At 34.4% G+C, this 72,089-nt stretch overlaps 2 protein-coding genes and 1 long non-coding RNA gene across 9 annotated transcripts; 1 reads left to right on the top strand and 2 right to left on the bottom strand.

Moving 5' to 3' along the window:
* The first annotated feature begins 14,756 nt into the window (after positions 1–14,756).
* On the top strand, positions 14,757–30,167 carry DHS1 (3-deoxy-D-arabino-heptulosonate 7-phosphate synthase 1). 6 transcript variants are annotated; one of them, XM_090311723.1, is made up of 9 exons: positions 14,808–15,090; positions 21,106–21,164; positions 23,329–23,422; positions 24,055–24,914; positions 26,861–27,623; positions 27,725–28,002; positions 28,213–28,489; positions 28,577–28,822; positions 29,529–30,167. In XM_090311723.1, the coding sequence occupies exons 5-9, from the start codon at positions 27,096–27,098 to the stop codon at positions 29,793–29,795; spliced, it is 1,596 nt and encodes a 531-aa protein (XP_090167849.1). In that variant the 5' UTR covers positions 14,808–15,090; positions 21,106–21,164; positions 23,329–23,422; positions 24,055–24,914; positions 26,861–27,095; the 3' UTR covers positions 29,796–30,167. The 6 variants fall into 6 exon arrangements, with proteins under 6 accessions (XP_090167853.1, XP_090167849.1, XP_038881596.1 ...); XM_090311726.1 differs by having other exon boundaries at positions 14,822–15,090; positions 24,750–24,914; XM_090311725.1 differs by lacking the exon at positions 21,106–21,164 and having other exon boundaries at positions 14,822–15,090; positions 24,819–24,914; positions 26,856–27,623.
* A 10,626-nt stretch (positions 30,168–40,793) lies between these two features.
* On the bottom strand, positions 40,794–43,261 carry LOC150037157 (uncharacterized). Its single transcript, XR_016528659.1, has 2 exons — positions 43,108–43,261; positions 40,794–42,294 (listed from the first exon to the last, which is right to left on the bottom strand). It is a non-coding gene; the product is annotated as an uncharacterized LOC150037157 (long non-coding RNA).
* Positions 43,262–54,184: 10,923 nt separating this feature from the next.
* Positions 54,185–58,334, bottom strand: LOC120073789 (polyadenylate-binding protein 3-like). Of its 2 annotated transcripts, XM_039026631.2 has the most exons (6): positions 57,979–58,334; positions 57,764–57,866; positions 57,591–57,661; positions 54,811–55,002; positions 54,520–54,650; positions 54,185–54,426 (listed from the first exon to the last, which is right to left on the bottom strand). In XM_039026631.2, the coding sequence occupies exons 1-6, from the start codon at positions 58,069–58,071 to the stop codon at positions 54,378–54,380; spliced, it is 639 nt and encodes a 212-aa protein (XP_038882559.1). In that variant the 5' UTR covers positions 58,072–58,334; the 3' UTR covers positions 54,185–54,377. The 2 variants fall into 2 exon arrangements, with proteins under 2 accessions (XP_038882559.1, XP_038882558.1); XM_039026630.2 differs by having other exon boundaries at positions 57,591–57,866.
* Between the last annotated feature and the right edge of the window lie 13,755 nt (positions 58,335–72,089).

Raw genomic sequence — 72,089 nt, 5'->3', positions numbered from 1 at the left:
CAGCTTCCCCCCAAAACTTCAAGGGTAATAAAGCATTTGTCAAGAGACATCTTGTACGCTCCATAATTGTTCTGTTGAATCTCTCAGCTAAACCATTCTGCTGTCGAGTGTATGTAACAGTGAAATGCCTCGTAGTTCCCTCAGATTTGCAAAATTTATCAAATTTGTGATTCACAAATTCTAAACCATTATCTGTCCTCAGATACTTTACCTTTCTGCTTGTCTGGTTTTCAACCTGCTTTTTCCATTTAAGAAATTTCCTAAAAGTTTCATCCTTCTGTTTCAGTGGATACATCCATACCTTTCTTGAAAAATCATCAATGATCGACATAAAGTATCTCGAACCTCTCATAGAAGGTACCTTTGTAGGACCCCACAAATCTGAATGAACATAATCCAAAATTCTTTTGGCAGAATGCTTCCCTTTCCCAAACTGTAAACTTTCCCATTATGCAAGGTTTTCAAAATGGGAGTTCAATGTCTTTAACTTCTCCAAGCAAACCTTATTCTGGAAGAGTTTGAAGACCTCTTTAATTGACATGAGCTAGTATGTTATGCCATAACATAGATTTATCTGTTTCTTTCCCAGATGCAACAGCAGCACTACCTGAAACTGTAGTATCCTCCAACATATAAAGACCATTCCTCAAGGTCCCCTTCAGCTTAACCAAAGAACCCTTGATAACCTTCAAAACTCCATTCTTAGATTTATAGGAATAACTCGTTTTATCTAATTCGCCCAGAGAAATTAGATTTCGTTTGAGTTCTGGAACATATCTTACATTCGTAAGAATTCTGATCATACTATCGATGTTGCAATTCGAACTGACTCAATTTCTTTTACATCACAAGCACCATTATCACCAAGTAAAATTGACCCCCCATCATTTTCCTGAAAGTAATCAAGAAATCCCGATTAGGAGTCATCTGAAATGTGCACCTTGAATCCATGATCCAAGCATTCTGAATGTTCCTGCTGGACACCATCAAAACCTTTGCTGAATCATACCCATCAGTAAAATTTGCTGCACTAGAATCCTCTATATTCTTGCTACTTGATGCTTCCTTGCTCTTATTCAAAGGGCAATTTTTTTCTAAAGTATTAGGAAACACTTTTTGGTTTTTCCCTTTATTTTCGACCTGGATTTCGACTCTTTTCCTTTTTCGTTCTTTTTCTCACTTCTGCCTCGGGCCATGAGTAACTCTCCATCCTTGCGTTCCTTTTTAATCTCGAGATTTCTCGTTTTCAATGTATCCAACACTATATCCATGGACAATGAATCCTGTCCATATTTAATAGCTGCCTTAACTTCTCGATAAGATTCTGGCAAAGAATTCAGAATAATAACTATTTGATTTTTATCCGACATCTTCTCACCGATGTTATTAAGATCAACTATAATCTTCTGGAATTCATCTACGTTCTCTTCTAAGCCTTTACTTGAGTCCATCTTATATCCAAAGAATGTCTCCTTTAGATATAATTTATTTGGAAAGGACTTAGTCAAATAAAGACTTTCTAATTTCTTCCACAACTCTGCTATAGTAGTGGCCTCATTTACTAGCCTAAGCACCCCATCTGACAGATACAGAATTATCGTTGAATAAGCCATCTCATCCATATCTCTTTTTTCAGCTTCTGTAATTGTTGGTGGAAGGTTATTTTCGTCTAAGATTTTGGCTACCTTTTTTGTACCAGAATAGCCCTAATCTTTTTCATCCATAAACCGAAATCACCTTTCCCATCAAATTTAACAACTTCAAACCGTATAGACATCGAAACCATCTGTCAAATTAATTCCAACAAAAAATATCCTGAACAAAGAATATGTCAGCACTACCACACACCCTCCTTGGATCAACTGGAGCTCTGATACCACTTGTGAGAGTTTCTGAACCTAACTTAGTTGGCCAAACAGAACGCAAACAATCAGTAGAAATAAATTGAAAGCAGTAAAGAACACCAAGATATATAGTAGTTCGACCAATTTGGTCTACATCCACTTTGAGAACCAGCTTGAATTAATTTTATTAATGAGTAATAAAGGACTTTACAAATTATAGATAATCAACGAATCACCAATCTGTAATTTCAATATCCATTGATATCGAGAGATCCGCACACAAAAAACTGAAAACAACCCCTTCTGACCGACGAACCACGCACAGACCCGTGCGTCTCTCTCACTGACAAGGGTCCTGAACCAACCGCTGTCGGACGCAACCACCATGTCGAAACTGAACTGGCAAACCATGCTCGAACCCGACAGACGAACCGCCGCCCACGCCGCAAACTAATTTGCAAGTACCACACAGCTGCTACGATCGGCGACCTTGCGCGGACACCCACGCTGAACCCGAGGACAAACGCCCATCGATCGATCGTGATCGACTTCCATCGGCGACCGCTTTCCTTTCAGTCTCGGCTACTGCCTGAAAGTTTCCCTAGGCGGCTTTTTTTCTCTCTCTCTCTCTCTTCAGCGGCTACAACCTGCTCTTGCAAAAGGTCACGCGAAATTCTGCCCTAAGTGGAGAAGAAAGGGATAATTACAAAATTGCCACTGCTCATAATTACAAGAATGCTATTGGGCTTTTAAATTCACCAAAAATCCAATAAAACCCACTTAAATTCCTTGTTATTTTCTACAAAATCGATGATCCAAAGATCATCACTATTAATCCAATTTCCCTCCTCCAACTTTACACAACGTGTATTGGGATTGGTGTCCTAAATCTCTTGTGTTCTCGTAGTTTGTAAACATTGTATAAACAAATTGTTATTAATAAAATAAATTTTATTTTATGAGCATACACTTAATCCAATAAATTAAGATTCTAAGTTATCTTATGTAATTTAAACAAGTATGTAGAGACATATAATTGTATCTTACTTAAATAATAACTTAAACGGTCTGTAATAGATGAATAAGGTTGGGTACCTTATCTTGGTGACACTACGGATACGACCTATTTTGTAGATGTTACAAATGTTGTAAAGTGCTACAAATGATCTAATCCTTATCATGTGGAGATATGTGAGCGGGAGTATCTTATACAAAGAGTTTGTATAAAATCAGACCATGAAATGGTTAATCTCATTATATAACGCCGCTAATAATGGAGACTTACATTTCACTAGGATGACCATAGGTGACATTATCTGAATCCAGGGTGAGTTATGAACTCTTGCTCATGAAGGTGGTTCTTTGATTTGTATGGGTGAGAGTGGTCAGATTGCCAACTCAATAAGCCTACCATTTTGGGAATTTGTTTGATTGGGGAGCTGGAAACACAACTATACAAAATGGAATTCATTCCTTCCCTAATGTCGGGGTAAGTAGATAAATTGCTCCCTGAAAGACTAATTCCGAGCTTGAATAATGTGGCCACGTTCTCTCCTGGCCTAAGAGGGGCTTGATCATAGTTGGACTATGACTTATTGTTTATTAGAGGAATCAGTGGTACTAAAGGAGTTAGATGTAACTATAGGGGCAAAACAGTAATTTTGGCCCAACTATACTTACGAGCAATTTGTGAAGGGTCATCGCATTGTTAATTCGTTATATACAATGGACACAGAAATATATCTATAGAGCAAAGAGTGCAACTGTCGGTTTTTAGTAGAGTGATCGATTGTTAATGGAAATTAGGTAATTTAACTAAAAAGTTTAATTAATTATCCAAGTACCAATGGAGCTTTAATCTATAGATCCACGAGATCCCCTCTATAGCTAAATAGGGATTTAATTGAGTATTAATTTTTAGATTAATTTGAATTGTTTAAATTAATTGAGAGAATTAATTATATATGAAATAATTAATTAAATAAATTATATGTGATATAATTAATATAATATGTTTGATACATTATAATATAATATATTTTGAGAGGAATTTAAATACGATTCAAGTACTAATTACATGGATGAGATTCATATAATTGAATTTAATATAAATATAATTTATATTAAATACTATAAATAGTTGAGAGGAACTAAATATCTGGATATGATTCAAATATTAATTATATGGATGAGATTCATATAATTGAATTTAGTATTAATATGATTTATACTAAATGTCACACATTGTTGAAAGAAAATAAAACTATAGGTTATATGTTGTAGTTTGATATAATATATATAATTATTTTATTTTAATTATTTTTATTTATAATTTAATTAAAGGCAGAGAGTTACAACTCCTTCCCCTAATTTCTCTCAAGAAACGTACAGGGAATGAAAATTCATTCGTCTTCTTCCATTTTGTGTGGATCTAAAAGAAAAACTCTCTCCGTTTACTCCCAAAAATTCACAGAGAAGAAAGGTTCCTCTCCTCCCTCTCAATCTCTCCCCCCTTCCAAATCTAGAGGAGAGCCCACCACTCCTGTATTTTATCAATCACAAGGAGTATATAGAAGGTTCGTTTTGTGGTGGTGTCCTGATCGGAGAAGAGATTGTGATCTAGATCGGGGGAAATCGTGAAGAAGTGTTCTTCAAGGATATGTATGTTTCTTCCTCCTTTTCCCATAAAAAGCATGCTATAAATTTAGGTTCATTAATACATAATCTTCTTCTTGTTATTCTATAATTGTGAAATTATGTGAAAACGAAAATATAGGATCGATGTCACTGGTTTTCCTTCAATTGGTATCAGAGCGGTGGTTTCATTCCCAATTTTTTTATTCCAGAATTTAATTGCAGAATTTATTTCATATGATGAATGTTTTGTGGAATATGGTTTGCAATTTGGATGGTTTCAGGATTGGATTCTTAATTTTACAGATTTCCATTTACAAATTTTGATTTGTAAGAGCCCTTTGTTTTTTGGCATAAATGCTCTCTAGTCTATAAATTTGATGGAGTCAATCGTTTTGTTCCCGACTATTTTCTGGTGAAAACGGGGCTCAAATCGGACAGAATTCGAAGAAGATCGAATTTGTATAGGAGGCGACTGTATAGTAGTATCGCGACGCTGTGCCGTGACGCTACGATGCCACGAACGGAGATCTTCTCTGTAGTGTCGCGACGCTCTGAGACAAAGAAGAAACGCAGTTCAGCACTGGTTCGTGCGCAATTCGATTTGATTTGGAGCTCATTCGGGTTCGATTCGTTTGGTTCGAGCGGTTTAAGGGCAGTTCGATTGTTGAATGGTCTGGTTCGAGCTGTTTCAAGACCCGATTCACTTGTTTCAAACCAGTTAAGCTATTTATTAATGTAATAGGTAGTTTTTGATTAATTAAATTAATATAAACATTATATTAATATAATTAATAGTTTTAAGAGTCAAATCCCGATCCATAATTGTTGTTTAAATTATGCATATGATGTATAGTTTAATTGTTTTATATATGTCATATAGTAAAATCGCACCATAGGTTATGCATCATTTATATTATAAATGTTATAATATATGTCTGCATGATTTAATTTTATAGCATGCGCATGCATCATATAATATAAGTGTTATGCTTGCATGCATAAATAATATAGTCATGTATCATCTATATTATAATAGTTATAATATATAGTTTGGATGTATGGATGCACTGTATGTTATTTATTTTATTACTTTAGTATATAAGTGTTATATATATATAGTAATGAAATGGGAATTGCATGATGCATGACATTACTTTATATATTTTTATAAACGTTATAATTTTATAAAGTATGTCCTTCGATACAATATATGATTTTAATCTGTTTTAATTTTTTGTTTAAAATCGTTATAACAAATTGAAATTAGAAATTTAAATCAATAATTCAGAATTGCATGCAAACTTAGATAAAATCATTTTTTAAAATAGTTTTAAAATTTGATTCACATAGACCTAAGATCACAAATTTCTAATGAGATTAGAAAGTTTAATCTTTTAATCAGTTTAATATGATTAAATTAGTTTTAATAAAAGATTAAATTTGTAGCAAATGTAACTAAGGGACCTTTTGTCTAAGACTAGTTCTGTCTAGGCTAGGGTATTTAAGTTGATGAAAACGTAACACCCCTACCTAGAAGCTGATATGGAAAGGTGAATTATATAAATTTGCTACATGCAATTGTTGATTGACGTTTGTTAAAGTGTTTAATGAACATTAATAAAAAAAAAATTGTTTAACTATCCAAAGTAAGTGTTACTTTTGGGCAAACTTAAACAATCACTTAGTAAAAATAATTAGTCGTATTTTTCCTAAGTAAAATAAACCCTAGGTTATTAAAATACTCAGTGGGAGGAAAAGATGTATATGATACATCATTTTTTCTACTCACGTTTCTCTTTTAATGTTCACACCGTGAGACTCATGCTTGGCCTTGAGACGCCCTAGGAGCATCTCCCTTCAGATGGTGTTTGCATGGGTCAATATCAATGTGAATGGAGAGAGTATTTATAGTAAGCGGGAGAGGAATGTATGTCAACATGTCTTGCGGTCTCCTTCATTGGTTTGCACCATGAGATCTTCTTGCACGACCTCGAGGCACCATGAGAGCGTCCTTCTTCGGATGGTTTGTGCAGTAGATCAATATCAAGGTGAACTCCAGAAATGGGGAGGGTCGCTTTAGTTTTTATCCTAGTCAATTTTTCCCTTCGGTTGGCTCATTGGAGCGGAACTCTAGGGTCTAAAATGAAGGGTCATACTTACGAGAATTTGTTAAGCTAGGTAATGATTTCTTGACCAAATAAATGATGACTGATTGTTATAGAAATAAGAGTTATTCTAGTGTAATGATTGGTTGAGAGTGTCTTAATTCAATGAAGGGACAACTGACTGGTGGCTTTTGTCGTAAATCACTGAAGCATTATTGCAAAATTAGATGTTAAGTGAGGTTTATTTAGATTTTTCTAAACTTGATTGGATGTTTTAAAGTTATGCTAATCTAATATAGATCAATTTGTTTATTTTTTAGGAAAAATGTCAAACATTACTTTTCTATGAGTTATCTTTTCTAGTTTGACCGACTTTAATTATACGACGTGGAAAAAATCACTTAAAACCTATTTTTTGGTTAACGACCTAAACATTGTCATGACTGAGGATTATCCTCAAGTTCAAATATCTTGAAATGAAGGTCCAAAGTGCTATTTATAGAGTTTAAATGCCGACAGCAATCATGATTGCGTTATGTCTCACTGCTGCATTTGTCGCGGTATGGGCAATGTCCCATCATCTTATCTTGTTGATACTCCCAAAGTATGCGTTCGAGCTTGATTTAACTGAAGTATCAACGCATTCTACCCATCTTGCAATCATCCTTCTATTATGATTATAACTTTATAGTCGCAACATCCATGCGATGATCGCATTCGCTCGATGACCGCAACTTCTCGTTGATGACCGCATTCGCTTGATTACCGCAACTTCTATGCGATGGACTCATGCGATCACTGCATGCGTGCGTCTATGCGATAGCTCAGCTTTCACCGAATGCATTTGTCTTTGCGATCGCCTGGTTTCAGCGCATATGTTTGATTGCAATTACTTATTTCCAGCGCATGCGTTTGATGCTTGCGATAGCTGAAAAAAATACACTTTGGCACCGAGTAACGCATAATATTGGGATCAGTGAGAATTTAGGTGCTAATCAACGCAAAACTCAAATTTTCACAAATTCTAAGTATTATCACCGTATTTTCTACTTGTTATCCCTCATAATTCTAAATAAAAGGCTTATAATAACTGACATTTCTGCCAGTTATCAGTTCCTTCAAAGAGTGTTTCTGAAACACATTTTGAGTTATGGAGAGGTTGTAAAGGTAGTTTACGCCACTTCAGAATTTGGGGATGTCCAACCCATGTGCTAATCACAGACCCCAAAAAGTTGGAACCTCATTCAAAAGTATGCTTATTTGTAGGCTACCCCAAGGAAACGAGAGGTGGGTACTTCTTTGATCCAAGTGAGAATAAAATGTTTGTATCGACAAACGCTACTTTATTGGAAGAAGACCACATAAGGGATCACAAGCCATGAAATACAATTGTTTTAACTGAAATTTCTAATGAATCTACTTAGACTTCAACAATGGTTGTTAAAGAGGTTGATACATCAATAAGAGTTGTTGATGTGGGTTCATCTAGTCATCCATCTCAAGAGTTGAGATTGCCTCAACGTAGTGGAAAGGTTATGAACCCACCTGTACAGTACATAGGTTTAACAATAGCCCAAGACATCATAGTTGATGATGGAGTTGATGATCCTTTGTCTTATAAATAAGCAATGGAAGATGTTGACAGGGATGAATAGATTAAAGCCATGAATCAAAAAATGGAGTCCATGTACTTCAGTTCTGTTTGGGAGCTTGTAGATTAACCTGGTGGGGTAAAACTTGGTTGTAAATGGATCTACAAGAGGAAAAGAGGTGTAGATGGAAAGGTACAGACCTTTAACGCTAAACTTGTGGCAAATGGTTATACCCAGGTTGAGGGAGTGGACTATGAAGAAACTTTCTCACCTATTGTCATGCTAAAGTTTATCAGAATTCTTGTCTATAGCCACATATTATAACTATGAAATATGGCAAATGAACATCAAGACTGCCTTTTTTAATGGTAATCTTGAAGAGACCATCTACATGAATCAACCAGAAGAATTCATTGAACAAGATCAAGAGAAAAGGGTTTGAAAGCTTAATCGGTCCATTTATGGACCGAAACAAGCATTTCGATCTTAGAATATAAGATTTGAATAAACATTTTGTGATGTAATAATATGAGATATTTTATTCACTACAGTCTTTGAAATATGAGATTTTTTAGTTGCATTAACCACAAACCAATATACTAAGATTCCTGGTTATTGTTGTAACTTAAGCATGTATATGGAGACATACAAGTGGATCGTGCTTTAAGTGATAACCTTGTTGGGATTCGTGTCCTAATTCTCCTGGAGTCTCGTAGTTTGTAATCTATAAACATTGTTATGAATAAAAATAAGTTATTTTATTCGACATTTACTCATATCCAATAAACAAAGCTCCATGGTTATTGTATATAAACTTAAGCATGTATATGAGATATACAAGTGGATCATGTCTTAAGTGATAATCTAAATAGGTCTTTAGTATAAGAATTAAGGAGGGATACCTGATCATAGTGATAATACTGATACGATCTGCTTTGTAGAGGTTTACAAGTGTTGTGAACTACTACAGGTGGTAGATCCTGACCATTCATGTGGAGACATGTGAGCGGGAGTGTCCTATACAAAGAGTTTGTATAAGACCGGACCATGAGATGACTAGTCTCTGTACATAACGCCGTTGATACTTGAGACTTACATCTTACCTAAACGACCATAGGTGACATGACCTAGGCTCGGGCTTTTTCGTTCACCCTTACCCACATATTATAAACATCCCGAACATTTCGGGTCGTCGTTGAACTGGGAACTGGAGGACGCTCCTTCGTTAACACAAACCTCAAGTCATCCGCTACTAATATTGTATTGATATTTGATTTCCAATTCGAGTAACCGTCTCCGTTAAATTTGTCAGAAGCAAGCAGTTATATAATCAAGTTTGACATTGTTGAAACATTTTAAACACATTCTATTAAATATGCATCTAAATCCATTTTAGCAAAGCTAATAAAGTACCTAATAAATCTTTATTTATTTGCAACGATATTTAAGTGATTTAGAACAAGTGCTATCATGGAGCAGTCAAGAATTTCTTCACAGAAGAAAAACAGTTCTTAACCAAATACTATTATATAGAATAACTCATATCCCAATAGTTCTTTTGGTTATCATTTCCGGTCAAGATTTGTACTAACACTTAATAATTCTTGTAAGTGTGACCCGCCATTTTCAGATCTTATAGGACGGTATAATATGCCTCCGAGATAGAAGACAATATCCAAGACGGAACTATAAGACCCTATTCATTTTATTGAAGCTTAGGTTGTTCCAAATCCTATGTTATAACCCTCCATAGGGATTGCCGCAGTTAACAACTAGCTAGTGCCGCATAAAAACGACAGCAAGCGCAACATAGGAATCTTAAGGTTCAAACTAATGGAGGAGACCGTAGGACAATATTGACATATTTCCTTTACCCACTTACTGTGAACCACTTCCCTCATTCACCTTGTTATTGACCCATACAAACACTTTCCGTATGGAGCAGTCGAGGTAAAATCGATAAGAAGTCGAGCATGGATCTCACGGTGTGAACTCTTGAGGATGTGAGAGCTAATAACTATATATCAAATATATTGTTAATCTCTCACTGAAGTGTTCTAAATATTTGGGTTGATTACTTAGGCATGATGACTAATTTTATACAACCTAAGTCTAAATGGTTTATCCAAATATAACTTTTATAATTGGATTTAACCTACAGTGTCTAGGTGATAGACCATTTTATTACCTCACATCGCTCACACAAGCTCATAAAATTAGTTAACAACTCTCAATTATTCGGTCATAATCCCCAGGTAGGAGGTGTTTCGTAAGCCGTCAACTTAAGTAACCCTAACCTTATACAAATTTATGAACAGATGAGTTTGTAACCGTATTTTATAAGACAACAATCTATTTTAACGTTTAAAATTAGTTGTTAACCTAAGTAAGCATGCAACTGTTCTTTGTTATAGATTTTAAATGTCTAACCAATTTTATAAGAACTTACAAAAGTTAGACATGCTTAACATCCACAACATTCAACAAAGATATCTAATATAACTATTATATTAAACATAACCCTAACATGCATATTATATATTATAATAATTATAACATACTGTCAATGCATGTAACATGCTTCCTACGGTGGGGTTTTAAATCTACATGGCATACTGTATGCATATACATGAATTTATATAATTATCACATACATCTCATGCATAAACAATTAAATACTAACTGTTATGGTTTTCGTTTTGGCATAAACAAGTAAATAGATAGCTAACTATTACAAATAGCTTCATAACCGAACCCAAAACAACTTGAATTGTGCCGGACGAGTCTGAACCAGACCAACAAATTCTAAATTGGACCAACCACAACCATTTGAGGCTAAACCAGATTGAACCTTGAGTAAACCGTCGAACCGGTTGCTCTCGGTCCAACCTCAATATGATGCTAAGACCGATTGTGTAACGCCTGGATGTAATTGTCTAGTGTCATTGCCTGGGGTTGAGAGGAAGTACACGATCGTATAGTATTTGCTGAAAGCTAGACGATCGTTTAGCTCTATCACATAGGACTAGGCGATCGTTTAGTTCCATCGCAGTACAATCGCTTAGCTCCATCGCATAGTACTAAACGATCGCATAACACCATCGTCCGACGCATTGAAGTCATCGTTTAGTATCTGCCGTAGCTAAACAATCGCATAGCTCCATCGTATAGAACATCATCGCGTCGCATAGAACTTATCTACACGATCGCTTAGCTCCGCAACCAAACGAACGCTCAGTGGAATCGCGTAACACTTCATCGCATCGTTTAGCGCGCATCGTTACTAAACGATCGTATAGTGCCATCGTTTAGCAAAATCAACGTATCGTCTAGTTCCCATGACAAAACTAAACGATCGCATAATGCTATCGTATAGCAAATGAATGCATCGCTTAGCTCTCGCACGTACACGATCGTTTAACGTTCAATATCACAACAACCAGTGCATATTACTAAACGATCGTCTAGCTTTTCTTCTCATCGTGTAATGTCTGGAGCTAAACGATCGTTTAGCAACTGGACCTCAGCAACAAATTTAAGCAGAAGCTGAAAAATCTGAAACAACAGCTCAACCTCCTTCGCTTGTTTCTTTAATTACATCTTAATTTCAACTCTAATGACTCCAAATAAATTACAGACTCTTGCTAACACATAAAGCTCATCAAACAAGAGCCAATTACAAATTTAATTTAGAGATTAAAGAGAATTAAAATGCCAAAACAGATAAAACCATAGCAGTGCATCAGTTTCATATATCTCATGAAAAAAACACCCACCTTGCCAAAATTAGACCGAATTAAAAGCTTAAAATATACTCTAATACCAATTGAAAGATTTAAACAACATGCAGCAGAAGTATCAAAGATCCATAAGCATTCTAATTCACTAATTTTGGCAAAAACTAAAGCATGTTCTTCTTAAAAAGTGGGTTTTCAGAACATACCTTTGATGAATTCTTCAAGAAAATGTCTGTTCAGCTGCTATCTTCACTTGATATCAACGTGAACCACCTCAAAGCCTTCCCTACTATGCTCTTGGAGCTTTAGGCAGAGTTGTGGGACTCAAGAACAGCTTGAAGAAGTGATCACAGCTAGGTCAAAAAATACCGTTTTACAGCTAAATCGATCTTTCACAGGTTGTTCGTAATCACAACTAGGTCAAAAATACCGTTTTACCCCTGTGACTACATCTTGTTCTTTAAGTTTCTACTGATTCTCTAATGAATAATTCTGATTCATAATCTCTATGAATCAAATCCTTTCTTTATCATGAGAAGGCGAGGCCCCGATTGTTCAAGACCTGGAATCAGTACTTAAGAGAACAACCTATCTGCTAATCCTAAATAGAGTAGGAGTGAATTTCATCTTGCAAGGCCATGTCTCCAACTATTCATCCGGTCTTATCCCAAAATGGTAAGCTTATTGAGCAGTGCTGTTGAACTACTCTCACGTTTGCAGATCAAAGGATAATCCTGAAAAACAGGAGTTCATAGCTAGCTCAGGATTAAGATCGAGTTAAACTAGGTTATATAATAAATGAAATAGTCAGTTTTAACAGTGAACGGTCGTTATAAAGAAAAGTGACTAATTTTGTGGTCCAGTCTATATGCAAGCTCATTGCATAGGATGCCACCACTCTCATGTCTTAACATGAACGATTTGTGGATCACATCGTTTGTAGCACCTTACAACTTCTTGTAACAATTACAGAGTGGGCCACATCTAATAGTGTTACCAGGATAAGATACCCAATTTCATCCATATACTCATTAGACCATTTAGGCTATATACTGTCAACTTGATCCTGTTTATGTCACTACATAAAGTTACAGCATTCAGACTATAACCAAGGATGCGTTTATTAGATTTTCATAATAAGATGCAAAATCAACAAGTCATTGTTATTGATAAAATAGAATGTTTAACAGAACTATGAGTTCTAGGACATTCCTAACACACACTTTATTGTGATAATATTGGTGCTGTAGCAGATTCTAAGGAACCTATGAGTCATCGAAAAGGCAAATACATTGAACAAAAATATCAATTGATTCGGGAGATTGTGCCTCGAGGTGACGTGACTGTCATGAAGGTTGTTTGGGAGCACACTGTTGCGTATCTGTTTACAAAGGCTCTCACGGCTAAACTGTTTGAGGATTATCTAGAAAGTCTGGGTCTACGGGATATGCGGCATATTGTCTAGGGCAAATGGGAGATGCTACTGGGGTATAGTACATACTTTAGTTTATTGTATTTTGTACTTTATTTGTATTGTACATCAGGCTCCCTAAGCTTTAGGACAAGTGGAGATTGTTAGGATTGGTATCCTAAATCTCTTGTATTCTCATAGTTTGTAAACATTGTATAACAAATGGTTATTAATAAAATAATTGTTATTTATGAGCATACATTCAATCCAATAAACTAAGATCCTAGGTTATTTTATGTAATTTAAACAAGTATGTAGAGACATATATGTGGATCTTATTTAAATAATAACCTAAACGGTCTGTAGTAGATGGATAAGGTTGGGTACTTTATCCTGGTGACACTACGATACAACCTGCTTTTTAGATGTTATAAGTGTTGTAAAGTGCTACAAATGATTTGATCCTAATCATTCATGTGGAGACATGTGAACGGAGGTATCCTATACAAAGAGTTTGTATAAGACCGGACTACGAAATGGTTAGTCTCATTATATAACACTGTTAATAATGGAGACTTACATTTCATTAGGATGACCATAGGTGATAAATTGGCCACACCTTCTCCTGGCCCAAGAGGGGCTTGATCATAGTTGAACTATGACTTATTGTTTATTAGAGAAATCAGTGGTACTTAAGGAGTTAGATGTAACTACAAGGAAAAAACAGTAATTTTGGCTCAGCTGTACTTACGAGCAATTTGTGAAGGGTCATCGCACTATTGATTGGTTATATCCAATGAACACAGAAATATATCTATAGTGCGAAGAGTGCAACTATCAGTCTTTAGTGGGGTGACCGATAGTTAATGGATGTTAGGTAATTTAATTAAAAAGTTTAATTAATTATCCAAGTTCCACTAGAGCTTCAATCGTCCATGAGGTCCCATCTGTAGCTCAATAGAGATTTAGTTGAGAATTAATTTTTGGATTAATTTGAATTGTTCAAATTAATTGAGGGAATTAATTAAATTAATTATATGTGATATAATTAATATAATGTATTTGATACATTATAACATAAAATATTTTGACAGGAATTTGAATATGATTCAAGAACTGATTATATGAGTGAGATTCATATAATTACATTCAATATAAATATGATTTATATTAAATACTATAAATAGTTTAGAGGAATTAAATATTTGGATATGATTCAAATATTAATTGTATGGATGAGATTCATATAATTGAATTTAGTATAAATATGATTTATATTAAATGTCATGCATTGTTAAGAGAAAATAAAACTATATGTTATATTGTATTTGATACAATATAAAACTATAGGTTATATGTTGTATTTGATATAACATATAGTATATGTGTGTATATATATATATATATATTATTTTAATTAAATTAAATTTATTTTATTTTTAATTTAGTTAAAGGGAGGGAGTTAACTCCCTCTAATTTCTCTCGAGAAACATGTAGGGAGTGAAAATTCATTCGTCTTCTTCCATTTTCTGTGGATCTAAAAAAATTTCTCTCAATTTACTCCAAAAAAATTCACAGAGAAGAAAGGTTATTCTTCTCCCTCTTAAGCTCTTCCCCCTCTTCCAAATCTAGGGCAGTGCCCATCAATCCTGTTTTTTCTCAATCCCAAGAAGTATACAAAAGGTTCGTTTTGTGGTGGTGTCGTGATCGTAGAAGAGATCGTGATCTTGATCGAGGAAAATTGTGAAGAAGTGTTCTTCGAGGGTATGTATGTTTCTTCATCTTTTCCCCCCAAAAAAAAGCATGTTGTAAATTTAGGTTTATTGATGCATAATCGTCTTCTTGTTATTCTGTAATTATGAAATTCTATGAAAACGAAAAAATGGGATTGATCCCTGCTTCCACTGTGAAACTATCACTGGCTTTCCTTCAACTTGTTCCTAAGAAAATAAACAAAATGATATGATAGATTTAGCCAAACAAAAATGAAAACTCCCTAATAGAATTGGAAATCAGATCGAGAAAAATTCATAAAATCGAGAAAAACAAGAAAAAAAAATACCCATCAGAACCACTAGGATTAACAATCTTGATTGAAAATTGTTGAGAATCAAAGAAAAGAAGCTTACAAGAAGGTTAAAAACTTATGATAAGATGCGTACTTTGAGGAGAATTCCTTGTACAATGAATTGAGGATCAATAGAAATAGAAGAACTCGGAAGATGGAGGAAAGGAAATAGTGGAATTGGAGTATTGAGGGAAGGGGGTTAGGCGATTGGGAGAAGGGGAAAAGAAAGGGGGTTGGGGTTCCCGCAAAAAGAGGGAAAGCAAGGGGAGCTGGGGTTCTGGTGGCTAGGGGAAAGGAAGGGTTAGGGTAAAAGGGAAAAGAAGGTGAAAAGGGAAAAACCCATTATCGAGCTTAAAATGAGATTTTTAACAAATCTCTCTGGATGCTATAGATGGTGTCGGGGAAACGCAACTCTTCCGACAGTTTTTTAAAACCACCGAGATATGTGTGGAAGATAATTAAATTTTTTAGTTAACATATCCTGATGTCGTATTGCGTCGAGAAAAGGGATCTATCCTGACGTCCATTATATAGCGTACCCACAGTTTTTGCCCACCCAACACCAACAAAATTCGAATGGAATTTGGAACGATCATTTCGTTGCTCATGGAAATCTTCATGTCTGATTTCCTTCATGTTATCCATTTTCTACCTATGTTTTCAAAAAATAATTCAATTTTTAAAATATGATGTCGTTACAAACTTATTTCAGTTTTTAGATTTTGACTAAGAAATCATTAAAGAAATGTGAAAACCATGGTAAAGAAATTGGAAAAAAATAATATAAAATTTTAAAACATGAAACTATAAATGAAATTTGGTTATCAAATAATTGATAAGTTTATAGAGAAGGCAGATATAAATGGAGGTGGATACATTAAGGTTTCAACCACAATTACTAAGGGATTGAAAATGATCTTAAATACTAAGCCTACGCTCAATAGACTTTTACATAAGGAAATAAACTAACACTAATTAATATAATACAAAATGTATTTACATCAATATAAATACTCTAATATTCATTAACTTTGAAGTTAATTGCTTAAAGGTTAAATTATAAATTTAGATGTTTTATTTTTAAAATTGAATGATTGTGTCTATTTAATCTTTATATTTTAAAGAGTTATCAATATGTCTCATACTTTTAAGGTGTAATAAATCGTTGTCATTAACTTTGTCAATTTACACTTATGCCATGAAGTGTCTAATTTTTTTTTTTTTTTTTTGAAAGATATTGTAATTAAAGTGTGGGATAGGGGAATCGAACCTCAAGTCTTGAGGTCGATAATATGAACACTATGCCACTGCTATACTCTTGTTAGCACTAAGTGTCTAAATTTGTCCAAAACTAATCCCATCCTTAAATAGTAAAATGAGTATATTAATATAGATATATTAGATACAAAATTGAAAAGTCTCTTATCTATTAGATTCATTTTAAAATGGTGTTTTGAGATGAGAACATTACAAGTCTAAAAGTCTAGTTTAAACGAGAATTTAGATAGCTTAAATTTATATAAAATGAGGGAATGGAGAGTCGAATCTAAAATCCATCAATTAATTATATGTATTTTAATTAGTTGGACTAAATTCAGATTAACAAAGTGTGTTATTTCATCTATAAAAATGAAAATACAACCATAAAACCCTGAATTTTCAATTATTCTCCTACTATCATAAATTGTAAAAGCAATCACTATGGCCTTTTATCCAACTTGCCTACCCCATCCCTACCCCCCAATATCCCTTGCACAACTATGTTTCCTACGATCATCTTTCTCCTTTTTTATTTTTCCCCACTAAATCTCTTCCTTCATCATGAGCCCCAATTCTATCGTCACGTTTTTTTTTTCATTTTTTTTTTTTAACATTGATGAAAAGCTGTGAAACTTGAACTTGAAACTATGGAGATAAATAATACATGGAGTGTTGTTTCTTTATGCCCCATCACAAACATTCATTAAGTGGAAGAAGATATACAAAAGTCAAGTATAAGACCGATGGATCTATAGAAAGATACAAAGTTTGTTTTGTTGTTAAAGGGTATTCCCAACGAGGGGGTTTAGATTTTATTGAGATTTTTTGTCGAAAAGCTAGTGTTGTGCGTGTTCTTCTATGGTTGTTTCTTTGAATTGGTCCCTTATTCATCTTGATGTGAACAACGATTTTCTTCGTGGTGATTTGTTTGAAGAAGTCTACATGAATCTACCCTTGGGTTACTCACCAAAAGGACATGTTTTAAGTCAAGGAGAGCATCATGTGTTTAAATTACATAAGTCCATATATGGTTTCAAGTAAGTTTCTTGTCAATAGTTTGGTTTCTCATCAATAGTTTACTAAGTTCTCTTCTACCATTTTATCTCTTGGTTTTCAAAAATTTAAGTACGATTATTCTCTGTTTTTAAAGGGTTTTGATTCTAACTTTATGATTCTTTGGGTGTATGTTGATGATATAATCATCGTTAGAATAAATTCTTCTGTTATTGCTCAACTAAAGTTCATTCTCAACAAAAGTTTTAAGCTTAAGGATTTGGGAGATCTTAAATACTTTTTTGGTCTTGAATTTTCTTGTTCTTCTAAGGGAATATACTTGTCACAAAAGCGTTATCCTTTACAAATTCTTGAAGATGTTGGAGTACTTGGATCTCCCCATAGATCCATCTCAATTTGCGACAAACTCGTGACGATTTGTTAGATGATCATTCATCTTATAGGAGACTAATTGGTAGATTATTATATTTGGCCATCTTTCGACCTAATATTAGTATTTCTGTCAAAAGACTTGATCAGTTTGTATCTAAGTCACAAGTCTCATCTCTCAGCTACTCATCATTTGTTGAAATATTTGAAGACAACACCTCGGCAATATGTTTTACTTCACCCCACAACTAGTGTTTTGAAGACAATACTTGGGCAAGGTAGGATACCTTGATACATAACATTCGACAATTGGATTTTGTGTGTTCATTGGTGTCATGGAAATCTAAGAAACAAACTAATGTTTCTTGATCATCAACGGAAGCTTAGTATAGGACTTTGACGTTGAGTGCTTGTGAACTTGTTTGGTTATCTCCTTTGCAATATGATTTACAAGTTTTGTCATCCTCACCATATATATATATTTTTTTTGTGATAATTAGGTTGGAGTTCATATTGCCTCTAATCCAACATTACATGAAATGGACAAAACATACTGTTGGGAATGACTAGTGGCCCAGGGCCTATAACAAAAGTAAAAGGATTTGGAAGCTCTTGTCGCACATTGGAAGTTTTGATAATGAGGAGTGGGTATAAATATAAAGGAGTCTAAAGGAGCTTCCAAATTGTGATGTGATGGAAGTTAGAGCCTTTCTCCATACGCGCACACCATCAATTTATCCTAACCATTGTATTAATTAATCCAAACGTTTAGCTTGAGTCTATTTATTTTTCAGAACATTTTTCAAGGCCATTTAACCTCCAGAAAATTGTTGTGTTTTTCACCTATATATACATAGGCATTTTTGAGTCGGAGATAGAACAATCATCTTCTTCTCTTCTTCTCTGTTTCCTCTCTTCCTAAAACACTGTTATGAGCATTCTTTTCTGGTCGATTCTATTCCTAGTTTCGGTGAGTGCACGCTTGAATTAGGGAGTTGTATTAATCTTGAGGAGCAATCGGCATACACGATTTAGTACCAAGACTGCACCGAAATTTACTTTCAAGATAGTGATTTCTACGACACAAACAATACATATCCAACTTATCAACGACTAACAATAAATTTGTTCCACACTCTAGTTTTACGATTCGAAAGCAAGTCATTTGAAATCTCGGTCGAGATTGGAGTCGAAATCTGAACTAAATTTGTTTTTGGTAAACAATATTCGTCTTTATTTGGTCTGTTGGAAGAGTTGTCTTTGTCTCGATCTTCGTTCTCTCTGCTGGCAAGAGTAAGCAATTTTATTTCTTCTTTAATTTGTTGCCCCTTGGACTAATATGAGGTTTCTTTACTAGAAATTTTAATTTGTTAGCATTTGGAGTATGTGATTGTCTTTTGACTTATCTGAGACTTTTATTTTAATTTGTGTTGTTATCTCTTGAATGTCGATTTGAATTCTAATAACATATGTTAGGGAACTTTCTATTTTGCTTAATAGAAATCAATGAGTTTATTCTTGATAAATTGAATAGGAAAATTTAAATCTCTTTGGAATTTTGAAGCTTGTCTTTGGAGATATTGAATGTTTCTGCAGGGGATGATAAACCTCTTTTGGATCTTTATTTCATTTTTCATTTTGTTGTTGGGAAGAAATTTTGAAAGATTTATTATGATTCTCTAATTTTGAGCTAAGGGATGATATGAAATTAGGAAAGACTTTTCATTCAAAATTGAGAAGAAAAGTAGATATTGGGCATAATAAATTAAGGAAAAAATGATGACTCAAATAAATAAATAAATAATATATGTATGTATATTTTAGCGGTCGGTTCACCTAGGCACTGCAAGTCCCATTGTTAGATCCTAGCTCAATCAACGTTGAGTAAAACAGTATATGAATGGTTGAAAATTTTGCTGAAGAAAATGTAATTTGCAGGCTTCCTAATGTATTGATTAATAGAAGACTTTTAAGTCTATAATGGATGTTTTTCTTAATAAAAAAAAAAAAAAAAAAAAAAAAATCACGAATGGATTTTATTCTAAGCTTATTTTCGAAACGATTTGTTGGTTGAATCATCCAACTGAAAGTATGATTTGAGATAGTTGGAGAGACAACTCAATATATGAAATTTCACTTTGTAAAGAATAAATTAATGGATTGAGTTATGCTCCTTAAATTAGTGGATTGATTTATGCTCATTAAATTAGTGGATTGATTTATGCTTATTGACATATGTGCTTGTGATAGATAGTTTAAGTACTGTTGATTTGGATGATGATGACATTGAGATTTTTTTAAAAAAAATTCAAAGCCATATGTTGAAGATATTATTATTTTCTTAGTTTGTTGAGCATGTTTGCTAGGTTTTTAAAGGATGTATATTTTCTATGTTAATTTTTCCAAAATTGTGTTGATTATTTACTTTAAATGCTAATTTTGTAGGTAAAACGGTTCCCGAGGCATTTAAGAGTTATTAAGAGAAAATTGTGCCAAAAGGATAAAAAATGATAAAAAAAAATCAACAAATTGAAGAGAATCAAGTAATTACTGAAATGCCATCGAGTATCATTGAGTAAGACCATCGAGTAATGCATCAAGTAAATGCCAGTGAATGCTATCGAGTAATCAAGTAATCAAGTAATCAATTAATCGAATAATCGAGTAAATTGTCATCGAGTAATTACTGAAATGTCATCGACTATAATCGAGTAAGGTTGTCGAGTCATCGAGTAATTATTAAAAAGGTAATCGAGTAAATGCTATCGAGTAATCGAGCATCGTGTATCGAGTAAAGGACCATCGAGCATTGAGTATCGAGTTAAAGACAGAACGCTCACTCTTTGCTGCAAAAACTCGATGCATTGCAACGCTCCTCACAGTGTTGCAACACTCCAAATTTTGATGCGATTCATCCCTGTGCCTTGTTCAACCAAGGGTCAGCACAATGTTGCAACGTTAGCCCAGCGCTTCTTGGCTTTTTTACGATTTAACATTGCAATGTTGGCTTTAGACGTTGCATCGCTATCCTTACAACTATAAATATTTTTCTTTCATTTTTGCCGAAGGGAGGAAGCACAATTTCGATGGAGGTTGGAATTTCTCTCTGTATCAATTAATCTCTATGGTAATTTTGTTTCCTATCTAGGTTAGATTTTGATTTCTTTTTTATTTGTAATCAATAACTTGTAGTTCTTCATGAATTTGTCTATCGATTTATGAAGTACTTGAATCTTGTTTCTATTTCAAGAGTTCTTGCAAATTCTTTTGAGTTTTCTAGTTTTCTTTATTATTAGCAATCTGAATTTGAGCATTCTTGAATATGATTTTAATTCTTAAAGCATGTTTAGCCTAGATGCTTGGTTTTGTCACATTCACTCATGATTGAATATGTTGCTTTTAATGTGTTCGATAGAATGTCTAGCCAAGATCTTCAAGAGGCAATAGTAATTGTTTGTTGAATGGTTGTAACCTAGAACGCACTAATGACTAGATTTGGAGAAAAATCAGTTAATTGAGTAAGCTATCTTAACAATTAATTGACGCAATTGAATCCTAAAACTTAATGCGCATGTTTTCTCTTCTATATGACTGCTAAGGAACCCAATAGAGGTAGAAGCATGTAGATAGATTAGGGTTTGGGCTATCCTATCTTAATCGTTGATTAGGACGCTTTCTTGACTAGGTTATGCTAGTTGTCTGCCTTTATAGTGACTAGTTTAATCTAGATTAAGTAAGTAGTTGCATGCTTAATTCCATTGTGAATTAAATTTGTAGAATTCAATGATAAGAATTGCAATGAACGTCTAATTTGGATTAGAAGTAAGATTGTTCTAAACTTGGTTACAACTACCCTTTATCTTTTGATTTTTAGCATGTTTCTTGTCTTAATCAACCCTTCCCCCTCGGTTTTATAGCTTTCATAGTTAAGCTTGGTTAAAGAAATGATTAAATAACATTTTTCGATGGATCAACCTCTTACTTCCACTTTAACTACGAGTTAGTTAGGTTGTTGTTCGAGCTTTATAAATATTGTTTGTTTTGGGTTAGGTAGAACTAACGACACCTACTTAACGTTCGGACAATGTTATTCATCATATATTAGATAAGTATATACTATAATATTTCATGAGTAGTAAATGACATATGCAATAAGAAAATAATAATAATATTATTATTGTATTGCTTTTCATAACTCAAATGAAATGCCATATTGATCAATTTTGAGCAAATTTAATTATCATGTTAGCGTGGATTGGAAATAAACCTGTATGTATTACATTTGACAAAGTTTATTTATGATTCACGCATAAATGGTCATGTTCAAAAATATTATATTTGATCATTAATTCCATGAAGTTGACAAGTGTTGTTGGTACTTTTAATTTAATTTAGCTGCATAACATTACCAAAATACCCAACAAGCATTAGCTCTCCTTGAAAAGGTGTTATTACCTAGCTTGTTGATAGAATGAAAATCTGCAAAATCCATTATTTCTATGTGAACGCATGTAGATTTTGATGGTAGTTAAAATATTGTCTAGCTATAAAATATGTGATATTTAGAGATATCTTTGTAGAGATATTTAGAGGGTCGTTGTCTCTATCAAGTGGTATCTAAGCCATGACCTTGACTTAGCCAAGTGAATAGAATCTTTAGGTGCCAAACAAAGATGTAGTGGAGCCTCAAAGTAGGCCATGGTGTGATTTGTGGTTGAGCTATATAAGATAGGTGGTGTATTACAGTGAAGAGGAGTTAGCCTAAATAAGAGTTAGACAGATGAATGACTATTTGAGGGGAGGCTCTCGATGATTTTGTTCGAGAGGATAATTGGTTAGATAAAAAGATGATCATGGGCACATAGGCGTACTTATATATATATTTTTTCATTTGATTGAAAACATAAAGTTATTCGTCTCTGTTTTATTATGCATGTCTATGATCTCGAAAATAAAAAATGTTGATTGATGATTTATGGTTGTTATGTGATTTTAATAACTGATGAATATGTTTAGAAGGTTTTGAAATATGATCATTATAGGTTATTATGAATCAAATGTGGAATTTAGTAGAACTTTCTATTGGAAATAAACCAAATAAATGTAAGTGGATCTTCAAGAAATAAATTAGACCAAATGGTTCAATTGACAAATTTAAGGCTGGATTAGTGGTTGTGAGATATATGTAAAATAAGATATCGAATATTTTGATGCATATTCTCATATGACTAAAATAGTTGCTTTAGAGCCTTGATAGCATTTGTAGTAATACACGATCTCTAATACATCAGGTGGATGTAAAGGCGACATTCCTCAATTGTAACTTGAAAGAGGAAATGTATATGACACAACCTGAAGTCTATTATTGCTAGTCAAGAAAACAAGGTATATAAGCACACAAAATCTCTTTACAGTCTTAAACAAGCTCTTGAACAATGATATGAAAAATTTAACAAAACTTTAGTAAACAATATTTTAAGAGTGAATGGTTCAAATACATGTGTGTACTCAAAGTTAATTGGAGTTGATGTGATTATTTATTTGTATGTTGATGATACGCTTATTTTTAGAACAAACATAAAAGTGATCAGTAATACCAAGGTGCTACTATCTTCTCATTTTAAAATGAAAGATTTAGGTGAAAATGATATAATACTTGGTGTTAAGATAAGAGAAAACTGAAAATGATTACTCTTTATGTCAATTACACAATATTAAAAAATTGCTAAAGAGATTTGATAGTTTTGATTTTACACCTATAAGAACACTCTATGATTCTAGGATGAGTCTTAAGAAGAATAAGGGTGAAAGTGTTTCTCAATCTGAATATGTAAAAATCATTGGTTGTGTTATGTTTTTAATGAACTATACTAGACCCAATATTGCATATATTGTGAGTAGATTGAGTACATATACCAATAATCCTGATAAAGATCATTGGACAACACTTTGTCATCTGCTAAGGTATCTTAGAGGTACAACGGATTTTTGTTTACATTTCAACAATTTTCCTACAGTGTTAGAAGGATATTATGATGCAAACAAGGTAACAGACAACAACGAAGTAAGTTCAACTAGTGGATACATGTTTTTACTAGGGGGAGGAGCTATTTCATGGAAATCAGCTAAACAAACATGTATAGAACAATCCACCATGGAGTCGGAGTTTATAGAATTGGAGCTAGCTGGACAAGAAGCAGAGTGTCTAAAAAGTCTGCGAGGAGACATGCCATTGTGGGGGGATTCTCGTTTCTATACCAGTATCATTGCATTGTGATTCACAAATTACCATAAGTATTGCCAAGAACAGTGTGTATAATGGTAAAAGGAAGCATATTCGCCTGAGACATGGAGCTGTAAAATAGCTGTTGAAAAAAGGAATTATCTCCTTGTAGTATGTGAGGTCTAAGAGAAATTTAGTAGATCCCCTCACCAAAAGCCTAATAAGGAGAGTAATCCTAAAATCTTCAACTGGTATAGGACTCAAAACCCTCAGTGTGATCCATACCCCTTTATTTAGGGTGGTCTATTGCGATAGACTTGATGGGTAATATGAAATCTTCATAGTTCAGCTTTTTTAGCGTTTTGTTTATGACAGACTTGATGAAGTTGGTCCTAGTAAGGACTAGATAATAGAATCTTCATAGGTCAGATTTGAGTGGTTTGTCTCTGATAGACTTGATGAAACAATAATGTGATTGTGAATGTGTAGGCACCTTCTATGGAAAAATTTCAAAGTCTTTTCCTAGAGCTCTCACGTCGACCCGAGGTTCATGTGCAGGGCCTAAGTAGCACACTTGATATTGCGAAATCAAGGAAATTTAAGGAGTGGAATGTGTTGCGGCGGTTTCAACAATAGTTATTGAAAGTTGAAGAGGTAATTCACTCTCTCTAACAAAGTTATTGCCCTACTTCACTATGCATTAATTCAAATCGTAAGATATTGATGTTTAAGTTCATCCTTCTATCTTGCTCAAAATAGTGTTTATGTTTCTTTTATTTTCAAACTAATTTACTAACCAGTCATTCGTGGGGATTGTTGAAAATGACTAGTGGTCTAAAGCCCATAGCGAAAGTAAAAAGATTTGGGAGCTCTTGTCCCACATTGGAAGTTTTGATAATGGGGAATGGGTATAAACATAAAGGAGTTTCCAAATTGTGGATGTGATGGATTAGAGCCTTTCTCCACACGTGTGCACTGTCGCTCCCGTTTGGTTGGATGATGCTTCACTCACATGAAAAAGTATCTAATTTTGTTTTATTAATTAATTAAAACGTTTAGTCTAATTTTTTTTTCAAAACACTATTAATGAGCATTCTAATTTGCTTTCAATGAAGTAGTTTCTACGGCACAACAATATATATCCGGTTTTGATGACGACTAACAATCAATTTGTTTGACACTCTATTTTTACATACACATCGAGTTCGATTGTCATTTTATTTGGGACAAACTTTCTTCAGATTTTTTAAAGCTTCTTCTCATTTGAACTCATCAACAATTTGCCAATGTGTTTACAAAGACCTTTACATCTAGTGTCTTGTTTCCGCTTTTGTCCAAAATAGGTATATTTAGAATAACATGGTTCTATAAAATAAATTAATATATCATCGTGTCAAACTATGTAGGAGAATAATAGGTATTATAGTAGTAAAAGAAATTTTCCCTCCCTAAGGGAGTATTAAGAAATTTTGTATAGCCGTTGAGTTTTCATTTGTACACGTGTATTTCTCTTGGTTGGTTATAACCATTAATATAGACAAATACATTTTATTATGGAAATGAATAAAAAATCTCCATTTGCCAACTTTACTCGTATTAAAAAAATGACAAACTAAAAATATAAAACGTTTAAAATCTTAAAGATCATGTCTTTGGCAGAGAGATGAGATCAAGTGCTCCACGTTACAAAATAGAAGAAAGGGAGCGAGACAGATGCCTCCATTCCGAAAATATTCAATTACATTCGTTATAAATATCGGGGGAAAACCCACAAACAATCCAATTTTCAGTTTGACCCATCAACCCCTAAATTATTTACATTCTTGCCCCTCAAATTGCACAAACTACCCGAATCTTTGTCATTTTTTTCTTTTCTTTTTTTTGAAAAGCAAAATAAAAAAAAACCACCAACAACATGATGGGTATGTTAAAAATCCTACAATGTCAATGGTTAACTTATTTAGCGACTATATGTTAAAAAGGTAACAGAATTCTAACAACAAGATCAAATTAAGCACTTTTTAAAAATTGAGAGATTAAAATAGAAGTTTTTGAAACCTTAAGAATCAAGATAGAATAAGATTCAAAATTTAGAGACCAAAATAGTATTTAAAAAATATATATATATACAATAAGGTATGGATATAGGTATGACTTTTAAGTCCAAATTATCCATTTCTATATACATAAAAGAAAAAGAAAAACTTCGTGGGTAGATAATGAATGATGAAGTGGATGAAGAGAGCAAGGCAATGGAAGGAGACGAGCGTGAGGAGAGCAGCTTTGCCGCCATTTTCTCAAAGAATTCTTTATTTGTTAATAAAAAATAAAAAATCTATTGCTTCACCTACTCCCCGCATTTTCTAATATTCATGATCGGGACGTTAAATCAGACTTTTCAAAGCAAAGTCCCCGGAAATGGGGTGGAAGGGAAGAGGGAGTTGTTGGATTCGAACCCTTCTCATTTCATTGGTCAAATTTGATGACCCTATTTTTATTTTGTTGTCACTTACTCCCTATTTTTACTTTTTATTTTTTTATTTTATTTTACTTTATTTCCCATTAATTAATGCCGCCTTGCTTTTGGTTTGGTAGCCCAGCCCCTTTGAAAATTGCCTCTCATCTCCACTTCCTCCTTTCATTCTACCTACCATCTTCAACATTTCGGCCTTACCAGACCCTTCCTCCTCCTTCTTCCTTTATAAACAAACCTTCCCTCAGTTCTCTTCCCATCTCACAGTCTCTCCACCATTTTTGAAATACCCTGGTTTCAGATTGGTCAATTGACTCCACAAGAGATCTATCTAAAAAAAACCCTTATTTGTAAACATTACAATGGCCTTTTCCAATGCCGCCCCTCTCTCTTCATCCAAATTGATCTTCAATCCTCTTCTTGAGCCTAAATCTCACCAACCCACTTCGTTTTTTGTTCCATCCAAGACCCATCTCAGGCTTCGCCAACGGATCTCTGCCGTTCACGCTGCAGAGCCGGCCAATGACAAGGTTGTTGTTGAGACCCCACGTAAGAAGACGGTGACGGCGCCGTCTACCAACGAGAAATGGAGTTTGGAGAGCTGGAAATCTAAGAAGGCTTTGCAGCTTCCTGAGTACCCGAATGAAGCTGCTCTTGAGTCTGTTCTTAAAACCATTGAGTCGTTTCCTCCCATTGTGTTTGCTGGTGAGGCTAGGAGCTTGGAGGAGAGGCTCGGTGAGGCTGCCTTGGGCAATGCTTTCCTCTTGCAAGGTGGGGATTGTGCTGAGAGTTTCAAGGAGTTCAGTGCTAATAATATTAGGGATACATTCAGGATTCTTCTCCAGATGGGTGTTGTTCTTATGTTTGGTGGACAAATGCCTGTCATTAAGGTTCAATCCACCTCCACTCTTTCTTTCAGATTCTTTTGTTTTCTGTAGATTTCTGGTTGTCTAATCCTAGTGTTTGCTGTGTAACTTCAATATTGATTTAGGTGGGAAGAATGGCTGGTCAGTTTGCAAAGCCAAGATCAGATCCTTTTGAGGTGAAGGATGGAGTAAGTCTGCCAAGTTACAAGGGAGACAACATTAACGGCGATGATTTTACTGAGAAGTCAAGGATCCCAGACCCTGAGAGGATGATTAGAGCTTACACTCAATCTGCTGCAACTCTCAACCTTCTCAGGTCCTTCGCTACTGGAGGATATGCTGCAATGCAGAGGGTCACCCAATGGAATCTTGATTTTGCTGAAAACAGTGAACAGGGTGATAGGTAAGCCAAGTTCTTCTGTACAGCTTTTAATTGTGTCTTGAGTTTAGAAGCGGCATGAAGCTGTAAGAAGCTTTTAATTATGAATCTTGATCTTGCAAGTTTAATTCAAGTTTTGAGATGAAAAAGAAAAACTGTGTCAAACTTGCCTAGTTTTCAGTTTTGAAGATTATATCACCAACGGTTGAAGTGTATTCTTACATTTCTTAACAGGTATCACGAACTTGCTCGTCGTGTCGATGAGACCCTTGGATTCATGGCTGCTGCAGGACTTACTGTCGACCATCCTATTATGACAACAACTGAGTTCTGGACCTCTCACGAGTGTTTACTTTTGCCTTATGAACAATCACTTACCAGACTGGACTCAACATCTGGCCTTTACTATGACTGCTCAGCTCACATGCTTTGGGTTGGGGAACGAACCCGACAACTCGATGGTGCCCACGTAGAGTTCCTTAGAGGGGTTGCTAACCCTCTTGGAATTAAGGTAGCTTCTTACAGCTTATTACTTTGGCATGATTATCTAATGTTTTATGCATAACAAACAATGATTAATATGGTTTTTTCAATGCAGGTGAGCAACAAAATGGATCCAAATGAGTTGGTTAAACTTATTGAAATCCTCAATCCTGATAACAAGCCAGGAAGGATAACTGTCATCGTAAGAATGGGTGCTGAGAACCAAAGAGTAAAGCTTCCCCATTTGATTAGAGCCGTACGAAAGGCAGGGCAAATTGTGACATGGGTCTGTGATCCAATGCATGGAAACACCATTAAGGCACCATGTGGCCTTAAAACACGTCCATTTGATGCTATTCTGGTAAATCTCTCTTCTATTCCTATTGGCTATATTTGGCTCCTTCATTTTTAGAAACTTTCCTGATTGCTAAAAGTGAGATGCTTGATCATAAAGAGATTGTGATAGTTACTTCTCAAGCCTAGTCTTTACTATGAATCATTAAAACGAAGGGGGAAAATAGTGGTCTTTATGGGAAATCATAGGGGACCAGAAATTTGTTAATTTAAGTAATAGAGCGATGAAGTAGATATAAGATTGTTAAGCCATCATTCTTCAAATACTAGGGGGTGTTTGGGGTAAAAACTATCATAAGACTATAGTAATCACCTCTTGCCACAATAAATACTATTTCAAAACCCCCAATTAACTGCAGTAAACACTATTTCAAAACTCTCATTTGATATAGTTTTTACTATATTACATTTATTATTTTTTTTATTCTTTGCTACAGTATTTACTATTTTTTTCTTAAACTAAAATAGTTTACGTTTCAAACATATACCATTATGACTCAATTATAATAATTTAGGAGTATAATAACCAACTCTTTGTCCTAAATCCCCTTTAAGTGGTTAATCCTTGAACAGATAGCTTCATTACAGAGAGGTAGAATCTTAATATGTACACAGTACATCATCCTACCTAACTTGCGATATCCCTTTTGCATCACAAATCCCCTGATGACTGCTGTCTTCTAAACCCAAGTGTCCAATCGTTTTTCTTATAGGCTGAGGTCCGAGCATTCTTCGACGTGCACGAACAAGAAGGGAGCCACGCCGGAGGAATTCATTTGGAAATGACTGGACAGAATGTGACAGAATGCATTGGAGGATCCCGAACTGTAACATTCGATGACTTATCTTCAAGATACCACACACACTGCGACCCAAGGCTGAACGCTTCCCAGTCGCTTGAGCTTGCTTTCATCATCGCGGAGAGGCTTAGGAAGAAGAGGATTGGAAAGCAAACCCCTCTTTCCCCAGGCTTCTTTTAAATTTCTCAATACCATTTTGTTTTCACTTGTGAATGAGTCTGGAAGAGTTGGTACTTGCCAGAAACTCAATATCCAGTAACCTCATTCTACCAAAATATATAAATGGTAGGAGGTAATGTTGAGGATAATATTTAGTTTTGAAGGATTGGAGTATTTTGCTGTGGAGAATAAGTGAACTCCAACCAAGGGAGCTGGAGGGATCACAAGTTTTAGAATATGTTTTTGACTAGTTTGTCTTTTGAGTTTCATTCATTTATGTACTCTTGAAATTTAATTTCTCCAATTGTGGGGCCGGAATTTAGATTTTTAAGAGTTCCATTGTAAACAAAACCTAATTAATAATTAAAATGAAACTTGGATATTTATCAATTACATAACTTTCTATATATGCTGTCAAGTCCACAGATGAATTCACTTCCAATTTGCAACAGAGCATGGCAGCTATCAAACATTGTTACCCATAGTATATCTTTGATTCAATTCAATTTAATTTACAAAGTTGGAAAAATAGCATAGTAGTAGAATATTGGATAAAAGGGATGGTTTAAAATTTAAATGAGCTTTCACCACATTTTTCAAAATGGTTAAGCATAAAATGGGGGGAAAAAAAATTGCCCCTAAATCCTTGAATGTCATGTAGTCCTTTTTTTTCCCTTAAAATTTCACCTAGTTATGATCGATAGTCTAAAAATTTTAATATCAATTTTTACTCTTGTTTTAATTTGAATTGTGGTTAAAATTAAAGTTTAATTATCAAACTTTCAAGTAGGTATCTAATAGATTCTTAAATTTAAAATTGATTTTTTTTTTTTTTTTTTGTAGAACTCTAGATTTTAAAATTTATCTAAAAGATTTGAATCTTAAGAAATATATCAAATAATGTAAGGATTTATTAATCTGAAAATAATAAAAAAAAATTATAGCTAAACATGAATACGACTCAATTAACAAGAACTTGTACTATCAATATAGAATAAGAAAAAACCGATAAAAACAAACGTGAAAGTCGTGGGACTAAATTTGTTACTTAATTTAATCAAACATTTTGTATACTATTTTAAATTTGAATCTAAGAGGGAACAGTCCGAATATTGCGGTGGTAGGTGGTTATAATTTATTTTTAAACTTTAACAACTGTACTCCATTCAATTTTTCGATGGCTCCTTATTTTTGTTAGGCAGGTGATTCTCGTAGATTTGGCAGGATTTGTGTAAACTTTCTTTAGTTTTTTAAATATATTTAAATATACATGCTGAGATAGTTGTACTAGATAGTAAAATAAGAGAGAGGAAAAAAAAAAAAACAAAAAAGCACTTGCAAGAACGTTAGAATAGTTTATAAAAATTAGGCCCAAACCTCAACCATATAAGTTTTTGCAAAAGTGGTAAAATTAGTCTTCCGCCTGAAATTTGATTGTTATCTGATTACTATCTGATTTGTATTTGATATTGATTGTTATATAATTATTGTCTGATTACTGTATGATATACTAATTGTCAATGATATTAATTGTTACTTGATTTTTGTTAGCTATTTGATACTAGTTGTTATCTAATTGCTATATTATATTGATTTGCTATCTGATTTTTGTTTGATTGCTATTTGATATTGATTTTTATTTGATTATCAATGATACCAATTGTTATTTGATTGATGTCTACTTAATATCTGATATTAATTATCAATTATATTGATTGCTATCTAATTGTTGTTTGATTACTATCGGATACTATTTGCCAATGATGTTAATTGTTGCCTTATTACTATTTGATACTAGTTGTTGCTATTTTATTGTTGTCTAATTACTATTTTATGATGATTATTAAAGATAATGATTGTTATTCGATTGTTGTCTAATTACTAATATTTAGTACTAATTCTTAGTGATATTGATTTCTAGTTGTTAATGATTGCTGATATATTGATTTACTATTTAATTATTATTTGATACTTATTATAATATGATTGATAATGATATAGATTTATATCTGATTGTTATCTAATTACTATCTATACTAATTGTCAATGATATCTATTACTATCTATTTTAACATCGCATAATAGTTAGTTACATGCTTCTTACTTTCTAAATGACTTGCAACTACACATTGCTTGAAGTAATAACAACTGAATGACTTGCAGCTAACTACTTATTTAATTGTTATTTGATGCTTCTTACTTTCTAAATGACATGCAACTAACTCTCAGAATAACATTGCATAGTAGTTAGTTGCATGCGATGAATTACAACTATCTGATACTAATTGTCAAACAAATTAGCTAATTCATCGCATAGTAGTTAGTTGCATGCTTCTTATTTTCTTTCTTTTTTCGTGATTTAGATTCCGCTTCAAACACATTACTTTACAACCGTCTTTAGCTGTAAGTCCTCGTGTTCAACCTCGGATCATTTCAAGAAACTTGTGATCTTGTTATACTTAGCAAGAGAACAAGAAAACTTGTGACAGGAGTACATAATCAACTACATTATCGCACATTCAGATTAGCACATAACCATATTTAACACATATAATCATCACGAACAATGGTCTAATTAGTATTTGATAGTAATTGTCAGTGATATCAATTGTTATATGATTGTTGCTTGATTACTACTTGAATATGATTGCTATTTGATTGTTGTGGATTATTAGATGATGATTATTAACAATACCAGCTTCCTATCTAATTATTATATGATTACTATTCAATACAGACACTTAATGATACTTGTAGCTATTTGATAATGATTACTCTTTGATAATAATTGTTATTTAATTATTATGTTATCTTGTATTGATTACTAATGGTTCGTTGATTTACTATCTAATTGTTACCTAATGATTATTTGATATTGATTATAATATGATTGTTAATGTTGTTGATTGCTATATGGTACTAATTGAGCAATCAAATGACAATCACATTGATATATAATTATATAATACCAAAGATGGTAAATAGATTGAAATCAGATAGCAATCCCATAAAAATCAGATAACAATCACATGATATACCTTATATTGTGTATACTACTTAGCATTCAATGTTACACATAATATAGGATATATCATCTAATTGGGCATCACTCAGCAATCTATCAAAATTATTATACTATTAGCAGTCACTTAACAAATAACAATTACATGACAGTTAAATTGAAATTATTTAGGGGAAATTTGTATGGATGACCCAATTTTTGGGTCCAAAATGTCAAATAACCCATTTTTAAAGAATAATGTCAATTAACCCTCTGCTGACATCATCGCCATACCAAATTACGTAAATTGCCCTTACTTCTTCGTTTTCTTACCTTTTTACTGAGAACGCACTAAAACTAAAAACTCTTCATTCAAATTTTCCAAGGCTAACGGCTTCGCATCACTCATAAACTAAAAAACTATTTTCGACTTGCAAACGATTCTATTGCCGCCAAAAAATCGAATCCGATCGGTAAATCTTTCAATATGTGCCTGAAAATGTCTTGCACTAATCGGTAGTGGGGGCTTTGTGGGTCGTTCTGGGTTTAGAAATACACTGATATGGTTTTTTTTTTTTTTTTTTTGTTTTCTATGTGTTCTGTGGTTGAAGATGAGTAGAAAGAGTTTGTGAGCGAGATAAGTGAGAGTGAAATCGGTAGAGCGACACCGAAGAGAGCAAATGTGAGCGAGATAAGTGAACCTATGATTTTTTTGTTTGTTTTTCTGGTTTTCGATGTGTTATGTGGTTGAAGACAAGTAAAAAGAGAATGTGAGCGAGATAAGTGAGAGCGACACCAGAGAGAGCGATACTGGAGAGAGCGATACTGGAGAGATCGATATCGGAGAGAGTGACACCGAGAGAGCGATACTGGAGAGAGCGACACTAGCGAGAGCGAATCCAACGAGATTTAAACAGAATGTTGTTTTACATTTTTTTTTCTGAAGGAGTTTACTGATTGAATTTTTATTTCATGCAGGAGTGATTTAAGATGGCTACACGTTTCAGAATACCTAAAGCCAACCGATTTCCCGATCAAGTAACTAGCTTAGCCCACATTGCTAATGCAAACAAGATTGTGAAAGAGAAGCTTACGCCAAGGCAGCTAGACATGTTTAAGAGAACAGTCTTTGGGCGATTTGTAGACGTTGAAATGGTGTTTAACAGCCCAATTATCCATCACATGTTGCTTAGAGAAGTGAAGAGGACAAGATCAAACTTAATGTCATTCTCTGTTTGTGGGAAGGTTGTCACTTTTTTGAAGGATGACTTTTTGTTGATGACTAGTTTGTGGCAATTCCCAACACGAGTTGATCAGAACCAGCAGTCCTCGTATGAACTTGCTATCAAGTATTTTGGTAATCAAGTGACGAAGGACACTTTACACCTCTGTCAACTTGAAGAAAAATACAAGGACTTGGAGTTTGAAAATGATGATGATGCTGTGAAGATCAGCCTAGTTTTCTATACTAAGGTCGCAATGATGGGAAAAACAAATAGAAAAATGCAGTGGACCTCAAATGTTTTAAGGACGTTCAAAACTTGGAGTACTACAATAGTCTTGATTGGGGTACTATTATTTGGGAGAGGACATTGGATGCCCTAAAGACTGCGTTGAATGATAAGAGCAATCTATACAAGATGAGAGTCAAAGGAAATAAAAACTACGTTGTGAAGTACTCCTTATGTAGATTTCCACAAGCGTTCCAAGTAAATTTGCTTAACATAATAATTGTGTTGTTTGATCCAACATTACTATTGTTCTTAATATATTTTAAATTTTATTTAGGTATGGACGTACGAGATCCTAGCTTCATCGATAGTTGGGAACATTGCGAAGCAAAGGAGTAAGGTGGCTTTGCCCCGCATATTATGATGGTCATGCTCCCACTCAGTGTCCTTCAAAGTACTCGAGAGAGAGATATTCGAGTCTAACAATGTACGTTTACTCTATGCATAATATGTTTATCTGGTTGTTAAATTGAAACTAACCAGTTTACTGGGTTGTTAATGCAGATAAAGGTTAAAGAGGGCACTATCATGTCAGATGCTGAAAGAGAGTTTCGGGATACTCCAATGGATAGACGACCTATATTTGAGCTAGGTGCGGATGATGATAGTTCTGAAAGTGGAAGTAGGTCGACTAGTGATGGGGGTAGTCCTGAAAGTGAAAGTGTGATGGTGATAATCATCGTGGAGATGACAATGATGAAGTTGTTAGGGTGGAGGAGGGGATGAACCTAAACATTCTGAGCACGAGGATGCTGAATATAGAAGGGTGGAAGGAGGGATATACATACCTAGTGATGATATGTTCCATGATATGATAAGGGACGTATGCGAGGAGGACGAGTTGAACCAACTTAATGTCTATCTTGTGGACTCCGATAGAGAGCGACCTATGGATGAGGAGTGTCCTGAGTGTGCTGCCCACCGAGGGAGGGAGCTAATCCTGACGAGTCTATTTATTCGTACTTGCGGACCATTGACAACTCACTATTGAGATTGGATGGCCGTATATCGAATTTAGATAGTCGTGTATCTAGTATGGAGGAAAACATGACTGACATGAAAGGGCAATTATCGGTCATCCTGTCATTGTTGCAGTCTATGTGCAAGGTTTGCATTTACTATCATTTTATGTCTTTATGTGTTTGTTTGTACGTGTTCGTGAACTCATCATTTTACTTTACTAATTGAAGGGTTCCACAGTGAATGAGGAGACGACCAGGTCATCCATCCCATCTCGGGATCCCGATACCAATAATGTGGCTGCCTCTGACACTCGCATCCCCCCTCGACAGCCTGATACCACCACTTCACCTACTCCCACCCCTCCCCACTGTACAACATGATACTGCCACGACATCACCAATTGGCGTCGAACCTATAGAGGCCGACGACCCACAAACAAAGCCCAACATGTCTGCCTTACTCACCATGCCATATACAGAGGCTGACATGTCTGGCATCCCAGAGGCCGACATTTCTGGGATTGTTACAACCACAAAAAGAGTTCCACTGGTGAGTAATTTATTGATCAGTAATCTTTGTTTCTATTTTTATATTTCTTAATGAGTAACGTTTTGTTATCTTTTTATGTTGGAATCTTGAAGAATTAGTCGTAAGAGAAAACCTGTTGATAAATATATACCCCCAACCCAAGTAAAGAAGAAAAGTGTGGTTAAGCATCATCTCACAAGTATAGCTACGTCACTATCCAGATCGATCATCACATATAACGTAGCACATGATGTTCCACAAAATATCCTTACAGAAATGATGGGCTGGATCTCGGATGACAATACGAACAATAAGGTTCAAGAGAAGTCTTTTAAACCACTCACTAAACAATTCTTCAAGGAATTGATTACCCCGAATTTGTTGATCGAGTGCGATGTAAGTTTCCTAGTCTTTACGTCTTTACATGCTGGCTATCTTGTACTTTTATTGACATATTCATTTTTGGTGAAAACCATAAATACTTTATTTTATTTTATGAAAGATAAATTTTATACCCGGCCCAACATGTGCATGCACAAGTTCACCATCTTGCCAATTGGTGTAACGGTAAATTTTGATACTTCATTTCTTAACTTCTCATTTCGTTAAGTTTCCTAGTCTTTACTTCTTTACTTAATTTCTCATTTTACTTGAGAGAGTCACCTTAATGCTCGTGGCACGGTATTTAAAAGAATAAAGAATAAGTCACTTCTGGAGGTTGCCCTAGCATGGGAAGATGAAGACACGTATAAGGACTACGTCACCGGTAAATTCGATGTCAAATGGGCAGATGTGGATTTCATTTTTACGATGATGAATATCAATGACCACTGGATGGTCCTTGCAATGGACATTAACAGAGGCCACATATTCGTGTTCGATTCACTTCCATCATACACACCAATGACAAAGCTGGTGAATTGGCTAGAGTCATTGACGCTCACAGTACCATCCCTACTTCACTACTGTGACGTGGATCGTTCAAAGTCGGACCTATCCATAGTCCGTTGGAAAATATCGCGACCTATGAACGTCAACATACAACACGGGTCGCTTGATTGTGGCATCTTCGCAATCAAATTACTAGAACACCTGGTGACTAGTGCCAATCCATCCGTAATCACTCAGGAGAAGATGAGTGAATATAGGATGTAGTTAGCGTGTCAACTATGGGCAAACACTCCATATTTTTTATGTGTATAGAACATGTATTTTTTATTGTACTTTTTATGTATGTAAATACATTCATTTATTTTTTATGTATGTAAAAACATTCATTATATAATTGAACATATATTTTTTATGAAAGTTCAAATTTCAAAGTTCAATATCAGAATTTTATCAGAACATGCATTTTTTATGTATAATAGAGCTACTGCTCTTTTCATTGTATAATTGAACATGTATTTTTTTATGTAAATTCAAAGTTCAAAGTTCAATATCAGAATTTTATCAGAACATGAATAATTGAGCTACTGCTCTTTTCATTGTATCAATGGTATGTAGAACATTATATGGTTCAAGTTCAAAGTTCAAAGATTGAGAGAGCGAGATTGTGAGAGAGAGCGAGATTGTGAGAGAGAGTGAGATTGAGAGAGCGAGATTGTGAGAGAGAGCGAGATTGAGAGAGTATAAAGTTATTGTTTTTTGTTACAAGTATGAAGATTGAGAAAGTATAAAGTTATCCATTTTTGTTACAAGTAGATTGAGAGAGTATGAAGATTGCTATTATATAAATACTCCAGCTTGTTATTGTTATTTGTTTACAAGATGAAAGTATGAAGTATGAAGTGTTACAAGTATGAAGTATGAAAGAGTATGAAGTATGTTACAAGTATGAAAAAGTATGAAGTATGTTACAAGTATGTCATAAGTATGACGAATGAAAAAATGATCAATGGTATTTATAACAAATGAAATGTTACAAGTTAGTTGCAAACTAAACTGGATGAGGGGTGTTTATGTTTCGGTCTCTGGCATTTTCAACACGTCGCATGGTTGTAAGCGGTTCAGTACAATTTTGGCGGTTATTTCCATAATTTCCACACCGACCACATTTTATTTGTCTACGAAATTCTCCTCTAAATGGTATTCTTCTCACTCTCCGTTGCCTGGCTTATGGCACAAACTTCGGAGGAAGGATAATCTTTTCTATGTATCCAGAAGGTCTTTTCCATTCAGATATGTGGCCAAGTGGATTTATAGGCTCCGCATACGTAGTCATTAGAGAGTCCATTGTATAAAATCGACTGCAAAGAGTGTGGATGAGTATATTTCTTTCTTTGGCAGCAATAATTGCATGTGAACACGGGATACCAAGTGAGTCAAATTCCTTACACGTGCATTCCTTCATGTGAAGATTGACAATACCGTCCAATCGATTATCTCGCACGTGTACTCGATAACAATCAATAGGCTCCACCCGATATCGTCTACCCTTATCGGATTCACTTGCCAATCGGGTTTCACAGTAGTCAGAGTGTAATGTCGTTCGAGATGCCCAGTAATTCCTCCGTTCGTAGAACCACGATTGGTGCATTCCTCTAACAAGTTCAATTAAGCATACTATGGGCATTAGTCGATACTCTTTAGTTAAGGAATTGGAACACTCTGCACTGTTGGATGTCATGTTATCATATCTTCGTTCTATTTGGTAAACTCGTGCCCACCTTTGAAGACCGATGTCTTCCAAATATTTCATAATAGCACCGTCTCTAAAACTGCAGAGTTCGTCCCATTTTGTCTGGAACTCTGTCATGCGAAATGCCCTTGCTGCATCTCTAAATATCCCAACAACCGTGTTATCCTTAAAGTTTGTAACCAGATTCTGTTCTATATGCATATGCACAATCCATGAAATGTTGTGGGAAAAAATGCACGAATAGAATTGCCGATAGATACTATCCGGTCAGACACAAACACTAGATTATCAGGTTCTCCGATACTGCATTTCAAGTTTGACATAAACCATTTCCATGACCGATCGGTTTCATTGTCCACTATTGCATATGCTAGTAGGTATAATTGATTGTTCCCATCCATAAAAACCGCAACCAACATGGTGCCTTTGTATTTTCCTTTCAAGTGCGGCCTATCAACAATAATACAAGGCCGACAACTTGCAAAACCTCTAATACAAGGCCTTAATGCCATAAACATATACTTGAAATGCACTTCATCTTCAAGTTTGATCTCAAAGACTAGACCTAGATTCTCTATTTTTTGCGCTTCTCTATAAGCATGTAGTATGGAGTATGAGTATTATGGAGTACCTCTAGTGAGATCATACATGGCTTCCCTTGCACGCCACGCTTTATCATAACTTATGTTCACGCCATAATCTCTCCTCATATCCTCAACGATATGAAAAAGTTTATAAATACGTCCTATTCCCGTGAACTTATCTTTAATAAGCTGACAAACAACCGTAACAGTTGCTTGTCTATGGTCGTGATTCAAAATTCCAATGGAACATGTGTTCGAACTGCGGTACTTTGTGATCTTGAATATATCAAACTCTTCCATTTTGACTTCATGAAGGCTCCACTTACATGTCTTCCCAATGCATTTGACAGTGAACAGAGATTTGGTTGATTTCCTAACCTTAAATTCAAAATTTATGTTGATGGACATAATAGATAATCTCATTTTCAAGTCCTTTTTGTTCAAAAATAGTTGACCAACTTCACCGTCCTCTGTCCCAGATGAAGAGGTGTCAAGCATAATCAACTCTGTCCTATGACTTGAAGACACAAATAGTGGAACCACTGAAGCTGCTATAGAACGACGCACATCTCCATGATCACGATCCATTTCATTCAATCCTGCTGGTTGCTCATTCACATCCACCGAAAGACCACAATCCATATAATCGAACGTTGATGGTACAATGTTGGTAGACAATGGAATATCATCCTCTTCCCGACGAAACTGATATGATTCCTCGTATTGTCTGTCCACAGCCGTATCATCATAACTCACATTTCCAAACCCCATTCTAACCCTTTCGTTCTATTTAGACTTCAACGTTACAGCTATCTGAAATCTACTAAGCTCTTCTCGTTAAAGAAGGAAGTGAACATCATTATCATCCTTTATGCATTGTGGAGGGGCTTCAAATTCAAGATTATATTTAACTTTCAGGATAAGATCAAACTTTGAAGAACTGACTTTTGTAACCCTGTAAATGCAAGATTTAAGTTCTTCATAATTCAATGTATGAGGCACAACAATTCCTTTCAACTGTCCCCCATTATACGAACTTTCATCCTCATCCCAATCACCTCCAAATTGAATAAATAGACACTTTTCTTTCATCCTACAAAGAAAGAGAACATTTGTCATTAAGCTTACAAGTAATTGTAAGTGTACTCTCGCTCTCTCTCATAATCTTGCTCTCTCTCTTACTCTTGCTCTCTTCTTACTCTTCCTCTTTCTTACTCTCTCCCAATACAAAATTTCGTAATGCTACATTTCCAGAAATAACACATCAAAAATAATTAAACAGACTCAAAATAATTCATCTTTCTAAAAAACTGTTCCTTTCTGAGAAAGCCTCGTCTTGGAAATCCCCGTTCGAAAAATCTCTGTTCAACAAAACACCGTCGAAAACCAGAGAAGTAATCACCTTTGAAATAAAGTTTAGAGTTTAAAGAAATCACCATTATATTGTGTTTAGGTATTATTGATTTGATTTGAGGCTTCCGTCGTGAAAATTATCAAATCATTCGTACACTAACGAGCAATCATATCAAACCAGGAAATTTCAAACGAGTAAGGGCAATTTACGTAATTTGATATGACGATGATGTCAGCAGAGGGTCAATTGACATTATTTTTTAAAAATAGGTCATTGACATTTTGGACCCAAAAATAGGGTCATCCGTACAAATTTCCCATTATTTAGAAATCAAATAGAAATCAGCTAAGTACAATTTCAACTTCAATTTCCATTAGCTCATAGTAGGATTTATCAATGTTACAACAATTTTCAATAGCCAATTGCCCTTGATAAAGGACGAGAATAAATCTATACAAGTTGAAAATTTCTGACTAATTTCTTCTTTACAAGGAATTTCTAAGAAAGACATTAGTAATTTAAAAAGATGGTGATGTTATTTATACCATCTTATTTAGAATATGTGACAAAAAGAAGGAAAAAGTTGCGTCGAACATATAGAAATTGACTTAGAAATGCAAAAATTGTAAAATGTCGGAAGCACACCCGCTGACCCCATTGCGATGACAAAAAGGGATGTCCAAGTCTTTGTTTTGCAGGAAACAGGTATCTCCGCATGCGACAATTGCTCGAGGACAAAAAGAGCAACGCATTCGCACCACATGTGACAATCGATCGTGGATAAAAAGAGCAACGCATTTGCACCGCATGCAATGATAGCGACGCATTCGCGAGGATTTTTGAAATTGTACAGCTTTTCTGTTGTACGATCTAACAAATTGAATGTGGAGTAGAGCGGACGTTTCCACCAAGCCTCGGCAGAAAAAGTAATTTTTCAGAGTGGGACCACTGACGAAGGAGGTACTAAGGTCTATAAATAGCTACATCAACACCAAAGAAAGGAGGCTGGTCTGAAGAGACATTCATAGAGAGTCTGGGAGATAGACGAGACAAGTCCGAAAGGAAGTCTCCGGAGCTAGAAATTCATTTATAATCCCAAAGAGAAGCTCTGTGCAAGGGTCATTTTCTACCTGGGGAACTATCCTGAGAAGGAAGTCCTCCACCTCATTCCTTCTACACGCCGACAAGAAAAACAACTCCGATCGGGATCCATGTCAAGACATTGACACGCTGTCCTCATTTGTTCTCACTTTCTGTTCATCAACTGTTATTCATTTCTCAAAAACTTGTTGGATTGCAGTGGACATAATGCCACTGCAAGGACTGAGGATGTGTATGATATGCGTTGCATTGTCTCAATCATGCTTCTAGATAATATATGTGATACTACGCTTTAAAATAATGTATACGATGCTGTTGAGATGCGTTCGTAGTATGCGTTCATATAGTATGTGCATGTCACAAGTTTTCTTGCGTTGGAACCAAGTATAATTCCACCGCAAGTTTCTCAGAGTGATCTGAGGTCGAACATGGGGATTGCGATATTGATGTGATACATGCAATCGAAAACAAAATAATAATGTTTTGTGTTGAAAAGTAAAATGCGGCGACAAATAAATAAACAAACAAATAAATGAATAATTGTGAAGTTGTGCAAGTGTATGAAGGAATGCGATGGCAAGTCTTGTAGAAGATATCAGAATGAGAACGGGTTGGGGGAAAGGACATCACAAGTTTGCTAATCCTGTTGAGGCCGCAACTAAGGTTCTGCCTTCCCTTGGCTTACATCTCTCCGTGATCGGCCACGTTCCCATATATCTATGGTGAATAGGATGAACATTGCGAACGCAAGGTTGTTTCCATCTCTGAAAATACTTCTTGCTTTAGTTAACGCATTCTATCAACCTTCTTTCGAGAGATGGATTAACATCTTCACTTCTGCAAGGAATATCTAAGAAAGACATTAGTAATTTAAGAAAGATAGAAAAGTGTTAAAACTAAGTGGAAAAACTAATAAATAACAGGATTAAGAATATGTGATCCTTCTCTCATGTTGAACCCACAATCGATCGATCAAGCCCATCAACAAAAAATAAAAAAGAGAGATGGATTAACATCTTCACTACTACAAGGAATATCTAAGAAAGACATTAGTAATTTAAGAAAGATAGGAAAGTATTAAAACTAAGTGGAAAAACTAATATAAAAGGATTAAGAATACGCGATCCTTCTCTCATGTTGAACCCACAATCGATCGATCAAGCCTATCAATAAAAAATCAAAAAGAAACAAGAACACCGAAATGATGAACAAAAATTGAGACGAACGATTACTCCAAGAATATTTGATTGCCTCTGCAGTTATGAGAAAAATCTTTCAAAACAGATTCAATTCATTTTGAATTAATTAGTTCTGCAACTACTTTTCCATTTATGTTGATAATTCTAAAAGACAGTTTCTCATCCATTTTTGCCAATGAATTAAATCTTTCAAATCTCATACTAATTTCACAAATTGATTGATTTCTCCTCTCGATCCTGATTTGTATAATTTCATCTCTCTAAAATTAGGGCTTTTACTTCTCTTTGATTTGATCTATCAGTATCTTCCCATCAACCAAGAATGGAAATTTTTTGTAGAATTGATTTAAATCTATGATTAATCGAGCAGAATTCGATGATTTAACATCAAAACTAAGAGATTGAAAATTTGAAGAAACAGCTAATTTTGTTTATTTGAGGCTTGACTTACCTTTTTATATATATATGTTGAAGAGAAAATCCATGGGAAATGCTTCACAAGCACATTTTCTACCATAACTTTGTAGAAAGGTGAAGGCAAAGATGATGGAGAAAGTGAGGCCAAAGGAGTACTTTTGGAGTCAGGAGACGAGAAAAAACCTTGCAAGGACTTTAAAAGAAAAAAAAGTTGGAATTCATACGAGGATAATTCTGGAATAAATAATAAACGAAATATGAGATTTAAATTTTTGCCATATTTATAAAATCACAATGTGGAAGGCACACATGCAAAATACTATTTTGAAATTGACACCTAGTGCAATTTTTCAAAAAAAAAAAACAAAATCTAAAAATATAACACATTTTAAAAATATTTGAAATTATTGACTAGTCAATTTTTAAATTTTTTTAATTTCCAATTTTGAGTTTCGTACCAAAGACTTGAAGTACCAAATTCATAAGTGACTTAACACCAGCAAGCCAACCATCAAGGTTGATTATTATAACGAAACATTAAATATAAATAGCAAATGAAAATGAATTTGAAAGAAACTATTTTTTTAGTCCATAAATTTGCACAATTTTTAAAAACATTTCTTAAAAGTTTGCAATAAGAAATGAGAATAGTTAATAAACAAATTTATTTCTCAAAAAGTAAGAAATGTGAATAATATCAGACCGACCAATTTTTTTTTCTTTTATTGAACTTTAAGGGTATAATATCTATCAGAAATAAACTTGAAAAAATGGCATAGATGACCCAAAATGAATGGTACAAATTAAAATATTTGTGTATTTGTGTACCGTAATATTTGTTTACAAAATCAAACGAAGAAGAAGGGTTTAGTTTGGCTATTTGCTGTTTTTATGGAAGTGCCCTTGAGAGGGATCGAAAAGAAAAGAAATCGTATGAATGTTTGGAAAGGACAAGGAAAGGACAAATAAGATGGTCAGTAGCTAATAGAAGCTACCACTTATAACACATTATCGATGATAGAAGCTACCACTAATAGCACGTTATCGATGATAGAAGCTACTATTAATAGTACGTTATTGATGATAGAAGCTACCACCGATAGCATATTATCGGTGATAGAGAGCTATCGCTGATAGCATGATATCAATGAGATCATTGATAGCATCTTATCAGTGATGTTATCAGTGAAATAAGTTATTGCTGATGACCATGATGAAGGAACTCTTATACAAGAGTACCTATGAGCGGAAGTGGATATTTCCAATTTCATTGTGACGGAATTTCCACACATAAATTCTAACATACAGATATGCATGGAAAACACTAATTACTAGCATGCTTTAAAAGATATACAAAAAATCGAGAGACTTACCAGTTGAAGACAGTCTTCACAAGAACTTGGTCCAACAGTGAACGAACTATTCTCGTTCCTATTCGTTCAGGAAACAATCGCCTAGCAGTAACGATCGTCTACACGATCAGCGGCGCATAAACAACAGCGAACGAGGACGACACCATCACTCAAAGTGCTCAGTATTCTCATGCATTTAGTCAATCATATCATATATAATTAACCAGTTCAATTATATCATATATAGTCGAACTCCCTCTTGCCAATTTGAACATTTCAAACTGACCCAAAAATTGATTCTCAACTTTTATCCAAGCTACCAAGGGGACCTTATGGACCTATGGCTCGAAGTTCCAACAATACGTGAATAGCTGACTAAACTCTTCAACCTTGAATTCTTTGAACTTTTCAAAGAATTCAGACTTTTGTTGCATTAGATAAACATACCCATACCTAGAGTAATCATCAGTAAAATTGATAAAATACTCATAGCCACCTCTGGCTCGTACATTCATAAGACCACAAAGATCATAATGTACTAACTGAAGAGGCTCTTTGGCTCGATAACCTTTTTTAGTAAAAGGTCTTTTAATCATCTTACCCTCAAGGCAAGATTCACTCACCAGTAAAGAATTTTCTTCTAATTGACTTAGAAGTCCATTCTTCACCAATCTTTAAATCCTATTGAGATTGATGTACCCTAATCGAAGGTGCCATAGTTGGGCATTTTCTTTTGGAGAAATTCGTTGATGTTTAGATTGAGTTACGACAGTTTTAAACAATTTGTGATATTGAGGGAACTTAAGGCTAACGGTCTTAGCATATACAAGTTACTTTCCAGATATGTTGTACAAATTTGAACACCATCTTTATGAATAAACACTTTATCCACATTAAAAGAAAACGTATTTTTACATTGTAACAGACACTTTACAGAAAAAAAGGTTCCTCTTAAGTTCAGGAACAACATAGACATCATTTAAAACTAGAAACCTATTCTGTAAAGATAAATGGATGCCTCCCACTACCACAGCTGAGACGACGTGCCCGGTGCCTACTCACATCGTCATCTCACTAGCCTCCAGTTGTCACCAGGATCTAATCCCCTGAAAAGAAGAACAAACGTGATTAGTGGCACCCGAATCAATTATCTAGGCAGAATCATCATTCTCCACTAAACATGTTTCTAGTACAAGTAAATCATAATTACCTTTATCTACCTTGGCCTTAGTCTTGGCGGCCTTCCTTTCCTTCAACCAGCGAGGACAATTCCTCTTCTAGTGTCCGTCCTGATTGCAGTGGAAACATTTTTCCTTTTCAACCGGCGGCGGACGCCTTCTTGGGACAATAGGTGGCGGGTTAGCATATGCTTTCCCTTTCCCCTTACCACCCTTCTTCTTCTTCCCCTTTGCAGAGTTAGAAGTAGAAGGTGCAGACTTTGTTCCTGAGGTCAAACCTCGATGGAACGTCCTAGAGGATGAAGCAACATTTGCCTCAGCTTTTTTCCTCTCCTTACTTTTCAGTAAAGATTGGTATGTCTGCAACTCGTTGAAGAGAGTTATAAGGGTGTATTTCACTTTGTTAAGAATCACATTGCTAACAAAGTGCAGGAAGCTCTCTGGCAAAGAATGCAGGATTATGCTAATCTGACTGCCCTCATCGATAATAGACCCATTCAACTCCGCCACATTGAGGTGGACCATCATGTTAAGCACATGTTCACGAACAGAGGTGCCTTCCTCCATTTTGGAGTTGAATATGTATTTAAGAGCCTTGTGTTGAGCTGTTCAGACGGTTGTCCAAACATCCCCCGCAAGGACTCCATGATCTCACGCGCTGAGACCATGGGCTCATGCTTCTTGGCCAACACGTCATTAAGACTTGCCAAGATATAGGCTCGGGCCTTTTCATTTGTCAATGTCCATCGCTCATACGCCTCCCAAACATTTCGAGCGACGTTGGGAGTTGGAATAGGAGGATAGACCTCCGTAAGAGCAAACATGAGATCCTCGATGATTAGAATAGTCATGATCATATGTTTCCATGTTAAAAAGTTGTCGCCAATAAGTTTCTCAGTGTTAAGCAAAGCTAAAGTAGTTGTAGCCATTTTTAAAACTTGTTGCTGAAAAACGAACAAACTTTTATAAGATTTTTCTAAACCACATTTTAACTAATTATTTTAGAAAAACAGTTTCCAAGTACACTAAGTGTTTAAAACTTCTATTTTGCAATGATGCCTCAACGAGGCAGGACAAACGTCACCGGTGGGGTGATCAGATGCTTCTTCACTGGATAAGATTTTCTCAACCATTAGACAGAACCAACTCTTGGAACTGAACCTAACAGCCACCATTTATTTGGTCCAGAACTGTTAACCTTTAACAATTCCGCATAAGTGTGACCCCTCGCTTTCGGCGCCAGAGTCCCACCCTAATGAGCCTACCGTAGGGAAGAAGTAGATTAGGACAAGAGTCTAAGTAACCTTATCCTCTTACAGGATATTAAATAAAGAAACATGCAAAAATGTCATCCTATAGGGGGACACTCCCATGGTGCCTCAAGGCGATGCGCAGAAACTTTATTAAATCCAACGAGGGTGACCGTGGGATATGTTATCGCACTTCCTGCTCCCACTTACTATGAACACTCTCTCCATCCACTTTGATATTGACCTATCCAAATACCATCCTTTAGATCTCACAGTGTGGACTATGTAGGAGAAACGTGAAAGGTTTAAATGAAGCATCATATGCCCCAAGTACCTCCTACTAAATGTTCTACCTAGGGGTTCATTAACTTAGACAATCCAGCTACTGATTTTAGTCTAAGTCATCTTGTTAAGTCTGCTCATAAACTACTTTTGTCTATGAAATATGAACAAGTTCAAGTAGTCACATTTAAACACTTTAATGGACTGTCCTTAACTTGTATGCATGCATCATATCTATCTAATTCACCTTTCCAGTTAGGTTCCCAGGTAGGGGTGTTACGTTTCCGTCAACTTAAATACCCCAGCCTAGACAAAACTCGCCTTAGACAAAAAGGTCCCTTATAGATAGATTTGCTACACTTTAACCTTTTATTAGTCAATTTAATCCTATTAAACTGATTAAAAGATTAAAGCCTAAGGGTTGCTAATCATATTAGAACCATGATCTTAGGTCTATGTCATCCAAGTTTTAAACATTTTAAAACCATGAATTAATCCTAAGTGAGCATGCATGTCTTTCTTATTGCTTTTAATTTTAGTTTCTCTTTAGCCTTTAAAAAGAAAGAACTAAAACACATTGTATATAAAAAAGTATTTATAACGTTTATAAAGAAACCTATGTGTCATGCTTCATGCAATGTCCAGTCATTACTATACATAACTTTTATATACATGTAATAACCAAGCAAACATGTTTTCCATACACCCTTATACTATAACAATTATAATATAAAGATGATGCATGTCAATGCTTTTTATGCATGCATAAATATAACTCTTATATTATATGATGCATGAGCATGCTCTTACATAATTTTAAATCATGCTTCTCTAAATTATAACATTTATAATAAAGAGATGATGCATGGCCAATGCAGAACCTAAGGTGGGATTTTTCTATATGTGCATACCATATGACATATAATAAACATACTTCTCATGTATAAACCAAAGTTTAATGAACCGAGATGAACCTTTACAAAATCGGAATGAAAAAATTCTACCTATTACATTTTTCTCACGAGCAAACCGGTTCACAGGCGAGCCGGGTCTTGAATCGTCGAACGAAGCTCCACTGTTTAGTAAACACCTCCAAGTAAACGATCGCTTAGCACATACTAGACGATAGTGCGAAAAGCTAAACGATCGCTTAGACGACAACGACTTGTGAAGCCTAATCATCTAGACGATCGCTTAACATGCAAAAAGGTAAACGATTTGCTGCGCCTTTACTTTGCAATCGTATAGTCAGTTACTAAGCGATGAGGCTTGCTGAGTTATACAATCGTCTAGTGCGCGCGCATGTTACCCGAGCATCCGATACTCAGCGATTGCCTATCCCATCATCTACACGACCCGACCAACACTTGGTCGTCTTTTTCCTCGAAGAAGAGCAACCCTTGCTCCGATCTTCTTCACGAACGACTCAAAACTCAAACTAACTTTGAAATTACAAACTCGATAGCAATTAATTATGCCAAGAAACGCAGGGGCTTTTACAATTAACTGAAATGTAAAAGAATTATCATACCGAGGTTTCATCTAAAAAAACTCCATTAATCCATACATCCACAAACGATTTAACTATTAAAACAAAAAGAAGATATACTGCACCCACCGAGAATGTATATGCTATACTTTGTATCAATGAAATTGGAATATCAGAAACCTGACTCTGATACCAATTGAAGAAACTCTTATACAAGAGTACTTATGAGCAGAAGCGGATATTTCCAATTTCATTGTGACAGAATTTCCACACATACATTATAATATACAGATATGCATTGAAAACACTAATTACTAACATGCTTTATAAGATAAATATAAAAAACTGAGAGACTTACCAGTTGAAGACAGTCTTCACAAGAACTCGGTTCAATGATGAACGAACTCCTCTCGTTCCTACTCCTCCAGCAAACAATCGCCTAGCAGCACTACGGTCGTCTACACAATTAGCAGCACACGAACAACAGCAACCGGGGACGACACCCCACTCGAAGCCCTCAGTATTCTCGGAGTGAAAATCCAAAGGGTGGACTTTAATGGAATTGGTAGAGGGGAGGAGGAAAAGCAATTGTATACTACAAAAGCAAGTGGGAGAAAAGGAATGACTATCGTATAGTCAGGTGCTTGATCATCTAGGTTGAGGTACACAATCGTGTAGTAAATGCTAACAATCGTCTAGCAAAGGTAAGCGATCGTTTAGATAATCGTGGGCGATCAATTAGAAACGCAGGCGTGCGATCGTTTAGGAAGGCGGGCACTATCATAGGCTCTCAACACTAAGTGATACAAGGATTTCACACCGTGAGCAAATTAGCATGTGTAGCAAAATGAAAACTATTTTCATTTTATTCTTCAGTTACAAGAACTGAATTCAACTTCCAACTTTTGCACGAATCCAGAGAAAATTTCGGTCAATTATCTCAAAATCGCCTTATTAATAAAATAATGAATATAATCATATTATACTCTTAACCTATAGTTTGATATCATATGTCAACTGTAGTGTTTTCTTCTCTACTTGATATAAATCATATTTATATTCAATTTTCTTCAAAATAATATATCTCATACAATTAGTCAATCATATCATATATAATTAACCAGTTCAATTATATCATATATAATCGAACTTCCTCTTGTCAATTTAAACATTTCAAACTGACCCAAAAACTAATTCTCAACTTTTATCCAAGCTACCAAGGGGATCCTATGGACTTATGGCTCGAAACTCCAATAGTACGTGAATAGTTGACTAAAATTTTTAGCCACGAGATCCATCGTCCGTTAACTGTCAGGCATTCCACTAAAGAATATACAGTTGAACTCTTCTTACCACAGATATATTTCTGCGTCCATCGGGTATAACCAATCATGAGTACGATAATCCTTCATAGATGCTCGTAAGTACAGTTGGGCCAATTTACCATTTTACCCGTGTAGTTATATCTTACTCGTTAAGTACGACTGATCCCTTTAATGAACAATACAACATAGTCCAACTATGTCTGAACACCTCTTGGACCAGGAGAAGATGTGTGGCGTCACATCGTTCAAGCCCTGAAATCAACCCTTAAGGGAGCTATCTATCTACTTACCTTTGCTTCGGGAAAGGAGTGAATTCCATCTTGTGTAGTTGAGTTCCCAGCTCCCAAATCAGATGAATCCCCAAAGTGGTAGGTTTGAGTCGGCGGCCTGGCCACTCATACCCATGCCAATCAAAGGACCGCCCTCAATGGCAGGAGTTCCCAACTCACTCAGGATTGAGGTCATGTTACCTATGCTCATCTTAGTGAAGTGAAGTCTCTATCATGAACGGTGTTATATAACGTGGTTAGGTCTTATACAAACTCTTTGTATAGGACTCCCCCGTTCGCATGTCCCCTACACGAATGATCAGGATCGGATCATCTGTGACAAGTCACAACACTTGTAACTATTCCATAAAGCAGGCCGCATTCATAGTGTTACCAGGATAAGGTTTCCCTCCTATATCCATAAACTACAGATCATTATGGTTATCACTTAAGACATGATCTACTTGTATGTCACCACATACATGCTTAAGTTGCATAAAGATAACCAGAGATTTTAGTTTATTGGTTTGTGGTAAAGCAAATAAAATATTCAGATGAGCAAAATCAAGAAGTGAAGTAAATATCATATATTATACATCACAAGCGTTCATACAAACTATTTACGAACTACAGGACATGAGACTTTAAGGCATCAATCCTAACACATGATACAAGTGATATTACTAATATCGGTGATAGAAGTTAGGTGAAATCTATATATCGAGTTTCTTTGAAAGTTCATAACTAGTTATAGAAGTCTATCATTGCTAGCCTTAAGTGTAATTATTTCAAGGTTGATTCTAATTTATGAAAGTTTATCAATGATGGCGACTGATAGCTACTATCAGTGAAGCCACGTTAGAAGATTATTAGTGATAGTTACCGTGTTAATCTTTCAAAAGTTTATAGTGATTTATGAAAGTTTATCAGTGATAGCCACTGATAGTTTTCCATCACCGGTATAGCTCAATCTTTCAAAATTACTGGTTTTCTTTCAATGTTGATAACTACTTAATAAAAGTCTATAATTGATAGCCACCGATAGTCTTAACTGTTAATATTTCAAAATTGATTCCAATTAATAAAAGTGTATTAATGATAGTCATTGATAACTTATAGCAAATTAAAAGCTAATATTTGAAGATTGTATTAATATTTATCAAATTGAAAGTTAACACTGATAGCAACTATCAATGATAGCAATTGATAGTAGCTATCAGTGTCTATCATTGATAGCAGCTATCAATGATAGCTTTCAATTTGAGAAAATCGGGAAGAAGCGAGCAAAATGGTGGCCAGGTGTGGTCTTTTTAGTCTTTTACCATTTTTTGTTCTATATATGCAATTATTTTATTTTTGTACTACATATTCTATTATTTTCAGCTTGAATTCTATTTATGCAGCAAGCCATTTTTTTTATGAGAAAATTTTACAGATAGAAAAAATGTCAAACTATTTATAGAAATAGCAAAAAGACACTGATGAACTTCTATCACTTTCTATCACCGATAGACTCTGATAAACTTCTACCAACATTTATCAACCTCTATTAAAGAAAATTAAAATTTTTCTATTTTGTGTAAATAATTTTCCTTATTTTTACAATTTTTGAAAATTTCCTTTTTTTTTTTTTATTTTAGTACAATAAAAGCGGAGATTCCACCAAATTATTAATACGAGATATATGAGTTGAATGTTCACTTTGACTAAGTATACATAATTAAAAAATAGACCAATGAAATTTAATATTGATATTACATCGAATTTGCCTATTTATCCTATATATTATATTTATGAATAATAAGTTTTTGGTATATTAATGATAAATATGGCAAGTGCGTGTCTCTATCATTGAAAGATATTTAGGTGATGAATTGTTTGCTTTTTGTTTTTTGTTTTTTGTTGTCTTTTTTATTTTTATTTTTATTTTTTATCATGCACTTGGCTTTCATATCTTTCAATCATTTTGTTGTCTAATTCAGTATATTGGCATATCTATCATTGCTATAATTTATTTACCACATAATTTTGGAATATTGTAGACTTCTCCAATTTATTTCTGAGAAAAAAAAAATGGAATTCTTATTTTTTTTTTTTTTTTTGGGTAAAATATCATGAATTTTTTTGGGACTTTTATTGTTCCAAATCAAGCCTGTCTATATTTCTATGTTTTGAATTTTTGTTTTTATGAAGAAATTGTTTATATATAAACTTAAGATATATATTTAGATTTATCGTCTATTGCATCCATTCTTATGTAGCACACTTAATTATCCAACACAGTTTAATATATGACAAAAAAAAAATTAAATAATTTTTGTTATAACAAATAATTATTCTTTTTATTCTAATTTTTACACTTGTACCCATTAGTATTTCACTAATGTTCACCATTAGTCTTAGATATAACTTTTAATTAATTAACTAAAAATAATTATCGTATGATCTTTTTAGAAGAAATTATCATATGATTTTTGTTAGTACAATTGTTGAAATGTTCAAATCATAGACTTCTTGATCACTAACATATATAATATGTTAGTTGAACTATGATCACTTTAACATCATATGAAAATTTTTAATTAACTTTAATAGTGGCAAAATATTTGGGGACTCATTATCCTATCTCACTTATTTGAATTGTTTGTGGACTCATTTTCCTTCCATGTTTCGTGTTCACCATTTTATTTTCCTCCACGTATCGTATGTCACATTTCATTTTCCTTCCACTTCACGTGTATCGGTAGTCCTCTCTCTCACGTCTCTCTCAATCATATTCGATCATACTCGATCGTTCATACTCGATCGTTCATACTCAATCATGCTTGAACATACTCGACCATACCCGATCATACTCGATCATTCATACTTGATTATACTCGATCATATTTGTTCATACTTGATCATAGCAGAATTAAATTCGATCATACTCGATCGTTCATACTCGATCATGCTTGAATATACTCGATCATATTCGATAGTTCATACTCGATCATGCGTGATCATACTTGGTCATACTCAATTTTACCCGATCGTTCATACTTGATCAATATTGCATGCATTTATTAGGCAAGACTAACTAATTACATTCTTGGTATTTACAAGTTGGTTTGTTATTATTTTTTATAACTTCTCCTAATCTCTTATTCCATATCATATATTTGTTGATTTTTTGTGACATACAAATGGCACGTGACATGTGGCCATAGATATAAATACAAATATTATTTTGTAAAACCATTTAACTTTCTTAATGAAAAGTTTGGAATGAATAATATAAAATCGAACTGTATACCATATCTTGATATTGGAAAGAATTAATAAAAAAAACAATCAATGTATTATTCCAAATAGAATTGATATAATAATTGGATTATAATTTTTTTTTTTAAAAAATAATATTCATCCAGGCAAATTATTCTAAAGTACAAAAATTGAACTAGATAATACTGACATATAGACCCTGCAGACCCAAATACAGACATGAACTCAGATATAACAACTCTTCTGCACACCCAAACACAAACATATCAACTCAAACATAACAACTCTACACACCAAAACACAGACATCAAAACTCCTAACATCCTATATCATCTCAACACCCCAAACAATTCTTAATGATAAACTATATCACTGGTAAGAGTGATTATCTCGCAATAGGAGTCTATCAATAAAGTCTAGCACTGATCTCTTTTTTAAAATTTTGATATACACTTAATTATTAATCTTATAAATAGTTACCGATTTGCAATTACCCTATAACTAAACCTAAACTTCAAACTGTAATTTAACCAAAAATTAGTTTTGACATGATAAACCACTTAACATTTCTCATTGAAAGTTCCTGTCCCCTGAGTAAATCACTTGAGAAGATAGTAGAGGCAGAAATATCCAAGTAGACATTCACTGAATCACTCTCTCCCTAAACCTGTATGCGTATAACAGAAAGAAATCCCAGAAACCTCCTAAAAAGATCAAGCATGCTACGATATAGGTTCCTGATGAACTATTATCATATCTCATACATTAGATCATTTGATGTAATTGCAATAAGAAAGTCTGAAGATAATCAAATCCATAGTTCTATTGGCTCTAAACCAGAGTAAAATCATACATATAGTTTCACATGGTAATTTAGTTATGGGCAAAGCCCGTCCTAGTAGTATGGCATGTATCGCATAGGCCTTCGGAAACGGGGTGTCTTCCTGCAGCAGGATGTGAGGAAAATGATTTGAGTATCAACCCCTCAAAGATATTAATCTATATCTGTGTGTGTGTGTGTCATGCAGGAAACTTACCCATATCCTCCATATGGTGAGTAAAAATAAGGGGGCACGTAAGGCCTCCTGGATCGATAACCCATGTAAGGACTGTAACGCTGAGGAAAATACTGCTTCATCCCAGGAACATTTGTTCGCTTTTGTTGAACCTGAGATTAATAGAATGACATTAAAACCATTTGTCAGAAGTTATTAGAACTTGAACTACATATACAGATAATGGCGCCAATAATAGAATGTATAATTAGTATGCCAATGTCCAATACTTGACAGAACATAAGCATAAATCATCCTTCTCCGATGAACTACCTTCAATTGCCTTCCATGCAACTCTGACTCATTTAAAAGGAGTGCCTCCTGAACAGCTTCGGCTTCAACAAACTCCACATAAGCGAAGCCCTTAGGATGACCAAATTTATCCGTGAGAATAGTAACTCTGTTGACAGTACCACAAGATTGGAAATGCTGCTGCACTTCTTCAGGTGTACATGCATAATCAACCTGCAAGTTTCAATTCCACCTTAAAGATTATTTAATCAGACGCATAATTTTCCATAAAACACAAACTACATCTTAAAAGAAGCATGGAAACAGATAACAGTATAATACCAAAGAGAACCATCTAAAAAAGTAGGCATATTTCATTACAATCCAAAGTAATAAACAGCTCAAACATGTTCATTGATTCTCTTTTAATCTGATCAAAGGACCGTGTGATCCTTAATCTTAAAAGTTAAAACTTGAAAAAAAGATGAACCAATCTTCATGCATAACTGCTCCTAGAGCAACTGAAAAGTAATTGACTTAGTGTACAATATTTACTCCAACATCAGTAACCGATGGTCATGTCTTCAAAGAATTTTTTAGTTTTATCTTTACTTTTGTATGCATCATGGCGCATGCCAACCACAGAAGGCTCTTTTAATTTCATTTAGTTTGCAGACATATCAATTATAAAATCAACCCCAACCCTATTATTTAACCACAACAAAAGGAGACAATTAAGACAATCTTAAGCAATCGACATTCTAACATCTCTTGGGGACGTGTTTCTCATCCATAAACGTGTAGTGCTATTATGGTTCATGAGAGCTAATTTAAGTGCATGTCTAGTAATTACCACCTCTCCTCAAGCATTGTCCACTCTTAAAAATACACAGTTCATTTGGCACCAAGTATATATATCTCCTTCAGACAGGATAAACTACGTGAGCAATTCTCATCCCCCATCTCCATAAATCCTAAAACTGTCCTAACGACTACTTAAAACTCTCCACCCCTCAACTTCAAGTTTTAATTTAATTGACACTGACGTCAAATAAATCACTCATTGGTAACTGCCAAGCGGCCTATCATGGAGGGATACTGTGCCGTAAATGAAAACTCAATATCTCTTCTACTTAGATAGCCTACTTATTTGAAGCATAGACTTGCTAGAAACACAACTCTTATATTACAAGGCACTCAGAAGTCAAAACCTCACAAAATAAAATTAAAAGGAAGGAGGAAATAAATGAGGGGGATTCTCAAAAATAGAAAAATAAGGAAAATTATTTACACAAAATAATAAAATTATAATCTTCTTTGATAGAAACTGATAGAAGTCTATCAATGTCTATCAGTGATAGAAACTGATAGAAGTCCATTGCTGATAAACGCTTGCTAGAAGTCTAGTGTTCTTTTTGCTATTTCTATAAATAATTTAACATTTTTTCTATCTATGAAAATTTCCCAATAAATTATGCTAAAAGCTATCAAGAGGATGAAACTGATCCACTGAGGTATAGATAATTGCCAGTGACAAATTTCCAGTAAGCAATACCTGCGAGGGAGATAAATAGAACCAAGATATGGAAATCAAAGCTACAAGAAAAGCAAAATTATGCACCCTCCCAAGGACAGTTAAATAGCCCTCATTTATGAAGCATAAGTTACCATTACCATCATTCCCAGCAGCAACAATGCTCTGCAACTAACATTGCATGCAAATGACTTGCCTCCATAGATGTGATCATGCCCTCATGTATTGAAGTTGAAGCTTCTCTAATTCACATTCCCATCCCTACCTAAGTTCAAATGAACTAAATCAACCAACATCATTTTCCCAATCTTCACATTCCTTTTCCTCTTTTTCTTTATTCTCAGCTACTCAGTTCCACTCTATCAATTACAAAGGTTTCTTTTCCATCTTGTACTATCTTTTTGAATATTCCTTTTTCTCTTTCTTTTTTTTCTTTTCTTTTCTTTTTCTTTTCTTTTCTTTCTTTCTTTTTTCTTTTTTCCGTAAACAGGAGAAACTTCTTTTCTTTTGTTTTGATCTTTTTTTCCTTCAATTTGTTTCAAACATGATAAGATTTTCTTTCTTTTACTGCTTGAATACAATCCTAATGACAAAATAAGTAATTTTTCCTAACAGAATTATATTGCAATCATCCCAGAGCAAATACTGAGAACTTCGTGTAAAATGAATGACCCTGCGATCATAGTGAGACAAATAAGTTAAACATCTACTCTGACATGGTGAAGAAGCACATCCACAACATAACAAAGGAATAAAGAATAAAAACAAACATAGGGCAAGAGTTCTAGCTAAATGGATACATCAACACTTAACACTTCAAGTTAAAACTAAAGCCAGCAAAAGGCCTGATAACGCACACAAAACAGGGACCAAACTGATATATCTAAAACTCTCGCTTTCAGGCCTTAAGTAATACGTGATTGCAATATCTCTGACTTGAGTTCGTGGAACTCCAAATACCAATAAAAACGAAAACGAACTCAAAATCATTTTATCAAACCCTAGTTAGATTTAACTTGAGATAGATAAAAGGTAAAAGTTTAACACAGCAACTGTTGTGCAGGAATAAATAACATCTACGTAAACCTAATCTTCGCCTAGGATATGCTCATCTACAGAAATTAAAACCAAAACAAATTAGCTAGTAGTGTAAGCTGCATTTGTCAGGTTGCAAAACAAACATTATCAAGATCAGCATGCTTGTGAAATGGCATTTGATCAATTGAAAAGTGCACTATATGAAGAATAACGTTAGAAACTTATATCAAGACCATAGTTCTCATCTCACGTTGCCAACAAACACGGATCTTGAATCTGCTTCCTCTTTGCTTTCTTGACTTACAGCCGAACCAGCAGGATCTGTAAAAGACATCGTAATCAGGTAAACTGAAGGTTCTACAGTAGCTTCATACGAAATTTCAAAATTAATATAGTCTAAGGTAGTTCGAGATGGAGGTAAACCTTGAACAGCGCCCATTTCCTTTTCTACTTTGGCTTGCATTTCGCGAAGAGCAGCTGCTTCCTCCTCCATCTCCTTCAATCGTTTCTTCATCTCGTCCAGCTCCTGCAGTATCCACAGAACACAACAAATTTACATACCATAGAGATGAAGCTTTCATGACACAAGCATACCGATCATCGATCTATATGGTTGTGAGGAAGGGGGCAGAGGAAACCTTGATGGCGTCGTCATCGGCGGCAGACATGTCAATGTCGCCCTCCTCGACCGGGATCTCTCCGCCGTAAACCTCGTGCTCCTCTTCGTCCATTTCCGTTCTTCCCTGTGTCCGAACCGGCGTTTGCAATAGGATATAGGGTAATCTACACTCTAGAAAGCCCAACCGTGGACCATTTTATAATGAACACTGAACAGTTAAGAGACAGACTGATTTCAAAGGGCTGTTTATTAAGGTCCCAAGCCTGAGTCAACAACCCAAGTCCATGAGAGCTCAGCCCAAATACTTGACCTTTGGTTCATGGAGCTCTCCATTACAGTTCCTAAATTGCAATGAACTGGATTAGGGTTTGTCTCAAATTTACTCCACACTAAAGTCAGTTTAAGTATAGAATTTAGCTTTGTACCATGAAAGTGCTTAATTTTTACAATCTCTGTCTGGCATCTTTATAGTAGCAAGTCGATGCACATATAACCATACTTCAATCCCTCAAACCATTACTTACATTTTTTAAGATCACTATCTTTTCTTTCTTGATGCATCTCTTGCGAGTAAGATAGTAGTTGAGCATGAGTTTTTTTGTTCATTTTTCTCTGCATGATTTGTGTCCTTCTTTTTAATGATGTTGTTTTGTAATTAATTGTTGTTTAATTAAAAAAATCTTTTAAAAAAAGTTAATTAGTACATCTCAACTACAGTAAAATAGCTAATAACAACCTTTGCCAAAAATGGACACAAATTTATCATGTTTTTTTTTTTAATTTAGCATGTTTAACTTTTTTGTAGTCAAAACAATTATTTAAAAAAAAAATACAACAAGTGTAGGGATGGAGGATTGAACCTCTAATCTCTAGAGAGAAAGATCATGTCTAGGTTAAATTCACTTTAACATCAAAACAACTAATTTATTATTCAATGGACATGTCACGTCATTATCTAATGGAAAATTGTTTTAAATGAAAAAACTACTAAAAATATTTTCAAATATAGAAAGATGTTGCAGACTATCAGTGATAAATATTGATAGACATCTACCATTGTCTTCAATGATAGATGGTGTGGTGTATACCAAATAAGAGAATTTTATTAATGATCAAAAGTTATCGAAATATTATTGTTTTGATAACTTTATAAATAAACTAATCATGACTTTATTTACAAATAAGCTAATCATAAAATCCTAGTAAACCAAAAAAACTAATCCTAATCCTAATCAATCAAGGAAAGTAACCATAATCCTAATCAATTATGAAACTAATTCTAAACCTAATAAATCATAAAAAAAAAATAAAAAATAAAAAAATAAAGACTACATCATAATCCTTCCCCTTAAAATCAAACTCTCCCCCAAGATTTCTTCAATTATGGTGCTAATTGGAAGCCCTTAGGAGCATTGTATGGATAAATGTCGGCGATATTAAATATTGGATTAATGTGTAAATCTAATGGAAGAACAAGTTTGTAAGCATTGGCTCCATAAGCTTGGGTTATTTAAAATGGTCTAAGGTTTCTGTTTTTTAGTTTGTTGTAGGTCCCAGTCGAAAAGTGATTCTTCCTCAAGTTAACCATCATTAGATCCCCTTCATTAAATTGGTGAAAAGTTTATGCTTGTTTGCAATCTTCTTATAAGTCTCATTGGCTTGGTTAATATTGGCTTGTACTTCTTTATGGAGTTTAACATTTCGATCAACCATTGACTCTACTTCACTGCTAATATCAATAGAAGTAGGTAAGTTTATCAAATCCACAGTTAACCTTGGCATTCTCATGTAAACCACTCCAAATGGACACTTCCCATTTGATCCATTTTTCATAAAATTGAAGGAAAAATCAGCTTGTCCCAAGACTAGATCTCATTGCTTAGGACGGTCATCTAATAAGCTACGAACCAGGTTTCCAAGCGTCCGCTTTGTCACCTCGGTTTGTCCATCGGTTTGCGAATGTGCTTTGGAATTATACTTGAGTGTAGTATCAAAAAATTTTCATAAAGTCTTCCAAAAATGGCTAAGAAATTTGATATCCCTATCCAAAACAATTGTACAAGGATTCCATGCAATCTGACAATCTTGAAAAAAATGGGTTAGCAATATAAACAACATCATGAGTCTTTTTACATGGTAGGAAGTGAGTCATTTTACTAAAGTGGTCTACTACAACCATAACTAAATCAAAGTTCTTTTGAATATGTGGCAGCCTAAGGATGAAATCCATAGATAAGTCCTCGCAAATATTTGTTGGAGTTGGTAAAGGGACGTATAATCCAACATTGGTTAAAGATTTTTTTTTTTTTTTTTTGTTTTTTGACAAGTAAAGCATCTTTTAACAAAATTTTGGATATCCTTTTTTAATTGAGGCCAATAGTATCTTTGAAATATGAGATTTAATATTTTATCTCTTCCAAAGTGTCCAAAGAGACCACTTTATACGAGGAATGCATAATAAATCACCTTTGAAAAGGCATCCATAAAAAATATGAAATCAGTTGAATTAACATGATTTGTGCATTATAACGAAACTTTACCAAAATCCGAGTCATTAGAATGTAAGTCAAGGAGATATTCAAAAGCAGTTGCTTTAGTTCTAAGTATTGTTAATAGGCTTTCCTTTTGATTGTACCTAAGAACATGTGTCGCAAATCTCACTCAGACGATCAAATAAAATTTCTAACATACCGATCAAGTCTACTATTAACACAAGGTGTAGCAATAGCGGCAAGATCGGGTCGAACCAAGGGAATCTATAACCTATTTTAGCGTGATTATCGAATTCAACGATAACAAGGGGAATTTTGTGGTGATCATGCAAGAATTTAAAATAAAGTACGAAGTAAATTGCAAGAAAACTATAGAGCATTGAATATTTTCTTAAATAATTTAATAAAAAAACAATACTCAAGGATAGGAAAATATTCCGCTTGTTTTCTATCATTAAACATTAGAAATCATGATTAATTGTAAATAAATGCACAATAATTTAATCGTTGTCGGAGCATAGCGATGCTAAGATGGAGCATAGCTACGCTCTGGAGTTTTGTTGTAGCATAAGTCTCAAGTGTAATGATGCCCAATGCTACGCTTTCCATCTGATCAGGCGCACTGCAAGGGTGAGATTTCCATCAAACTTCGGAGCGTTCAACGCTCCCCCGTGGCGTCGTGACGCTCCATGAATATGAGCTCTCGAGTTGACAGTGTAAGATAGGGCGTAAAGCATAAGGTCACAACACTCCATGAAACAACAATTATTGCCTTCAAACGTAAAGCACAGGATAGCGATGCTCCTCAAGGGTATTTTTGTCATTTTTGCCTCTTCATTTGGTTGATACTTCTAAAGCTCTGTTTGGACTTATTTTAGCCTGATTTAGCTATGATGGTCCGTTCTACTTCTTTAATGCTCAAAACCTACAAAATTCAAGGAATAATTCAATAAAATCATTGAACGAACCTGAATAAAGTCGGAAAAGATAGCCCTTTTTAGGAGCTATCAAACCACCCACCAACTTAATTCTTGATGGTCCCTAAGCAAGGTAGAAATACAAATAATCACGCAATAACTCATTCGCTTGGTTACATGGTTCGTGATTCAAGTTTTAACAATTCCCAAGGTATGCTTGCAATCACATAGGCAATCCGACCACAAACAATCAATTGAAATACATTTTAAAATACTTTTCAAGTTAAATCATGTATGATTGAGTGCAAAGTTTCATTATTTTAACCCTAAGCATACTCGGAAAGGTTTAATCAAGCTCTCAATTTGTTTTTCCCTACTCTGGTTTGGTTACTGGCCTTCGAGCTACCTAATCTTATAAAAAGGGCAATACTCTGACTAGGGGGCCTAACACGTACACAACTAAAAATAAAGGGCATCTATTTTACCTAGGGGTGTTAGCTTTCACACATCTGTTGTAGGGATTTGTACCCACTCTTTTCATGCGAGTGTTCTAACTGATCATAATGGGGGTAACTCTTTTCACTCCTTTCCATGTACTCACACCATTTTTTTAAATTTTAAATGCTCCCACCCTTTTCTTTCTTTCTTTTTCATTTTCTTCTATTATTCTAATCTTTTTCTCTTTCCTTGTTTATTCAAACACATAGGCTCAATACTTCTTTTGTTCTTTTAGTCTAGCATTACACTCAGACAAGAAAGGTTACTCTCAAACCGAAGGTAGACTTTTCGGGTTGACAACAAAAATCCGAGTAAAATAATCCAATTATTGGCATTGAAAATTCAAAATGACTCAACAAAGCACTTAAATATGCATGAGATGACAAGATTTTTTTTTAATGGGGTAAAAAATCATGATTTTTTTCTTCCTACTAAGGTGCATCATCAACTTTCATATAAATGAGCACAAGCAACAGAAACATGTTAAAAACATGTTATAATCAAGAAAGGTGCATCATCATCAACTTTTTAATATAATACTTATATTAAAAGATGCATGAAACATATTTATCCTAAGGTGGGAATTTTAAATCTATATGGCATACAATATGCAACATATAAATCATATAATTTAAACATACATTTCATGCACATTAAACTAAATAAAATGCATTAATATACCAATATTTGGCACCTTAACAAAATAATTAAATTATATGAATTAATTTAACTATAAACAAATAAAATTACAACCAAAGTAAAAATGGCAACTACTGGCCTTGAACCAGTGACCTTCCACTCACGTGCTCCTCAACCTTAAACAAACATAGCATCGCAACGCTACGGAAAATGGTTGCCTTCCGCCTCGCGTCGCAGCGTCATGACGCTAGAGTTGCAATGTCGCAATGTTGTAGTCTAGAAACAAGAAATCTGCAACAAAATGCTTCGAAATTGCATCGAAATCCTCCATTTATCATCATGATCATCAGCAACACTTGCAAAACTTGTGACCCAAACTTATAGACTTAATTACTTGATTAAATGCCCAAAAACAATAGGCCCTTACATGATTAAATCAAGTAAAATGAGTCTATGTGCCAAATGCCGAAAACATATATTAAGCCAAAACACCCAAATGAAATTTATAGTAATCATCTCGTGAAAACAGTATAGAAATTCACCCACCATTTTCTATAACTTTTGTTTCTAAAGATCGAAAATCAAAATTGTAAAAATTGGGCTCTGATACCAATTGAAGGGAATCAGATTCTCACAGAAGCATGTGATTGCCATACAATTTGAAAATCGATTTTATAAAACACAAAATCAGTTAACTAAGTCATACAAACATAGGATAAACATTAAATAAATCTAAGCATGCTTCTAATGGGGAAGAAATGGAAAAAGAAAACTCACGTTTGAAGATTCCCCTTCTTCACGTTTTCCTCTCCTTTGGTCACGAACAAACTCAAACCTCTCGATGAACAAAAACACCACCGCAAGAGTTTCCCAGTTATGTTCTAAGATTCCAAAGAGCTAGATGTGTGGGCTTTAACATCTTGGAAGAGGGAATGAAGGTTGAAGGAATGTTCTTGAGAGAGTAGAATATAGAGAGCGGAGAGAATATGAGAGTGGAGGCTAAGTTCATTTTCAAAAAAAAAAAAAAAAAATCCCTAAAAGGGTTATAATGGTATATTTATAGGAAGAGAGTAACCCGTCTCCAAGCTTTCTATTCTCCATCATTTGTTAATTGATTAATTAACAATTAATTAATCAGTTAACATATAAATTAAATAACTATATAATAAATCATATTTAATATAGATTTAATTATTAACATATAAATATCATATATTTATATCCATATATCTCTCTTATACTATCATTCTATATAAATCCAATTTATATGAATTTAATATTTGAATCTCATTCAAATATCTCTCTCTTATATAGTTTGGATTATAGATCACATATATAATTAACCATATTTTATAATGTATCAAAATACATTATATATTAGTCATATTAACATGAAATTCCTTTAAGTAATTTGAACAATTCAAATTATTCCTCATTATTATCCTTAGTAAGGTAACAATGGGACGTTATGAACCTACAGATTAGAAGCTCCAACAATACGAGATTAATTAATTAAACTCTTTAATAAAATTAGTCAATATTCATTAACTACCGGTCACTCCACTAAAGACCGATTGCTGCACTTTTCGCACGACAAACATATTTCTGTGTCCATGGATATAACCAATCAATAGCGAGTTGACCCTTCACAAATTGCTCATAACTACAATTGGGTCAAAATACTGTTTTACCTCTGTAGTTACATTTAACTCCATAAATACCACTGATTTCTCTAATGAACTCCAACTATAAACTAACACCTCTTGGGCCAGTGAGAGGTTGAATAAAACACATATATTTTATTACATAAATAAAATGTTTGTACATTACAATTACAAACTATAGAACCCTACGAAATTTAGGGTATCAATCCCAACAATCTCCCACTTGACCTAAGCTAGTGGGGTATACAATGTAAAAGTTAAACTAAAATATAAAGTACACAAAACAATAAACTAGAGTATCACACGTCCAATACAAATCTCCCACTTATCCTAGTCTAAACGTGGCCTGTCTCGTAGACCCATACTCTGCAAGTGAGCCTCAAACACCTTAGCCGTGAGGGCCTTTGTAAATGGATCAGCAATGTGCTTCGAAACTATCTACGTGACAATCATGTCCCTTCGATGCACAATTTCTCGGATGAGATGATACTTCCGCTCTATGTGCTTCTCGTGTTTGTGACTCCTAGGCTCTCGAAAATTAGCCACAACACCACTATTATCACAATAAAGTGTTATGGGCTTTGACATGTCTGGAACAACTTCCAGATCAGTCAAGAATTTTCTGAGCCATACAGCTTCTTTAGTAGCCTCACAAGCCACTACGTACTCAGCCTCCATGGTAGAGTCAGCAATGCACCCTTGCTTGGTGCTTCTCCAGACTACTGCCCCTCCATTAAGAGTGAACACTGATCCTGATGTGGATTTTCTAGAATCCTTATCAGTTTCAAAATCAGAGTCTGTGTATCATGTAAGGATCATATCCTTAGAACCATAAACAAGCATGTACATCGTTCTCCTTAGATACTTGAGGATATTCTTAACGGCAGTCCAATGATCATATCCTGGAATAGACTGATATCTATTAACTATCCCCACCACATAGCAGTACATAACATTGCATACATCAGGCTGCCAACAGTCGATGCATAAGGGATCCATCTCATTTCCTTAAACAATAATCAATTAAACTAAAATCCAGAGTTATCTTCTGTAACTTAAACATGTATGTATAGACATACAGTTGGATCATGTTTAAGTGATAACCTAAACGGTTTATAGTAGATGGATAAGGTAGGATACTACTATCCTGGTGACACTACGAATACGACCTATTTTGTAATTGTTATAGTTGTTGTAAAGTGCTACAAATGATCTTATTATTCATATGGAGACATGTAAGCAGAGGTATTCTATACAAAGAGTTTGTATAAGATCGAACCACGAAATGAATAGTTTCTCTATATAATATCGTTGATAGATGAGACTTACATCTCACCAGAATGACCATAAGTGTCTTGAACATAATCCTGAATGAGTTGTGAACTCTTGCCCATAAAGGCGATCCTTTGATTTGTATGGGTGAGATGGCCAGTTTCGCCTACTCACTATGCCTACCATTTTGAGGATTCTTCTAATTGAGGAGCTAAGAACACAGCTATACAAAAAGAAATTAACTCATTCTCGATTGTTAGAGTAAGTAGAGAAATTGATTCTTTAAGGGTTGATTTTGGGGCTTGAACAATATGGAGCCAATAGGGGTTTGGTTATAGTTAAACTATAACTTGTTATTAGAGAAAACATTGGTAATTAAGGAGTTAGATGTAACTTATGAGCAAAAAGGTAATTTTGGCCTAGTTGTACTTACAAGCAATTTGTGAATAGTCGATGCACTGTTGATTGGTTGTATCCAATGGACATAGAAATATATTTGTAGTGTGAAAAGTGTAATTGTTGGTCTTTGGTGGAATGACCGACAATTAATGAAAGTTGATTAATTTGATCAAATAATTTAATTATTAATCAAGTACCATTGGAGCTTCAAACTATAGGTCCATAAGGTCCCTTCGTTAGCTCATTTGGGATAAGTGAGAATTTAATTAATTTGGATTAATTTGAACTGTTCAAATTAATAAAGGAAAATTGTTATATAAGATATAATTATGAGATATAATATAATGTATATGATACGTTATAATATAAAGTTTTATTTGAGAGAAAAATAATTATTTGAATACGATTCAAATATTAATATGAATCTTATCCATATTAAATATCGTTGATTAAATGAGAAAATGTGTTTTGTTTATATATACATAATATTAAATTAGTTAATTTATGTATATATATTAATTAAAGAAAATTAGTTTTTGTTTAATTAAAAGTTTTTTTTATTAAAGAATTGGTTTTAAATAACTTTTTCTCTTCATATTCTTTCATCAATTGGCATATGGAAGATGAATGTATTTATTAATTTATGTATATTTATTAATTAAGGAAAATTAGTTTTTTTTGTTTAATTAAATGTTCTTTAATTAGAGAATTTGTTTTAAGTAACCTTTTCTTTTCATATTATCTCATTTATTAGCATATAGAAGATAAATGGATCTGTTCTTTCATCTTGCTCTTGCTCACTTATAAATACACATAAAGTATGTAGATTTTGGGTGCGTGTGATATTGCTTTGTTCTCTCAAATTATTTCCTTCAAATCTTTTCTCTAAATTATTCTTGAAGCCCACAACTCGCATTGATTCTCTACCCCGAGAATAATGAGGTTTCCATGTGTTTGTGTTCGATTAATTGTTGCATTTTTATCATCAAAGCATTCGTTGTGTTTGAATTTCGGAGAGGAATTGAGAAGAGATTAGTCTTTAATGGTATGTGACTTTTCAAATTTCTTTTTCTTATTTTAATTTCTACACAATTATATGCTTAATAGATCTTATATATATTGTTTCCATCTTTTATATTTTCTATATGTTATGTAAAATTAGAATGAGGACGCGATCACTTCCACAATAAGTACTCGCGTATCCTTTCAGATTTACCACTAGACTAGCTAGTAATTTTGATACTATACCATATATATATATATAAAGAGCATAACGTTGAGGGAGGGTTCGAGTCCCCCTAGGCTCATACTAAATATACCCCTAGTTGGAGAAAGGAAATTCATCTTTCATGCATCCTACTTATGTTTTTCTTTGTTGAATGAACTTAAGAGAGAATGGTCAGTCAAAAGGACAAATTCTCTCTAAAGAAGGTAGTGTTCCAATTGTCTAAAGGCTCTTATAAATGCATATAATTCAAGCTCATAAGTACTCCAATTTAACTTTGATCCACTAAGTTTTCGCTAAAGTACTCAATAGGATGTTTATTTTGTGTTAAAACAACTCTTATGCCTACTTTTGAAACATCAGCAGCTACTTCAAAAGGAAGTGAGAAATCCGATAATTGTAAGACAAGGCTCTTAAATAGGTGTTTTTTAAGGGCTTGAATGTTAACATAAATACTTTAAATCTATATTGAATAGATAAACCCTATGATCATTCATGTCAAATTGTCAAGAATAATAACATACCGGAATCCATTGAGAAACTAATGATAGCTTCAAGATGATGATAGATAACTATGGTCTTTCTCAACCAAAATTCCGAATGCCCGTTGTGGGATCTTTCTCTAGATGGGATTCAAGAAAGACTGACTACTTGTTGTTTTGGTATATTGGGGACCATAGCCCTAAGGTCTCTTTATATACTAGTTCAATTAGGGTTCCCATTAAACCCTAATTAACTAGGAATAGGCTTCTACCCATAAGTCCATACTTAATTAGGAATCTAGGGTCTTAATTAATTATATCACATAATAGGGCCCAATCTAATAAAATAATCCAATGTGATAAATTATTAATCCACATATATAGCCCATACTTTAATTAAATATATTATTATTTAAATATGTCTAACAATCTCCCACTTGGGCTATGTCTGTGTACCTGATATAATAAAATCACATAAGCCTTAAACACGCATAAACAGGTTATTTCAATAATAGAATTCCCCTTTAATTCAATCTGGTCCATCTCCTGTATTAGCACGGAATCAAGGCGACTTTCGTCACTACCCTTGTAACTAAACCTTCCTTGATCACCAATTTCAATACATTCAATGACATAGATCAAGTATGGATGGATAGCATGGAAACTACATGCAAAGTGATCTAGATCATGCTTGTTTCCAATTGGTCCAATTTCCTTAATGAGATCATTCTAGAAAACTTTTTGCTAAACTGCATGCATGATAAACGAGTTCAGATAATAAAACATAAACCATCAACTTTATTCTATATAGAAAATAAACAAAATAAGGTCAAAGAACATCCTCAATAACAAACTCTCATTAAACCATGGAATCAGAAAAGTGACTAACACCCATGTAAGCAACATGCTCATGAAAAACTTTAGGTGGTAAACCTTTAGTCAATGGATCTACCACCATAGAGTTTGTTCCCATATGTTCTATCGAAGTTTGACCATTCTGAACTCTTTCTTTAACAACCAGAAACTTCATGTCTGCATGCTTTGACTTCGTATTGCTTCTGTTGTTGTTGGATACATCACTGTCGACTTATTGTCACAAAATAATTTTAGTGGTCTTTCTATGTCAACCACTATCCGCAGTCTAGTGACAAAATTTCGCAACTATATTCCATGATTGAATGCCTCATAACATGCTATAAACTCTGCAGCCATGATAGAATAAGCCATAAGTGTTTGTTTAACACTTTTCCAAGATACAGCTCCTCCAGCCAACATGAAAATATAGCCTAAAGTGGATCACAAAGTGTCTTGATATCTAGCATAATCAGAATCAGAATACCCAATGATCTCCAAAACATTTGATCTCTGATAAGTGAGCATATAATCTTTTGTTCTCAGTAAATACCTCATAAAACGTTTGGCTGCTTTCCAATGATCCATCCTTGAATGCTTAAATATCTGCCTAACATTCTAATTATGAACATAATATCTGGACGCTACATACTTGAGTATACATTAGACTTCCAATGGCCGATGCATAGGGAACCTTTTGCATCTCCTTAGTCTCGAGTGTGGTTTTGGGGTATTGACCTAAATGAAATTTATCACCTTTAGTGATCGGGGTATCTCCCAGTGCACAATCTTTCATGCCAAATCTACTCAAGATCTTTTCAATGTAGTTCTTTTGTGACAATCTCAAAATACCTTGAGAACGATCTCGCATTATTTCAATTCCTAATACAAAAGAAGCATCACCAAGATCCTTCATCTCAAAATTTCTTTTGAGAAATCTCTTAGTGTCATGCAATAAACCTACATCATTACTAGCTATGAGTATGTCATCGACATATAAAATCAGAAAGATTGATTTACTCCCACTGAAATTGTGATATACACAATCATCCACTATGTTCACCTCAAAATCAAAGGAGGTTATCACTTCATGGAATTTGTGATACCATTGACAAGAGGCTTGTTTGAGACCGTAGATGGATTTCTTCAATTTGTACACCATAGACTTTGAATTACCAGACATAAAAATTTCTTGTTGCACCATATAATTCATCTCATCAATGTTCCCATTGAGAAACGCAATTTTTACATCCATCTGGTATAGCTCTAAATCAAAATGAGCTACCAGTGCCATGATTACCTTAAAAGAGTCTTTCGATGAAACAGGAGAGAAAGTCTCTTTGTAATCAATGCCTTTCTTTTGAGTAAAACCCTTTGCAACAAGACGAGTCTTATATCTTTCGATATTGCCATGTGAATCCCTTTTGGTTTTAAATATCCATTTACAACCTATGGGTTTCACTCCTGATGGCAGTTTGACAAGTTCCCCAACGTTATTGTCTTTCATGGATTTTATTTTCTCTTCCATTGCACTTATCCACTTTTGAGAGTTAGAACTTTGTAAAGTTTGTTGGAAGTTGATTGGATCATCTTCCATTACGCCCACATCATCCTGATGTTCTTGAAGAAACACAATATAATCATCTGGAATTGCACTTCTTCTCTCTCTAGTAGATCTTCTTAATGGCACTTCTTGAGGTTGTTGAGTTTGAACTTTAGGTTCAACAACAAGGACTTCAATGTTGTCTTGTTCTATAATTGGTTCAATAATGAAGTCAGGAATTGGAGCCTGAACATCATTTATAACCACGTAAGGAAAATAAACCAATTCCTGTTCAAAGACAACTTTTCTTATGTTATCTCCCTCCTCTCAAACTCAGCATCCTCAAGGAATCTAGCATTTCCTATCTCAAACAATGATCTAGAAGTGGGATCATAAAACTTGAAATCCCGAAACCGCTCAGAATATCAAACAAAATAGCACCTAATAGTTCTTGAGTCCAATTTTCTTTCATTAGGCCTATAAGGCCTAACCTCATCTGGACAACCCCATATGTGAAGATGTCTAATACTGCTTTTTTCCTGTTCACAACTCATAAAGGGTTTTGGCTACTGCTTTACTAAGTACCCTATTAAAGATATATGTTGCAGTCTTTAGTGCCCTACCCCAAAGGGATTCTGGTAGAGAAGAATGACTAATCATACTTCTTACCATATTCTTGAGTGTTCTATTTCGCCTCTCCGCTACACCATTCGTGCTGGGTTTTTCCGGCATAATGTATTGCAGGACAATTCTATATTCCTCTAGGTATTTGGCAAAGGGCTATGGATGTTGTTCACCTGAACCATCATATCTACCGAAATATTCATCACCACGATCAGATTTGACAGCCTTAATTTTCTTTCCAAGTTGAAGTTCAACTTCAGCTTTGAAAGACTTGAAAACTTCCAAGGATTGAGACTTCTTATGAATTAAATATAGGTACCCATATCTTGAATAGTCGTTTATAAACGTAATAAAATATTGTTGTCCATTTCAAAAGGTCATGGGGAATGGACCACAAATGTCTGTATGTATTAGTTATAAGACATCTAAGCATCTGTTGGCACCTAATTTTCTTATGTTTGTCTGTTTTTCCTTAATACATTCCACACAAATATTGAAGTTACTTAAATCAAGAGAATCAAAAATTCCATATGACACAGTCTCTGAATTTTCTATTTAGAGATGTGACCTATGAAGGAAATCAGAAGCGAGATTTCCATGAGCAGCGGAACAAGACTATTCCAAATTACAATTATGATCGAACATATATTTACAGTTGACTTCAAACAAGCGGTTATACAATTCATACAGAGAAACTACAGCATGAATAAACTCAAATGAACAGAGATCAAACTCTACACACATATGAGGATGCTTCTCCACGCTCTGTTGCGCGACTGCTCGAACAATCAGCAACCTCGAACGCTCGATCTACACGAACGCAAAAAAGCACGAACACTTCGCGCTCGTCCTCAACGATCTCCTCGACCGCGAACTCCTCCGCAACACGAACGGCCTCCACAGTACTACGAACGACCTTTAGAAATCCTCGACGGTGTAGTTGAGTCTGACACCACCAACAAGGCGACCTTGGTATTTTCAGTGTGAGAATCCAGAGAGTGGGCTCTGTTTGGACTTGGTATGAGGAAGACAAATGGAGGAAACACCGATCGCATACACAACTTGGCAAGTGGGAGATGGCGGAGACATATCGTATAGGTCGATGCCCAATCATTTAAATAAAGTTAAGCGATCGTCTAGCAAAAGCTATGCGATTGTTTAGTCTATCGTTTAGCTCGGTTTGTCGCCTACAGACACTACACGATCGTTTAACTCTACTCTGCACGATCGTTTAGCTCGCCCAGCCGTCATTTAGTAAATCCGAATTCACTTGACGACTACGTGAGTTTCTTTTGCCGAGAGAGAAAACTCAAAATCTTTTCCAATCGTTTGTTAAAACTTTTTTTTCAAAATAGGAAAACCATTTTTCTTTTAAACTCACGGTTACCATGATTCTAATAAACACCCATTACTTTGGTTATTAAAAGAAAAAGAATTAATTATCTAATAATTAATATTATTATAAACATAAATGATAACCAACTTATCATACTATATTTATAACCTATAGTTTTAATATTTTT

Source organism: Benincasa hispida, chromosome 3 (assembly GCF_027475165.1).
Source record: "Benincasa hispida cultivar pf3 chromosome 3, pf3_genome.v1.1, whole genome shotgun sequence".
Classification (NCBI taxonomy): Eukaryota; Viridiplantae; Streptophyta; class Magnoliopsida; order Cucurbitales; family Cucurbitaceae; genus Benincasa; species Benincasa hispida.
This window is presented reverse-complemented; position numbering and strand designations above follow the sequence as displayed.

Coding starts and splice junctions, on each gene's coding strand:
- DHS1 (XM_090311727.1), top strand. CDS start 27,096: ATGGCCTTTTCCAATGCCGCCCCTCTCTCTTCATCCAAATTGATCTTC. Junction 27,624..27,724: donor GACAAATGCCTGTCATTAAG/GTTCAATCCACC, acceptor ATATTGATTTAG/GTGGGAAGAATGGCTGGTCA. Junction 28,490..28,576: donor CTAACCCTCTTGGAATTAAG/GTAGCTTCTTAC, acceptor TTTTCAATGCAG/GTGAGCAACAAAATGGATCC.
- LOC120073789 (XM_039026630.2), bottom strand. CDS start 58,071: ATGGACGAAGAGGAGCACGAGGTTTACGGCGGAGAGATCCCGGTCGAG. Junction 55,003..57,590: donor GATCCGTGTTTGTTGGCAAC/GTGAGATGAGAA, acceptor TGAAACTTGCAG/GTTGATTATGCATGTACACC. Junction 54,651..54,810: donor TGCATGGAAGGCAATTGAAG/GTAGTTCATCGG, acceptor TATTAATCTCAG/GTTCAACAAAAGCGAACAAA.